The 72089-nt window shown below is 36.4% G+C and overlaps 1 protein-coding gene across 2 annotated transcripts; it reads right to left on the bottom strand.

Annotated features, from left to right (window-relative positions):
- Positions 1–41796: 41796 nt before the first annotated feature.
- On the bottom strand, positions 41797–43699 carry LOC145117143 (uncharacterized). 2 transcript variants are annotated; one of them, XM_079053452.1, is made up of 5 exons: positions 43296–43699; positions 42543–42638; positions 42402–42450; positions 42167–42289; positions 41797–42002 (listed from the first exon to the last, which is right to left on the bottom strand). In XM_079053452.1, the coding sequence occupies exons 1-4, from the start codon at positions 43689–43691 to the stop codon at positions 42195–42197; spliced, it is 636 nt and encodes a 211-aa protein (XP_078909578.1). In that variant the 5' UTR covers positions 43692–43699; the 3' UTR covers positions 41797–42002; positions 42167–42194. The 2 variants fall into 2 exon arrangements, with proteins under 2 accessions (XP_078909578.1, XP_078909579.1); XM_079053453.1 differs by lacking the exon at positions 41797–42002 and having other exon boundaries at positions 42166–42289.
- Positions 43700–72089: the final 28390 nt, after the last annotated feature.

Raw genomic sequence — 72089 nt, 5'->3', positions numbered from 1 at the left:
TGAGACTCGTCCAGCTCCTCTAACTGCAGATGATATTGAGAAGTTGCATGCTGATCAAGTTGCTTTCTCAGAAATGGTGTTTGGTGTTCCTCCTTCACTCTTTGAGCACATTAATTTGTGCAAATCAGCAAAAGAGATTTGGTACACTCTTCAAGACCTGATTGAAGGTTCAGAAAACATGAAAGAAAGCGTCTCACCTTAGTTGTCAATGATTTTGACACCTTCACTACCACTCCTGGTGGATCAGTGGCCTCAGCCTCTAACCGTTATCGAATCGTGGTTAACAACATGACTGCTCATGGGATTGTCCGAACTCCTTTGGAGTACAATCTCAAATTCATAAACAGTCTCGGTAAAGGATGGGGAAATGTGAAATCTTGTTTCCAAAGTAATGGTTCTTTGAAAAGTTAAAGCTTTATCAACTTTTTGATAAACTTCAAGGACACGAATCTAATGTCGCTCAGACCATAAGGGAACTCTCCGGAGGTCCTCTTGCTCTTGTCAGTTCCTTTAAACCAACCATTTCGAACACATCCACTTCGGACCTTTTCAAACCCATTGTTGCATCTGTTCAATCCTCCTTACCTGTCTTACCCACACAACACTATCCTGTTGATGATTTCGAAGCCATGGACTCTGAACTCCATTTCCAACATGAGTTTGCTCTACTTTCCATGAAATACAAACGTCCTTTTAATCCCTCTTACAAACCATACCAAAATTGATTCCATGCTCCTCACCAAAACAATCCTCAACCATACTCAGCTCCGGAACCACATCCAACTTCGGAAAATCCTCCCGCATACAAACCAAACATCACTAAGCCAAACTCTACTAAGGAACCACCGCAGAATCCAAAATCCGACAAACCAAAAATTATGTGTCACAAGTGTGGACATGCAAACCACTTTTCTAAAGATTGTCTGGCTGAAGCTCCGCAAAAACCAAAGATCAAGGACTCGACTTACTATGCCCGAAGAGCCCAAGAGATGGCAGAAAGTGAAATAGCTCTCGTAACAACTATATCAAGGGATGTTGAAGGATATTGGTCCTCCGGAGATGATGATGACATGGTGACTGGAAGAAACATGTGCTTGATGGCAAGACAAACTATTGAATGTGATGAAAGGTATTGTTCATCTGGGTCAGAAGATGAAGATGATGTTGTTAAACCACACTACTGCTACATGGCCACCAACGATCCACCCGGTCGAAGCATCGTTCAGCAGGTAAAATCTATGATTACTGATGATAATTTTGATTTGTCTCTTTGTGAACCTTATCTAACCTAGATCCAAACAGATATGAGCACCATTTATAAAGCCTATGAGTCTGCCATAGAAGCCAGTGAGAAGAAGGAGTGTGAATTAAATCGTCTTAGGTTACGTTTTGAGGATAAAAAATTGAAAATCGAGTCTTTAGAGCATGAGCTTGTAATGTCAAAAGATGAATGTATCATTTTGAAAGACAAATGTGAAATCACCTATTCTGAAAGAAATGCCTTGATTTCTGATAACAAACGTCTCAATGCTAAGATAGATGCTTTGCATAATTCTATGGACATACTTGAAGCAAACGAACGGATGACTCATAATTTTCGTCATACATGGTCAAAAGCACCTGGTCTCGGAAGCGAGTTTCTGAAACCAATTGCTCGTCCCTTGAAGGAATTGCAAAATTTGACATTCATGGGAGAGGTTCCGAACATCAAACATTCGGACACCCTTGTTTCTCCCTTGTCACCTCTTCTTGAGACCACAGACCACTTTGCGTCCTTAATTCCTGAGTTTCAAACAATTGTTGTCAAGTGTCCCGATTCCATGCCTCTTCCTCCTCTGATAAACCTGGACCTGAATCCGACCACGGAATTTCATCATAGTGTTTCAAATTGCGTAGATTACGTTCCTAAGCACAATCCTCCTAACAACTGTGTTGTTGTAGAAATTATTCTGGTGACAACTAAGACTGTTACCTCTGAGTTTGTATGGGCATCCTTAAATGATAATGTTGAAACCTCAAGTTGTGTCTCTTCTGATTCTTGCGAATCAGATTCCTTAGTTATCTCAAAAAAAAATTCGGTTCCCATTAGCCCCGAGTTTAGTAATCCATCTGCAAGACAAACTTCAAAATCCTCGTCTCACCCTAAGAGAAAACCAATGTTGAATAGGAAGGATATTGTAGATCCTAAAGTGGAAGCTCGAAATGCTCATAAAAAGGAAGTTAAGACTAGAAAAAATTCCAAGTTCCTTGAGAACACCAAAAAGAGTGTATCTCGGAATTCGCAGTCATCAACCATAGTCAAAACTCCTTCACACCCACTAAGATCCTCAAGAGACCTTCTAATTCTCTTAATCTTATAGAAGCCAAGAAAGTAGTCAGTAAAACTCAGCCTAAATCTCGTGTGAATGACATGATTGTCTAAAACACCTCCCTTGGACTGTTTCATCTGTTTTCATTGCTAAATCTGATGGCACAATTTTTAAACCCAACTTTTCAAAAACGAATGTGTCATCAAGCAAAGCAAAAATTGCTAAGAAAACAAATTTTTCAAAATCTTCAAAGCAAAATCTTGTGTGGAAAGTCAAATCTCACATTGATGAAACAATAGTTCCGGAAGTTTCAACTGTTTCCACCACTCCGGAAGTCAATGGTCTGAAGAAAACTGCTCGTAACCCTCAAGTCATTGAATATGACTACTGGATAGATGAAAAGACATTAACCTTTTGTCTGTTTCCCAAGAACTCAAAAAGTACTCCTAGGAAACACAAAGTTGTTCCGAAGTCACAATCAAAGTCCAATGCCCGTGCCTATGTCCCTAAACCTAACTTGGAGCCTAAAAACTCCATCACTCACTAATTTTGCAGGCACTTTGTGCTTCAGAGCAAGAAACAATATGGTATATTGATAGTGCTTTCTCCATGCACATGACGGGACAGAAAGATTTTCTGTGGGACCTCAAGCCTTTTCCAAACGCTGGTTACGTGACGTATGGCAACAACTCCAACTCTCAAATTCATGGTTACGGGATTCTCACCAATGGAAACTTCTCTATGTGTATCATTTATTAATCCATTTTGTAGTTTATCTATGCACAAACGATAAAAATAATTATATGGATGAAAATTTTCTACACTAAAAACAAAATAAATAATAACAAAAACGACGAATGTTGTTTCATGGGCTTTTTTTTGGTGATGATGGTGACGAGGGCACATGGGTTTGTGGCTTATGTAGCTGATCTGAAACATAATTTGATAAGTGTAGCTTAGGTCACTGATTCAAATCAACGTGTTGAATTTTGCAACAAGTACAGCTATCTAATGACTGGAGACCGAAAAGAGTGCTTAATCAAGTCAAAACGCAACAAGAACATGTACCCACTCGACATCAACATGATTATTGACAAACCGCAACTCTGCCTTCTCTCCAAATACGTTCCTGACGTCAGTTGGTTATGGAACTGAAGGCTCGCTCATCTGAACTTTCGGTACATGAATGATCTCGTATCTGGTGAGATGGTGAGAGGTCTACCTCTTCTCAAATTTGAAAATGATCACTTGTGTGCTGCTTGTGAGTGTGGAAAGAAATCGAAGAAGGGTTATCATGTTATCATCGAAAAATCAATCTCAGAACCATTGGAGCTTCTACACATTGATCTTTGTGGACCATCCACTGTAGAGAGTCTTTATCATAAGAAATACATTCTTGTGATTGTTGATGACTTTACAAGGTTCACTTCGGTCTTCTTCCTAAGGCTGAAATCAGAAACAGCCTCTGAGCTCATCAATTTTATCAAAGGAATAAAAGTTCTCACCAAACTCCCAGTTAGGAGAATCCGAAGTGACAATGGCTCGGAATTCACTAACTCAACCATTGAGAAATTCCTCACTGAGAAAGGAATTGACCACAACTTCTTGGCACCATACACTCCACAACAGAACGGTGTAGTTTAAAGACGCAATAGAACTCTTGTTTTAGCTGCTCGATCCATGCTTAACTTCACAAATCTACCACTCTACCTCTAGGCTGAAGCCGTATAAACTGCATGCTTCACTCAAAATCGGAGTATCATAAATCGATGCCTCAAAATGACACCGTACGAAGCAATGAATGGTCGGAAGCCAACAATCTCGTTTCTTCATATTTTCGGATGCAGATGCTTCATCAAGAACAACCGTGATCAGCTTCCCAAATTCCAACCTAAAGCTGATGAAGCCATCTTCCTTGGGTACTCTTCTAAATCAAAGGCTTACAGAGTTCTTAATCGGGGAACTCGTGTTCTGGAATAAATCTTCGATGTTACATTCGATGACAACTTCGTTCGGAATTCTGGCCCAACCCATGTTACAACTCACATTATGGAGTCCGATGCTCCACCGCCAGGATGTCCGAACCAGCAAACAATTCTTGAAGTTGACTTTGAAACTCTCTTTGGTCCTTCCAAAACCGCCCTTGATTCGGAATCTCCAACAAGGCAAATCTCTCCTTCGGAAGCTCATGTTTCTAAAAATGTCTCCGGTCCAATCCCAAGTCTCTCTCCATTTGATTCTGAACCGTTTCAACCTTCTCAGGTTGAGGGGTAGAATGGCCATCCCTCTCTTGAATCAAATGTAGATGGTTTTCTAGATGCAGCTGCTGATTTCGACGACTCCAATCCTATCAACATTGATGACAATGAAAACGAAAATTTCTTTGAGTTCCCTTCTGATGATGACGTCGACCTCTCCGGTTCAGAAGTTCAGGGGGAGCATCACCCTCAAATTCAAACCATTCATGGGGAGCAACTCAACCCTACTGTTGATATTGGATTGACTGTTGCACAAGAACTCCCAAGGTTACACACCTGGACCAAGGATCATCCTCCGAACCAAGTAATCGGAAACCCAAATGTTGGTGTACAAACTCTATCTGCTGCAAATCTTCAAAATGAATGTCATTTTTCGGCATTTATCTCTATGGTTGAACCCAAATCCATTAAAGAAGCACTTGAACATTGGATTACAGCCATGCATGAAGAACTGGCTGAATTTGATAGAAATGAAGTTTGGTCTCTCGTCCCTCCTCCTCAGAATCACCCCATTGTCGGTACTAGATGGGTGTTTCGCAACAAGTTAGATGACGCAGGAGTTATTATACGAAATAAAGCAAGATTGGTGGCTAAAGGATTTACACAGATTGAAGGGCTCGACTACGATCAGACCTTTGCTCCTGTTGCACGTCTTGAAGCCATCAGAATCTTTCTTGCTTATGCTGCTCACAAAGGCTTCAAAGTTTACCAAATGGATGTTAAGATTGCTTTTCTTAATGGTGAACTTGAAACTGAAGTATATCTTCAACAGCCCCCCGGTTTTGTTAATCTCTCATTTTCGAACTACTGTTGCTGTTAGGGTGCAAAGTCACTCTTGGATGTAGTGTTTTAGGCTTACCCTCTTGTATGTGTAAATGGGTTGAGTCTTTCCTATAAATAGGAAGTGAGTGACTCCCATTATGTAATGACACATTTGGAGTGTTAGACTAGAGAGAGAAATTGTGTACAAACCCATTTGTATATCCTTTCTAGATCTAATATGAGCTTACACAGAATTATTTACTCCTTGTGTTCTTGATTTTACATGATGATTCACTAGATCTTTCTAATTCCGCACATGCCTTCACAATCAACACCTCTATAATTGGTATCAAAGCGGGTGTTCTTGATTTCATCAAGAATTGATCCTTGATGGCTATCTTGATTTGGTGATTCTTCATGTTCTTATTGATCTTCGTGTTTAGAGAGTGTTTTGTGTTCTAGAAATCGAATTTTTCCTTGATTTGATCCATAATTCGATTTTCTCTCTCTAGAATACTTGTTTGTACCACTTTCTCTTACTAGAATTTGGTTCATATTCACTTTCTCTCTCTAGAGATCTTCTTGATTTTCACTTTCTCTCTCTAGAAAACCCAAGTTCATATCGTTTGATTCGAAAGAAAAGAAACAATTATGGAGAAATGGATGATACATAGTAAAGAAGTTCAAGGTGAATGCACTTTTGAATATCTTCTTTATAGCTTGACTGTTGGATTGAAAAATGAATGTGATATCGTTGTAAATGGAGAAAAGAATGAAGTTGGAGAATTAATTAGTTGTCCAATTTATCAAACCAAAGATTTGTTTGATCGTTTGGTTACAACATATCAAAAGAGACGAAGAAATAGAAGAGATGGAGAAGTCATAAAAGGAATTTCTCGTGCTGAATGCAAATATGGAAGCAATAAACTTGAATATTATGCAGATTACCGTGAAGCTCGGGATGGTGTTCTTGATGATGATGATGTTCAAGAAAAAGGAGTTCAAGTTGATTTTCAAGATGAAAAAGTTTTTTGCTCGATTGGAGTTCAAACTGATGATATTTTGTGTTCTTGTGATTCGTTTGAAGGAATGATTCCTTATCGGAAGCCGGTGGTTCAAGAAATTCACAAGTATCAAACTCCAAAAGATTTGATTCAAACTCAAGAAGTTGTGGAAAGTGGGTTTGTTCATGGAGTCAAGTCTTCAAGATGCAAAAAGATGAGAAAGAAAAAGAAGAAGAAGATTAAAAGAAAGAACAAGCGGGTTTATTCACAAAAATCGTCAAATGTTGTTGTGAAATCGAAATCCGTGAAGCAAATTTGGGTTCCAAAGCAACAATCTCCAAATGTTACATTGAATTTGAAGTCAAAACCCAAATGTGTTGGTGGTTCTTTTGAAGATGTTCTTGGATCGATGAAGAACACAAAGAACACAAAGAACGAGTTGTACAACTCGCATAGAGGGTGGTACAATGTTCAAATTGGAGATTTCCTCATTCCAACAAAAGAACCAACATCTTCTAAATTTGATTCATTCGTTGAAAACGGAACTCGATTCGTCAAAAAGGTATCTCAAATTCTCAAATGGATTCCAAAACGTCCATGATTTCGATTCGTAGTTTACGTTTTTCATTTTTGATCGATTTGTCTCATTGGATCTAATCCGTTTCAAACCCCTTTGTTGATCCAATTAATTTTTGTTTAGATCAAACACCAACAATCAAATTCAAATTCAAAATTTTCTTTTCATTCACTGTTCATCCATTGATTCTTTTGAGCCCAAAGTTTTGACCTATTAAAAATCAAATCTTTGATCTGATTCGTAAACCCAAGAAACAATCATTTACTGTTCTTTGAAATTGAAATACTAATCAATTTTGAGCCCAAGACTACTATTTTTTACTGTTCATGAAACATTTTGGGCCCAATCGATTTTTTAAAGAAATCAGATATCGTCGATTGAGATCGGAAGTAAAGATCGAATTGTTCTTTGACGTATCCAGTTGTGCCATCATCGATTTTTGTCTCAGATTATAATCGATAGTGTTCTTGAATAAAGGTCATACGAATACATCTTTTTCTCATAATTCTTAACAATCGATTCCTTTTGGTTGTTAAACTGGTTATGTGAATCGGTTCTTCTATGGAAAGCCGATGATGATCAAATGAATCAGTTTTGTTGAAATTGTTAATCAATAATACTTGAAGGTTATGAAGAACAGTGAAGTAATCTCATTTTGATCTAAAAATCGAATTGAGATGATCGGTTTTAGTGTTTGTAGACAATCGCGATTGCAAGTCAAAGCTAAAAGTCAAAATCAAATTTTCGACTATGATTCAGTGAATTGACAGTCGAAACTAGTTTATGAGTGTTCAAATCGAACTTATTTGTTGAGTGACATCAATTTTTGGGATTGAAATAGACTTTTGAGTCGAATGGTCATAATGTCGATTTTCTCATAAGATGGTCGGAAGGGTTGATTTCAATGGTTCACAGTCGATGGTTTAGGGAAGAACAATTTCGATTGGAAGAATGTACGATCAAAGATTTGGGATCGAAATAAGTTTATTGTGTGAATTCGACTGTAAAATGTTAATGTTGATTTATGGAGTCGACTTTCGCATCAATGGATGATAGTTCGCATTTATGAGATTGATTATGAGGAAACGAAGTTCTTGATTTTGGATGTTGATAATCGGGTTTGAGATGATATTGGTTCGTGATTGGTATGTCGACTAGGAATGTTTATGAACAAAGGGTTCCTGAATCGGAGTCGACTGCACGAAACTGGATTTGTTTTGGGGATGAACGAACCTTAGGTTGTGATTGAATGATCGAAGACTATGATTTTGAAGTTTTTGGAGTTCATGTGTTTGTTCTTGATGATTGATGATTTTGGTTTGGGAAGAACTGTAAGGAACGAAGAACTGTGCTTGGATTTTGAAAATTCGATGGTCACGGATTGTTGATTTTGATACCGACGATTTTTTTTTTCAAAAAGCGAAGCCATGGTTTACAGTTGAAATCGAGAATCGATCGACTGTTGTTGGGAACTAAAGTCCCTTAATTGAAATCAGAGGAACATATGGGTTTAAGGAAATCGATTTTGGGGTCCCTATAATGTAAGGAACGAAGAACTGTAAGAATGAAAAGTCGATTCAGAGGTATTAAGAGGTTACTGTTCATTAAGAGGCTTCGAATTCGTGTGTTTGGGAAGATGATTTTCATACGAAGAGGAGAGAGAAGGAAAATCTTCGTATGTTTGGTTGCAAAATTTTCGTGTGTTTGGATGCAGTTTTGTACGAAGCGTACGAAGAGAATTGTCTGAGAAACAAAATTGGGGAAGAAAGAAGGAAAAGTTTCGCATATGGCCCTTATAGTTTTGACTGTTTGACAAATTTTATACACCCCTTCGTATGATTGGTAAAGGATTCGTATGATTGATCACAATTTCGTATGTTTTGATCAAAAAGCAGAATTTTCAAAACCAGTCCCTCAACCTTCGAATATTTGGCAACCTCCACAATTAATTGAAGTTTCGAATGTTTGACACTTTTCACCCAAATTCGAAAATTTTCTGAATTTTCGAATGTTTGGGACAACTCTTCGTATGTTTGGAGCACAAATGGCAGAATTTTTCGAAAATAGTCCCTGAGGCTTCGAATGTTTGGCGATTCATACCTAAATTCGAAAAATGACTGTTTTTGCTGAAAATTTAAGAAAATACATTTCAAGCCCCTGCAGTTTGTGCGAATTTACGCTTTGTGCCCAGTTTCGCAAATGGGCTAGAGTTTCGCATATTTGGATGTTTTTGGCGCAATGGGTCCCTCTAAGTTTCAGAAAGTTACGCTTTTTACCCGGTTTTTGAAAAATCTTGCAACTTTCACCCAAAAAGTCAAAAATTTTCATAAATTGGAAATTTTTTGTGGCTTTTTCGTGATTGTTTTTCCGTGCAAGATTTTTGGTGATTCATTTTTGGTACACATCAAGGGGGAGTATTGTATTGTTCATTCCTCGAGCGCTTCTCACCCTTAATGGGTTTTATAATCATTTTTTGATTATAAAAAGGGGGAGAATGATGGGTATTCGAAGCGGGTTTCTCGGATATTCGTTTGCGGATTTTGAAGAACGGTGTTACTTCGTGGGGGGGGGGGTTTGGTCTTGATCGCGCTAGCTCGTTGGAGATTGAAGCCGGACATCTAATCCTAACTTTAAGGGGGAGAATGTTAGGGTGCAAAGTCACTCTTGGATGTAGTGTTTTAGGCTTACCCTCTTGTATGTGTAAATGGGTTGAGTCTTTCCTATAAATAGGAAGTGAGTGACTCCCATTCTGTAATGACACATTTGGAGTGTTAGACTAGAGAGAGAAATTGTGTACAAACCCATTTGTATATCCTTTCTAGATCTAATATGAGCTTACACAGAATTATTTACTCCTTGTGTTCTTGATTTTACATGATGATTCACTAGATCTTTCTAATTCCGCACATGCCTTCATAATCAACACCTCTATAGTTACAAACTCCGGAAGGCAGTCTATGGCCTCAAGCAAGCTCCTCGCGCATGGTACGAGACTCTCACTGACTTCCTCAAGTGCTACGGTTTCCAAAGAGGTATTCTAGATCCCACCTTGTTCCAAAGATCGAATGGAAAGCATCTCATGCTGGTTCAAATCTATGTGGATGATATCATTTTTGGATCTACGGATTCATCTATGGTTGTTGACTTTGCTAAACTTATGATCACTCGATTCCAAATGAGCATGAATCGGGAGTTAAGCTTCTTGCTTGGTCTTCAAGTCAAACAGACTAACAGAGGAATTTTCATTCACCAAGAGAAGTACATTTTGGAACTCCTCAAAAAGTACTCAATGGACAACTGTGCCTCAGCCAAGGTACCAATGGGCTTCAGACACAAAATTTTTGCCGACCCTTCAAGTGTAGTTGTTGATGAAAAGAAGTACAGAGGAGTGATTGGATCTCTGCTCTATCACACTGCAAGTCGTCTGGATATCATGTTTTCCACATGTTTGTGTGCCAGATTTCAAGTCAACCCTAAGATGTCTCATCTCCTGGCTGTGAAACAAATTTTCCGATATCTCAAAGGTATAAAGAGTCTCGGAATCTGGTACCCAGCAAATGAGAGCTTCCTACTCAAGCATATTCAGATTCAAACTATGGTGGTCTTCAACTTGATAGAAAAAGCACATCAGGTGGCTGTCAATTCTTAGGTGGTCTTTTGGTTAGTTGGTTATCCAAGAAACAGAACTGCATTGCACTCTCTACAGTCGAATCAGAATACATTATTGTTGCCAGGTGTACCTCTCAAGTTCTATGGACGAAGTCTCAACTTTTGGATTTTGGTTACCGCTTTCAATGCATTCCTATCTATTGTGATTCTCAAAGTGCCATTGCGATTTCACACAATCCAATTCAGCACTCCATGACTAAGCACATTGATATAAGGTACCATTTTATAAAAAGATCATGTTTTAAATGGTAACATTGAACTCATTTTCGTTCCATCTGACGATGAGATTACTGATGTCTTTACTAAGGCATTAGACGAAACCAAATTTAATGGTTTTCTGAAAAAGATGGGCATGATGATGCCAGATCCTCAGTTCTTTCAAGAGACTTGTTCTCTTTGATGGAAGTATTCAGAAGAAGATTAGTTCCGATCTCAAAAGAATTTTTCATCTCGGAACCATTCTCTATCGGAATACATAGGATCATTTTACTTGTCTTTATCTCTAACCATCACTTGAGTTTAAGGTGTACAGCTCATCCTGATTATTTTTTGTTCAAAGTCCACATAGTCACCATAATCACATTTGGCATCTCGGAATTTACTTCATAAGGTCATCCCGGAATTCAAATCCGGAAAGGTATTGTACTCCATCTTTTGAAACTCTTTCAAAATTTTCACTCCGGATTTTTCAAATTTTTACTCCGGAATTACAAATAACTTTTGACTCCGGAATTTCAAAGTTTTACTCCGGACTGATCATATTCCGGACATTTCTTAAAATCTTCCAATCCGGAACTCAACGTTTTACCCTCCGGATCACAAACTGTCCGGAATCGATCATTCGGAAACCCAAGAGTCCATAAGATGAAACATTTTTGTAACAGTAACTTTTGAGGATCCTTATCTTCCTAGAAACTCGTGCCACGATTGCACGTCTCCAAAAGCAACCATCAAATCACCGTTTAGGGTTTCCTTTCAAAGCTATAAGCCATCCCTACCTTTCGTTTCCCAAGTCAAATCACCCCCAAAGCGGTTATTTATTTAATGCTACCCGGTTGTATTTCGGATCCTGATCATTACTTTTCTTAACCCGACCCGTTTCACTTACCTATATATACTCTCCAAAACCCTCTTTTACCTCTTTACGCGCTCAAATACTCTCAAAACTCCAAAATTCTCTGTGTTCTTTGTGTTCTTGAAGCTCTCATAACAGTTCTTCAACGGTGTCCCATTCTTCAACTCAACAACCACATATCACTAATTCATCACCAACGAAGACTGCCACCAAGAAGAAATCATCCAAAGGTTCATCTTCTTCTCAATCTACTAAGCCGTTTCTTAGGGATACGACTCAACTGTTTTCGATTGATCACATGGATTTTGACGAGCCAATTCGAGTGATGATCGAGTTCATCGTTCATCATCCCATTGCCATCCCACTCACCAAAGTTCCAGAACCACCACTTCCACTTCATCTGCTGCATACTGCCTTTCCGAGGATCAAGATTGATAACGGCATTCTAGAAACAAAGTTAACTGGTGATAGGATTGTGCCCATTCACAAATCGACTTTTCTTAGGGCCATTGGTGTGAAAGAAAACCCCAAGGGTTTTAAGGTACAAGAACCCACTGCAGAAGAATTTCAACTGTTCTTGAACTATATTAGGTACAATCAGGATTACAAGGCAAAAGACTTCAAGAAATCAGTTGTTTCCGACTGTGGACCGTGCTGATGCACTTCATCATTCGAGGGTTGTCCTGAAAGCATGGAGGAACAGACACCCTTAGCAAAGATTGGCTTTACGTGGTGTACAGCATCTACTCCGGACGAAGCAATGTTGTCGATCTTCCGGATGTGTTATGGCAAGACTTTCGGAAGTTTTCTATAAAGAGAAAAGTCAACGAGATTTGAAGCCCTAGGTTTTGGGCTTTGACAATTCAGGAACTCTACAAAGAACGATCTGAACCCATTCCTGTCTCAACGATTCCGAAAGAGGTATGTGTTCCTTTCAAAGCAATTAAGCATTATCGCATTCCGGACCAATCATCTTTTGGACTTGTTAGGAGACTTCCAGACCATATGTTGTCCCTCATTCCTTCCAGATCCATTCATTTAAAAAATCACTTAGAGACTGCGAATGTGTTTAACCCAACACAACCTGCCCCAGTCTCTGTTGAGCCCACTCCGGAAGAGGCCAATCCTTCCGTGTCCGGAGCAAAAGTTAAAAAGTCTGCCAAAAGGAAGACTTCTCCCTCAAAGCTAAAGCCTAAAAAGAAAACCAAAGTCAGTTCCTCCTCTCAAAAGGATGGAGCTGATGGCATTCAAGTTAATTATGGCCTTCCGAACACCCCTCCTACCCACTCATCCGAGGTACTCCTCGATGTTTTAAAAACACAAGCACACACTCACGGGGAGTCTGCACATAATCCACCCTCACCTTCTCAAAAAGGTGATGTCGGTGTTTAAAAAAAGTTCCTTCCCCTGGAACAAACCCACGTGTCAAATTTGATATCCCACTCATTTCATCATGCACACACTCAGGAACCCTTGTTCCGGACCCTAAGCATTTCTAGGCTAGAGTTGTCCCTCCAACCTCCGGTGCCGCAACTGGTCTGATACTCGGTAAGGGTACAGGACACCCAGGTATAAATGATCCTTTGTGGGAAGATTTTGTAAGCAGGGCACACTCTCGGCATCCGGAGCTCACCAGATCGCAAGTGGAGTCCACTCTCATTGCCATGAAGAAGAGAGCCATCCAAATCAATTTTCCCTATGTCTCTCCTTCAGACGAAATAGTAGATCTTGAGTTCACATCGGAGAAACTCCAAAGTCTCCTCCTCATGCTTCAAATCCTTCAGCTTCGGATGATGAAATTTCTGAAGAGGTACTGCTCACCACCGATGCTTCACATGTTGCTGACGCTAACATGTTTTCCTCAGTTCAACTTCACTCAAAGCCATATTCATCAAAGCCAACATTTGATTTCGGATCTTCCTCATCTACTCAGCATGAATCGGAATCAACTCAAAAACTCCATGATGATGCAGCTACAAACAAACCCGGTCCTTCCGTCATTCCAATCAATCCGGCATCTCCAAAACACAATCCTCAACCTTCTAGTTCAGACAACGGATCCTCAGCAGGAAATCATATTGATCTGTTTGCTCTTTTGGATATCCAATCTAATGTTTCGGACACAATGAAGAAGGTCACCACTCTCGAGACTTCCGTGGCTGAGCTAAACACCAAGATTGATACAAAGGTTTCCGAACTGGACTCCAAGCTAGACGCCATTCTCCAGTCCTTATCAAATCAGTCCGGACCTTTCGTGGCTAAAAGAGAAGCTCAACTAGATCAACTGATCTCCATCCGGTTCAAACACTCAATCGAAGAAGTTGAAGCAAAATATGATGCTTCAGTTGAGCACTATCTTGACACCATAACCACAATGCTCAAGGTTCATGATGACTTGGTTGTTGCTACCAATGATCTCATCAAGCAGACCCATGTTTGCCATGAGAAACAGATTCAGAGGCTGTAGAAGGAAATCAAGAAGGACGAAATGAACTTGATCATCCAACAAGTCCTCATCAAATTGCTCTGATCCATTTGGAATATTGTTGATGTTCCAAATCGCAAGTTTGATGAGATGCTTACTATCCTCGGACACTTGTTTGATCATCTCTCCTCCCAAGCGCCCACTTCCGAAGCTTATGATGCGCTCACTCGTCAACTTAACACTAGTCTTCAAAAGGCGTTTAACAAATTTGATGATCTGAAGGACTCTTTAATGCTTGCACCGGTTCCAAAAGCCACCGATGCGCTCACTCGTCAACTTAACTCAGCTGCCCACTCTTCCGGTACCATGTTGTCAGAAACAAACCAACTTACTAAACCATCATTGTTGCTGACTTTCCGGCGATGAATCCGAATGATATTCTCACCTTAGCTGCTCACTTCCGAGGACTCCAAAAAGATGATATCGGTATGGGTGCTTACCATGCTGCTCTGAGCTTCCTCAAAGATTATGTCGTGGAACTTTGTCGACGCGACTATGAGTTAGCTCATCTATTCGGAAAAGAAGATTTTGTTGCCAAAATTGAGTATGTGCTTCCAGAAGCTGAACCGCTAGCTGAAGGCCCTATTGATGATCCGGTTCTAGGGTTTGTGTACAAGACGAAGAAGACAAACAAAAAGGACTTCTTCCGAGTCCTTAACAAACACCTAGTCCCAACAAAAGCACTCAAGAAATTCATCAGTAGAACTTCCAAATATGAAGCTCCAGAACAAGTGAAAGAAAAGTTTGTGAGTCAGCTGGCCTGGTACATCGAAGTCCGAGAATGGTTGTTTCGAGCCTACACATTCATCAAGGAAGAAGCTATCTAAGCTGACTTGATTGCTAAGTTCACTTAGGGGGAGATTGTTGAAACCTGAAAGTGAACCTCTAGCAATCCGAAATCCTTTTGTCAATTCCGAAGTCAGCTGTAGTTCCGAAGTGAAGTCTGCTCCGGAATGTGTTTGTGTCAGGACCTGATGAGAAGTCGGTGATGTGAAGAAACAGAGTGAAGGCATTCCGGAATGAACTTTGTGTCTGGAATGTGTGCTATTCCGGAATCAGTGTTTTGTCTTTACTCATTAAATGTATTTGTCTTTTGTTTGATTTAACTAGTCATGGGACTTAGCTTTATTTGTCAACACGGATATTCAGAGTGTCAGATGTAACTCTTTTATCCAGTCCTATGTTTATAATCGGTTAGTACTATGTTTCATGTACTCCTATTTATAGGAGCATTCAATGTTAAATCAACAGACGGATTTGTTCAAACCTTTTAGCAATATCTCATTCACTTCTCTCACTTTACAACATTCTCTTTGTTCTGCATTTATCCTTACTTTGATCACTATTCTTATTCTTCATTTATGGCTTGAACATTTGTTGAATGCATTAACTCAGACTTGACTAGAATATTCATTAGTAAGCAGACATTGATCTTAAAGTATTAACTCAAGGTTTGAATTTTCAAACCTTGTCCGTGCGCATTAGATCTATTTATTCTCTCATTGGTAGATAAATTGAGTTAATCTGCTAAGGACTTAATGAATAAATGCATAACTGATTAAGTTAATCGGTTAATCAGTTAATGAACATTAAATACATATATGAATTGAGTTAATATGTTAAGGACAAGTGAATAAATGCATATATGAGTAAGTTGAGACACATTCACAGCATTAAATACAGTTATTATTACATTTTCTATATTTCAAATAAACTTCTTGCAACTTTCATTAACAATACAGGGTATTATATACAACATTAAACTCAGTGGCGGATCCAGGATCAGAGTAAGGGGTATGCCAACAAAAAAATCATGTAATACACAATAAGAAAGAAAAAAATCGAAAAAAAGTACACTACTGAAATTTTTTGATGGGTATCCCCGGCTACTCCGGGATATATACTAAATACGCCTATGATTAAACTAATTGTAACATCCCAAATTTTACACAAAATTTTAACTTTTATACTGATAAAAACCAACCACAATTGTTTCTAAAATAATCCCATTACATAACCACAGTGTTTCAAAAGATCAGAGTATCAAAAACTAGGTGCGGAAATATTAGGGAATGCATGCCACGCCATCAAGTCGGGCCCTTGCCCTTAGAACCAGAAGTACCTGAAACATCCAATAAAACTGTAAGCACACGCTTAGTGAGTTTCCCAAAACATGCAAACATAAAATTACTTAATACCATGCATATATATATATATATATATATATATATATATATATATATATATATATATATATAAGTTTGCCATGGACTCCCTCCATGGTCTTCATTGGAATCCCTTGGGCTACCCCCATGGTCTTATATCCCCAAGCCATGGACTCCTCCCATGGTCTTGCCAAATGCCATGGGCTCCTCCCATGGTCTACACATAAGTCCACATATAGATCAAGTGGCAAACAATTACATACTCCAATACAAATCATCTCATAACCATTAATGGGTCGGCTTTGGTGCCTTCGACCCATGAGTGTAGTGAGAAGACTCACCTTGAATACTGAACAATAGCTGACTAGGTCCCGACTCTGAATATCAACTCTACTCAACCCTTAAACAGAAACAATTCCTTAAATATAACTCAAAATGCCCCAAAACCACTTATAAGTTAAGCTTGGACAAAGACTAAAGTCAAAGATCAAATTCAACGGCCCGTGTTGACCCAACACGCCGAGTTGTCCTTCAAATCGTTGTATTTCTCCATTAACTGCATAGATCGGGAAATATCTTATCAACTCGCGGATTTCACTAATAAACTCGTCGAGTTAGCCAGAAATCCAACAACTTAATGCATTAAGTTATTTCCCTCGAATCTAGGAAGTCCTAATCTCAGATCTCCTCCAAAATGATGTCTAGAAGGGTAATGTTTCCAACTTTACCCTTAAGAACCATCATAATGAGTCAAACCCGAACCCTAGACTCATTAGAGTGAGGTTTGACCCATTAAGCCCTTAAACTCCTAAGACATATTCCCAAAATACAGATCTGGCATCCAAAGGTTGGAAAATCACGTAAAGTTTCCAACTTTACGTCCATGCATGCTAAAAAGAAACCCTATGGCTCAAGATGGGCTACCGAGGATCACAAAACAAGGTGTGAATAACCATGCAAATATACTTGGTACCCTTAATATTTACCCCTTAATCAGTGTGCCGGTTAACCACACACGCTCCACCGATACTATGATAAATATTAAGTTACCCTTTGCCTACCTTGTTAAGTCCAGGTTAGTGTGCCGGTTAACCACACACGCTCCACTAACGACTTAAGCAAAGTGCAAAGTGTAATTTCATGGGTTAGCACCAAATTCACATTTTCCTAAGTAACTAAGATTGGGTATTAATAAGAGTTTAGTTACTTAGTATTTATCATTAATACTTTTAATGAAAGGAGAATTATAGTCCTTGTCCTACCCGTTCGGCTAACGACCCTCCACCAGTCAAGGAAGCGGTGGGTGAGAGTGGACACCCATTAAACTGCCATTTTATAGGCAGTAACCTTATACCCCCCTTATAGACCGGCTTCGTGAATGAGGCCTACTAACGGTAAGACTGACTTTACTCTTATACATATATATAAATCATATTAACTTATAATATTATAAAGTATAAGGGTTGAATTTTAACTTTTAAAATTCTAAGGGCTAACTTGAATTAAAGTATTCATAAGTGAAAACTTTTCAAATTCCAAAACTTGAGGGCAAGTTTTGAAACTATTCAAAACTAATTAATTCCATAACTTATGAGTTTAAAGTAGTTTTAATTAAAAAAAAAAAAAACTCTTCAAGTTCCATAACTTGAGGACAAGTTATGGAAGACTTTAAACTAATTAATAAAAAAAATAACTTTTTTTATTGTAACTTATGGAACTAATTAAGGTTACACTTTTTTTTAATTTAATGAAGAGACTCTTGAACCTCCATAACTTGAGGACAAGTTATGGAGTCATAAAACCATTTAATTAGAACTAGACTCTTCATTTTGTAACCTTTGCCAACTTTTATGAGTTTTATGATTCTTAAATGTGACTTTTCATATAACTTGAGGACAAGTTACAAAAACACACTTTGGAATCAACTCTTAGATTAAAATGGATTGAAAACAACTATTCACACAACTTTTATATTAATCTAAGAACCTCATAAGAACAAGATAATTCAAATCATCAATCTTCAAGAAATTAGCATGAACATACAAACTAATACAAATCTTGAAATTATGACAATTATCTTAGAAATTGGATTAGCATGAACATTACCACATCAAAAACAAGTTTATAAGTCCAAAAACATCTTAGGGTAATGTTCCTAGTCCAATTCCAGCCAAAACAATCGAATATATGCATCCAACTCGATTTTTTCAGCTACTTTTGCAAGTATAACAAGAAAACAACCTGGCTCTGATACCACTGTTGGGTTATGAGCATTCTAACACTCCTAAGTGTACATGCAACCCTAAATACCTTGGATCTATGTTTTTTCTATTATACATACAATTATGAACATCCAAGGTATTATCCTAATCTAGCATACAAAATAATAAATATAACAAGATAAAATACATACCTCTTTGATGTAGAATGTCTTCATGAAGCTTGAGTGCCTAGTGCCCCAAGTGTGACACCTCAAATGGTTCACACAACACCAAATACACTTGGAATAACTTGAGAGAAACTTGAACACTCCTTGAAATCGTCTAGCCCTCACACTCACACATTAGTGCACGATTTCTTGAGCCATGGGATTCTTTTATATGGTGGCTATTAGGGTTACACCATGTAACTCATAACTTTACCCATTCCTTATGCTCCATGGATTTTAACCTCCATGGAGTATCCATGGGTCACCCCATGGACTTAGTCCAACATAAAGAATCTTGGATCACAAGCCCACATATATAAGAATGAATGATTTACACAATCAACCCATATATTTAATTAGTCTCCTTTTGATCACTTAATTAATTCCAAATTAATTCTTGATCAATACTAATTAAATAACCTTATTAATATATTAGAACTTATAATATATTAACCAACCTTAAGTGTTATTTCTCTCATTATAGTCTATCCAAATGTATGATGCCATGCAACCCAAATGGACCATGCCGGGTCGGGTCAAGTCTTACCAATTATAGTTATGGACTTAGACATTAATCCAACAGTCTCCCACTTGGATAAGTCTAAAACTATTATTGCGTATGACTTCAGGAACCGATCAGCAATCGTAGCTCTCAAAAGCTTCTGTCGAACTCTGACCTTGTCGATGAACTCTGACCTTTGTTAATGACTTGTCCATTAGATAAGGGATCATATATTCCTCCATTCTAGATATCATATGGACTGAGACATGGATTATCAATCATTCTCTCTGTCCATTTGTTGTTTCCTGATTTCCGATTCATGATGACTGACGGATTGAACAAATCAAATCTGTCCTGGCTTGGCCAAGCACTCACATGTATCATCTCTAAATCATCGAGGGGCCCACAGATATCGCTTTTATCCCGAAGGAAAAAGGAATGGATAAACTTCGACTCATATGGCTTGTTCTACTACTTGTTGAATCATACACAAAGGCACGTTTTATAACATCGAGTTACCAATGCGTTTTCGTGCAATCAATGTATAACCAACTCATAGTAACAACTCATATCTCTAGGTTTGAAGAATATAAGATATTATCGTCTCATGATCACTCGTGATAAAATCCATGAAGTGATTCAAATGAGCGCGGGTTGAATCCAATACTCAGAACTTATGAGCACTCATGAGTGTTGTAGCACCACTTTGTCCACCAACTTGGACCTCTACAAACCAACCCATGACAGTCTTGATTCATATCTACTTCCAACATATGACCGACTGTGGATGGTTTGAATAACTTAATCATTCAGGAAGAGCGACTTAGTTATTCTGGAAGTCAAAACATGCAAAGTGAAACACAAGAATAAATTAATCAAATATGGTATCAAACCCTATGAATATAAATAAACACTTTTATTTATCACCATACTGATTACTCATTATTCATTGTTTCGGTTTTATCAACTTTATACTTGAATTTAAAACAATAGTTGTCCCATGCTCCAAGCATGTACACTATGTTTTCTAAACACTAGTCATGCCATACACCAAGTATGCATACTATGTTTGTCTATGATCTCTACTTTGTAAAATAGATCAATTGAACATCACTCCAATGATCCTCTTTTCACAGTCCCAAATCCTTACTGCAAATGCAAGAATTCCAAATTCATGTCATTTACTGAAATCTGTTAGATTCTAAACTTATATGCATTGATCCTCTTAATGATTATGCACAAAGTCAGAAAGACTTGACAACAATCATTACAGAGCATTCCAAAGGAGATCAGCTCCTTGGAAACATCCTTCTTTCATTAAGTTTCCTAATCTTACATAGATTGAATAATTTCTAACTTTGAAACATTTCCATATTCCATTTTGACTATCACTTCTGAACAAGAGTTGCCTCCTTACAGATTATGTCAATATGGTCCTTCCAGAATTAACATTATACTTCCAACTGTCCTTGAGCAACCAATCTTTTGTAAACCTTAGATTGTCCTCGACAATTGCTTAATCATTTTAGTCATATCCAATTCTAGACCTTTTTCCTTCATAATGCCCCAGGCATTTGGAAAATTTTAGAAAGGATGAATATAGCACATGTAATCGATCCTATATCCGAAGCATATGCGACACGATTCATGATGTCTCAAATAAAGACTAAACCAGTCTTTTGCTATAATATTTCCATTTCAATTTGTCAAGTTCTCAAAATTCAGATTATGAAAAGGGATGCCGTAATCATAATTGAATTTTAGAACGCAAATAATGGACCCATATATAGAATTTCCTTATGTTGAGCCATTCCAACATGAAATTCATATATATATCCTTGATTAAATACGATTAAAATCTCAATCTAAGCTTTTAGAATTGAAATGAAGTATAATTTCCTCTCCCTTAATTATAGCAAAACAACTTTTTCAACCCCTACAACCTCACGAATTGAAACTTTTGTTTTCTATAATTAACATTGCTAACTTGCAACCTTTGTCATAATTATCATGCTCCCACTAACATGATGATTATTAGCATAACACTTATGCTCCCACTAGCTTTGACATGTACTCAGAAATCAGCTGACTTTCTTACCAAAGTTCAGATTTCTGATACTAGATTGTTTTGATAAAACTTTATCAAAATCATACACCTCTCTTAGATAGCTCACATGTGTGTCTAAACAATTTTAGAACTATGAAAAGGGATGTCGTAATCATAGTCTCAATTGTTTAGACCTTTGCCACTTCTCACAAGTCCATGTTAGTGTGTCGGTAAACCACACACGCTCCACTAACGACTTTGAGAATGCAAATATCACAATTGCTATCTAGCTAAAATCTACTTAGTGAAAGTGTTTCCTCACCATCTTTTTCATGAATCGGAGAGAAACCTTATGACACTTAGATTTAATAGTGTATGTGTTCTTATCCATGTGAATTTGTCAAAACCATAATCACAAGACAAGGTTAGTGACAAATCCAAACTCATATTGATTAAACTTGTGCAATCTTAAATTCTTGCCATTTGGTAGCTCAGGTGCCTGCCATTGCTTCCAAGTAGTTGTGCAACCAATTGAGAACTCTCAGAACTCCTATGCAAAGCCAACTTGAATAGGCACAAAAATTTCAACACGATAGGTTATAAACCTCAAGTCGTGTGCTAGTGAAGGACTTTAGGTTTTATTCTTGATTAAGTCTTGAAACTTTCAAGAGCTTTAAGACTCCCACTGTCCTCTTGACATATAAGACTCCCTTGTCAAATATTCAAGAGATAATGCGGATTCTTTATCAAGACTAACACTTTACACAATTGGCCTAAGTTGGTCTCTGTTTTATCCAAAACATCACAACTTACCAATTTCAAATGTACAAGAGTAGATAACCTTTTACTCTTACATTTGACTAGTGTTAACAAACCCTCTTTAAGATATGTCACTCAAGTTACAATCTTGGAGTATGACTCTAAGAATTGTTTTGGAACGAAGTATGACTCATCTTTTTGATTTAACCATTTCAACAATTCATGACTCCTCTTCTTAGTCATAAGAATGCACTAAGATGACTTTAGAGGACCAATTGTGATATGGTATCTTAATCATTAAGATGATCATAAACATGATACTAAAGTACTCTCCCATCTTTTCATATTTGAGAAACTTTTATCTTTCTGCCATACTTTGATTCTTCTTATTCGTTCTGTCTCACATTGAAACTTCTCCAATGTTACAGACTTATACTTAAACTTATAAGTATAATCATATTTACTGAACTTAAGTAAATCATGACGAATAGTCTTCTTGATCTTTTGTGGTGGACTTAACCAGTGCACAAGAATGTGTACTCGATCCTTAGTCCTTTCCTTATTCACATAAGGAATTAGTCTTAATTTTCCAAGCTGAAAGTTCTCATTCATCATACTATACAACTTGCATGATTCCAAGTTTCGGTCCAATTGAACCTTGGGTGATGAGAATCTTTCCTTATTTGGTAATATTAGACACTACCACAACCGAAAGAATCAAATCCATTTTTCCAATATTGCTATCAATGGAATCTTATAAACAACAACTTTTCACAAATGCCATTGTAAGGATACTTAAAATAAATAAAATCAAAACCTTTTTCTTTTATTTTAAAACTTTGCGGAAAAACTTATCCTTACAATCCATATGAAAACCTTGTTGTTATCTATTCCTAAGCAATATAAATATCATAACTCTTAAGTAATAGCCCAAAATTCTGATCACCGAACCATGCGATTGAAATCCATCTTCGCGATCAGAATCAGCATGTACTTAATAGAGTTAGACAATGGACTTTACCTGAAGTAGATCCAAACTTATTGACTTTAACATCCTTAGGTAAATTTGGCAGCTTCGTAACCAATGGCCCTTCCTTTGGCAATAGTTACCTATGGACCCTTGATAATGGGACTATCTCAGACTTCGCTTCTCTCTTTTCCATTGGGTCAACCGAGTTGACTATGGCCGATCCCTTTTCATTGGGAAGAGAGAGCTTTACTGGATATCCAATGTCATCATTGTCAATGTCCATAGCGTTTTAGGAAGTTGATCTTAGCAAATAGATAAGATCATTAAGGGTCTTGTCTTAGTCTGTTTCATAGGATTCCCAAAAGAACTCACTATGAGGCTTCATCTGCCTCAAGGCGTAAGCAATCACATGCCCTCTCTGCATCAGAACAACTCCTAATCCCGAAACAGAAGCGTCACAATACACTAAAAAATCACCCAATCCCTCGGGTAGAACTAGAATCGGTGCCTTGCATAATCTCTGCCTCAATGTCTCGAAAGCCAATTGTTGATCTAGACCCCACCGAAAAATCACACTTTTCTTGGTCAAGTGGGTCAAGGGTACGACGATCTTGGAGAAATTCTGAATAAATCTCCGATATTACCCTGCTAGACCCAAGAAACTCCGGATCTCGGATGCGTTATTCGGAGCTTCCCAATACATTACCGCCTCAATCTTGGCCGGGTCTACTAGAATACCCTTTTGGTTGATGATGTGCCCCAGAAACTGTACCTCACGCAACCAAAAATCACATTTGGAGAATTTGGCATAAAGCATCTCCCTCCTCAAGGTCTCCAACACCTCCCTCAAATATTGTTCATGCTGCTCCTTGGTCTTACAATAGACCAAGATATCATCAATGAAAACAATTACAGACCGATCCAACATCGATCTGCAAACCTAGTTCATGAGATCCATGAATGTTGCTGGAGCATTGATGAGTCCAAATGGCATCACCACAAACTCGTAATGACCATAATGAGTTTTGAATGCCGTCTTCGGTATGTCTTCATCCCTGATCCTCATATGATGATACCCTGACCGAAGATCAATCTTGGAAACCCAAGATGCACCCTGAAGCTGATCGAACAAATCATCAATCCTCGGAATTGGATAACAGTTCTTCACCATTAGTTTGTTCATCTCCTGATAATCAATGCACATCTTGTGTGACCCATCCTTCTTTTTCACGAATAGGATCGGTGCTCCCCAGGGGAACTACTCTGATGAATGAATCCCCGGTTTAGCAACTCTTGAAGCTGCGTAGACAACTCCTGCATCTCAGGCGGAGCTAGACGATACGACGCCTTGGCTATTGGAGTCGTACCGGGCACCAAATCGATACGGAACTCCACTTGCCTCTCGGGAGACAACCCAAAAAACTCCTCTAGAAATACATCGAGAAAATCTCTCACAATTGGTACCCTGCCCATATCTGGCGTGACCTCCACCCTCGTATCCGAAACGTAACCCAAATACCCAGAACAACCCTGTTGAAGGAGTCTCCTAACCCTCGCAGCCGAACAGAGAGTTGGTCCCTGCGAGGCTCTCTCTCTCCATGAATACCCAGTTCTCCCCTACTAGGGGTTCGAACTCTCACCAACTGATGCTCGCAATTTATCATGGCCCCATTGGTCCCCAACAAATCCATTCTGATTATCACCTTCAAACCACGCAAAGGAATCGAAACCAAATCGATAGGAAACCTCTCCCCGAACATATTCAGAACACTCCTCCGAAATACCCTCGCAGCACTCACGGTGCGGTCATCCGCAATCTCCACCTCGAGTGGGGAATCCAAAGTCCTCGGAGCATCTCGAAGCTTCTTGCTGAGCGCAAGAGATACAAATGATCGGGTAGCCCCCGAATCAAAAAGAATCTGAGCCGACAAACCAATGACCAGAAAGGTCCCTATATGAAATCATAACAACATAAGCATAACAATAAGATAAACAAGACAGAAATAGATCGCATACCAGTCATGACGTCTGGCGCTGCTCAGGCCTCCTCGGTAGTTAACTTGCGCGGCTCTTCACTGCAGGAGCTTCCGCCATGATTGGGCGGCCATCAATAATCCTCATCGTGGCGGGCGCAGGCGCCGCCACCGCTCCTCCTCCTCTATCCAAACTTGTACAATCGGCCTTTTTATGACCGATCTGGTTGCAGTAAAAACAAATCAATCCATTCTTGGGGCAATCCCGGCTCATGTGACCCGGCTGACCACATGCATAACATGTCGAGCCTATAGCTCGACATGCTCCATTGTGTGGCTTACCGCACTTGGCACATCGGCCACGTCCCTATTGGCCCCTGATAGGAGGATCAGAGGTCTTAGGCTTCTTAGCCTGAACCACAGCTGCCTGAACCTGCTCCGGCTTCCGCTTCATGCGAAGCTCTAACTCAATTTCCTATTCCCAGACCTTCTCCACCATGTCCTTCAAGGTCTTGCACCCCGAAAATCTCACAAACTCCCGAATATCATCCCTCTGCATGGAATGATACCTCGTCTTCTTCATCTCCTCATCTGCAACGTACTGCGGGACCAATAATGCCCTCTCCTGAAACTTGGCGGTGATCTTCATCACCGTTTCGGTAGTCTGCTGTAAATCCTGGAACTCTCTCACCAAACGTTGCACCTCAATGGATGGTGCAAACTCCTGATCAAACCCCCTCACAAACTCGTCCCAAGACATCTCAGCCACACCTACTGATCCCACCTTGCGGGTAACCTCCTCCCTCCAGTCCTTGCTCGATCCCTCAACATACAAGATGTGAACCCTACATTTGCCACATCGGGGCAAAAGCTCATGCACTGGGCATTCTCCATGTCTGCCACCCACCGTCGACTAGTGATAGGATCCATGACCCCGAAGAACTCAGGCGCTCCACACACCTTGAACTCCGTGAACGAGGGAGCTTGGGCCCCAATCTGGCCTACAGCAATCTCGGCTCGGAAGGATCTGAGTCACTCCTCCATGATATCCATGATGCCCTCCTTGGCAGTACCAAAGATCATCGAGGTAGCGTCAAGGATGCCACGAGTAACCTCGGTTGCGATAAGATAGTGTAGCCTCTCATCAATAGGCTCTACACTAGAGCCTGAACCTGATCCTGAACCTCGCGTGATCATCACCATCCTCAACTGAAAATATCATAAATAACAATGATGAAGAATTCAAAAGGGATTCCTCCTCACCGGACTCGTAAGAGCTATCAGATCTGTCATTGATTCGGGTACAGGTCCTGTGCTTTCAGTTGTACGGGCCCAATACTACCTTCCACACCTACCTGTACCTTCCCCAAGGCCATTCCTGATATTCCTAAATCATCCAACCACAAATCATGACCCAAAAATACAACACTAACTCAAATCCTAAACATATTCTAGGATTCTCAATCTGCATCAATCAAAACTCAAATCAATTATAGCAGGTTGCCCTATGCATGCAAGTTATACACAAAGAGAATCACATAGACTGTCAAATAAAGCTTCTACCCTAAACCACAACCAGACAAGGAACACGAATAAGGCAGATTCCCTCATTCTAGGGTTATGCAATCCTAAGCATGTAAAACTTTGAAAGCATACACTTAGCAAATAATCCATTCAACATCAATTTCATATATATATATATATATATATATATATATATATATATATATATATATATATATATATATAGCATGGCTAAAACATTGGGAACACTTACTTGAGCCCGGCCGATTGCGCGCATTGCACTCTCCCATTTTTCTTCATAAAATCTTTTATCATAAAAAATTTTAACTTTTGGTTTCTTTTTGAAAAACAATTTTTACCATTTCCTCAGTTTGAGTTCTGACACACTTAAGAGTGTGCCTGAATCTCTCAAACCAAGGCTATGATACCAACTTGTACCATCCCAAATTTTACACAAAATTTTAACTTTTATACTAATAAAAACCAACCACAATTGTTTCCAAAATAATCCCATTACATAACCACAATTTTTCAAAAGATCAGAGTATCAAAAACTAGGTGCGGAAATATTGGAGAATGCATGCCTCGCCATCAAGTCGGGCCCTTAGAACCAGAAGTACCTGAAACATCCAACAAAACTGTAAGCACACGCTTAGTGAGTTTTCCAAAACATGCAAACATAAAATTACATAATATCATGCACACGTACATATAAGTTTTCCATGGACTCCCTCCATGGTCTTCATTGGAATGTTATGGGCTACCCCCATGGTCTACACATAAGTCCACATATAGATCAAATAGCAGACAATTACATACTCCAATACAAATCATCTCATAACCATTAACGGGTCGGCCTTGGTGCCTTCGACCCATGAGTGTAGTGAGAAGACTCACCTTGAATATTGAACGATAGCTGACTAGGTCCCGGCTCCGAATATCAGCTCTACTCAACCCTAAATAGAAATAATTCCTTGAATACAACTCAAAATGCCCCAAAACCACTTATAAGTCAAACTTGGTCAAAGACTAAAGTCAAAGGTCAAAGTCAACGGCCCGTGTTGACCCAAAACGCCGAGTTGTCCTTCAACTCGTCATGTTTCTCCATTAACTGCACAAATCGGGAAATATCTTATCAACTCGCCAAGTTCACTAATGAACTCTCCGAGTTAGCCAGAAATTTAACAGCTTAATGCATTAAACTGCTTCCCTCGAATCTAGGAACTCCAAATCTCAGATCTCCTCCAAAATGATGTCTAGAAGGGTAACGTTTCCAACTTTACCCTTAGGAACCATCAAAATGAGTCAAACCCAAACCCTAGACTCATTAGAGTGAGACTTGACCCATTAAGCCCTTAAACTCCCAAGACACATTCCCAAAATACAAATCTGGCAACCAAAGGCTGGAAAATCAAGTAAAGTTTCTAACTTTACGTCCATGCATGCTCAAAAGAAACCCTATGGCTCAAGATGGGCTAATAAAGGACTTGTTGCATGAATGGGACCTAGAACTTAGTAAAGCTTGCAACTTTAAGCCAAAAGAGGCCATAAAATGGTCAGATCTAACATAACAACCCCTGGAACAGTCAACTTCTTGGACAACCCAACCATGAGCCCAACGTCAAGATAAAACCCCAAAACAAAGAGATCTAAACAATAACAAATCAAGGTATAAACTTGATACCTCCAAGAGGCTGCAACATGTGGGGAGATTCTGGAACTAAGTCTTCCTTCCAAGCTTTACACTTCCAACTTCAAAGCTTCTTCAAAAGAGCACAAAAGATCAACACTCAAGGCCCTCCTCAAGCTCACACACTCACAAAAGAAGATGATACACGCTATTAGGGTTTCTGGACAGAGGTGGTTGGTAAGGGGGCCAACTAAGGGACTTAGGGCCTTGTAACACAAAGAAGATGATCAACTATGCACTTTATCTCTTCTCTCTCCTATCGCTAGTTCCTTGGCGAGCTATTCCTGGCGAGTCTTGTAATACAAAGCAAGGAGTGGTGCAGGGACTTTGTAGCGAGGCTGGTAGCGAGTGGTTTAGCGAACCACTCCTCCAAGCCCTATGTAACAAAGAGAAAGATTTAGGTGTTTATATTTATATCTATGGCTACTTGACAACTATAGAGTATAGTCCCTCTATATCTTGTTTTCCTTATTTGACCACAAAATGGTGCCAATTTAATAGCTAGCCGTTTATATTTACATTATCTACGACATTAAATCATTTTAATAACAAAATAGTCCAATACAAGGTTAATTGTGTTAACACAAGGGTTTTATCTTTTTTTTTTATTAATTTAACCAAATCAACTCTAATTTTCTAAATGTTGACTTATGTTTAATACTGATTTTATCAAACTTATTATCTTCACTTTTTTTATTATTATTTCACTTTAAAACTTCTAAATTCATTATTTATCTTTTATTTTATTATTTTGCTTTATTTTTAATCAACATTCCTTCACAAATAATTTTATTTAAAACCTAAAATTCTAGTCCTAAAAAATGTGTGCCCTACATAATATATATAATGTGACGTTACATTTTTTTTAATATGGTAAATATAATTAATACAATACCAAATGTTTGGCATTGCAAGATTTTTTTATATATCCAAACATAAAATTTGGTGTTTATATGTTTATATTAAAAATGTTTTTTTTATGTTTTATCTAGACATTTACATATTTGAAACTATGTTATAAACTCGTATACTTGGCAAATAACTTATAACTCATATACCATACGGTTGGCAAATAACTTATAAAATAGCAAAAGTATAGTCATTAATTATTAATTTGTATACACTACTTTATGTATAACATTACCTAAATCAATGTTTTTAATCATTTTATAATTTTAACTCTCGTTAACGTGACATACAAGCTAGCATGAGCAAAATATAGAGGAAACATCTATCAAGTCCGTGGAAAATAAAAAAGATCATAAGTGGCAGTTACAAATGTTTTCAGAAAATGTAAGGCTGGTGGGTGTGGGCAACATGTTAAGACATGTTATTATACCCAAAATTTGCCAACTCATATGTCATGTCATCTTTAACATCATTTGATTTATGTAGGAAATGGTGTGCAAATGTTATAACATGTTATAACATGTTAAGAGATACAAAGAGAGTTAGAGAGAAAGTGAGATAATGGCTTTTGATTGGTTGATTCTCACGTAACTTCCCGTGGCCATGGTAACATTTCTTAACATAACACTAAATAACATGAGAGGGGGGCGGTGTTCCGGTGTTATGTCGCCGTTATGGGAGCTGCTAAATCAGCATAACGCCTTATGGCGTTGCCCATACCGAGTAGACTAAGCATAATTTATGCCAAAGTTAATCCTTTTGATTTAGAACTATGGAAGCAATATGAATTCATGACAGTAATAAACATAAACTCGCAGTTAAAAACATCGAAACATTTTTCTTGAGTTTTGAGCCGCTCGTGGATCCCATTACTTCTATTTGGTTGTTAATTCTATTAAAAAATATTATAATAAAAATAAATTAACTATTATAAAATAAAAGTTCTCAAGAATACTTGGCATCATTGTGTTTAAAAAAATGACATGTGACATATTTATTAGACCATCCGTTATACACACCACATATCACATATGTGGTGAGTGCCACATCAGCACCACATTCCTCTACCACTAACATAGGATACCTACCACTAAACATGTCACTCCACCTCATTTTTTTTATTTTAATTTAATTCAAAAATACATTAAAACACAATAACACATATTTTTTTTAATTAAATTTAATTCAAAAAGACAATAAAACATATATTTTTCTAAACTAGTTTTTTATTCATTGAAACAAGATTACATTAATTTAAAACAAACAACATAAAATAAAAAAAAAACATAAAAAACCTTAAAAATGCAACCACAAACAACTTAAACTAGTTTTTAAACCTTATTTTTAATCACTAAATTTTGGGCACTCTCTTAATTGTCGCCAAGCTTTGACATGTTTAAACGGTGTGTGTTTCGTGTCTTCATATTGGTGCATGACCACAATAAACGGGTCGCCTTCATATACGTTGTTTATAACAAAGTTATAAATATCATTGAATTCAAGACATTTAACCCTCATATCACGATACTTCAAACATATTTCATCAAGACTACGACTTTGGCAACCCATTAAATCATGGAAAACGTTTCCAACTTTTATCCAAAAATTAGGAGGCGTTACCGGGTCTTCTGAAGCCGCTACCCATGCTCGTGCTAAGTTCTCTTATTCATTTTCTGACCAATTCATCCTTTTAGGAGCCATTGGTTTTGGAAGAATGCAAAAGAAGTGTATGATTTTGTGAGAAAAGAAAGAAGAAATTGTGTAAGTATGTTTAATATAAGTGTGGTATTTATAGAAGAAGTTTAATATGTAAAAAAACAAAAACAAAAACAAAAAAAAAAAGGACGTTACAAAGAAACTAGCTGTTGCAAACCATCGACCAATAGCTATTTCCGTTTGATTTCGTGGAACACACAACAGAACATCACGACCACGACCGGCCGGGATGGTGTGCACGGTCGTGGTCGTGTTCCACGTATACCACGAGTCATCTCGTGGTAAGTATACCCAAGGTTCTAAATAACGTGAGACGTGACTTGGCGGCAAGGTAAGAGTTAAGCCATGACAAGCCTTGGCGAGCCATGACGTTTTTCAAGGCGTGACTATTTTATATATATTAAAAGAGATAAATCATATAATTATTGATTTTTATCAAGTATATCAAGTTTTTAGTTATATTAGTATTTAATATAAAAAGTTAACAAAAACCCAATTATTTTAGGCCTGATAAAAAAAATAAAAAAAAAACAAAAAAAACTCGGGCCTTGAAAAAAACTCGCGTCATATCGCGATAAGGCGTGCCTTGACACGTTATTTTGACGTCACGCTTAACAAACCCGCCTTTGACGTTTTCGTAACGGCTACACCACGCCTCACGTCATGGCACTCCTTGAGGCGCGTCATGACGCGTTTTTTAGAACCATGAGTATACCATACAGCCTTATTAAGATAAATAGATTTAGTAGTGACATGAACATATGTATGGGTGGAGGTACGATATAAAAAGTGTAAAAAATTTGTGAGATTGGGTTATTAATTAAATAAGAAAAAAAATATAAGTCTATCAATTGAAAATGATTTGCATATAACAATTTTTTCTTTCAACATAACAATTATGTTTTATAAAATATTTTATATGAAAAAAATTATTGTATAAGAATCAACTTCCTCTCAAAATTACTTTGTTAGAAAAACTTGTTAAAAAAAATCATTGGCTTTTTTTAAAGTGTGAATATCTAAAAATCACAAGAACCTTTGAGGGGGTACTTATAAGTTATAGGCAATGGGTACCTAAAATAACTGTATGCAATAAGCCTATTTTTCTATTATAGTACCTTGACCTATCGTCAAGATAGCTTTACCTGCTTACTTCGTATATTCCTTTTTTGCATCCTTAAAAGTTTAAATTTGGCTCTTTTTACTATTTATACGTCATTCTTGTTAGATTATAATGAATATTATTAAAGGATACCATCCAAAATGAACAAAATTTATCTAAGAGTTATTGTATATAACATACACTAGTTTATAACCTGTGAGAACCACGGTTATAAAATTAAGTAAATTTTCATATTAAAAAATAAAAATTATAAATCAATTATTTTAAATAAATTATTACTTAAGAAATATTTTTTAATTATATAAAATTATAATCGTTGATTTAAATAAATATGTGAAATTATATCACCTTATAATCTATATTTATTTTATTTTATTTTTTAATCTGATGTTATTAATTTAATATAATTATAGTGAAAAAATTTAAAATTTGAAATTTAAAATGGAGAATTAATTATTAATTTAATGTAATTATAATAAGAAATTTAAAATTTGAAATTGATAATTAATAGGTTTACAAGTGGCATGATAGTTGACATATAGTATTAATGGGAAGTTCTAATAGTATGACATTTGTCAATAGGAGAATAAACATATTCATTTATTAGAATAGGGAGAAGTTTATAACCCGTGAGAATCACGGTTATAAAATTAAGTAAACTTTCATATTAAAAAATAAAAATTATTAATCAAATATTTTAAATAAATTATTACTTAAGAAATATTTTTTAGTTATATAAAATTATAATCGTTGATTTAAATAAATACGTGAAATTATATCACCTTATAATCTATATTTATTTTATTTTATTTTTTAATCTAATGTTATTAATTTAATATAATTATAGTGAAAAAATTTAAAATTTGAAATTTAAAATGGAGAATCAATTATTAATTTAATGTAATTGGAGTGAGAAATTTGAAATTTGAAATTTGAAATTGATAATTAATAGGTTTACAAGTGACATGATAGTTGACATATAGTATTAATGAGAAGTTCTAATAGTATGACACTTGTCAATAGGAGAATAAACCTATTAATTTATTAGAATAGAGAGATTGTATTTACCTAAATGACCATTAATTTCGGAATGAGATATTCTGAACTTATTAGGTATAAAAGTCAGTTTTTTTTTAACTTAAAATGGAAAACATTTACTTATGTTTACTTATGTTTGTCTATGTATATTTAACTTTTCACTTGGTTAATGTTGAATAAAATTCATTCCACACCTGTTAATTGGATTCCAGATTCCACAGCTGGTTTTCAGATAAGAATAAATGTAATTTTTATAGCAAGTGATTCGTACACAACAATTTTTCTCTATATACAACAATTTATGTTTTATGGAGTTGTACGATACAATACTTTAATGCACAAATTGTTGTGTATCGAAAAATTTTGTTGTGTACGAATCAGTTTCTATTTTTTATTAGGGTTTAGGGTACATATTTATAGGAATAGCACATCATATCTATGTGATTATCTGATTATATGAACCGGAGTCCGAGCAAAAATAAATGTATTTGCTCTCAGTATCCTTCGCTACAAACCTAGACTCTAATAATCTGATTATATGCATGGAATCATTTACAAAAATAAAATTCTAGATTGGGATGCATCAACCTCTATATCTATATAAAGATCGTAATAAGCCATTGAATTCATTTGTTCATAATTTCAATTTGGAATTAAGGACATTCCTTTTATACGATATTCAGTTCAGAATGTACGAATAGTTAGTATGGACATGTAACATGTCTACTCCAGTAAACCTAGACTCTAATAATCTGATTATATGCATGGAATCATTTACAAAAATAAAATTCTAGATTGGGATGCATCAACCTCTATATCTATATAAAGATCGTAATAAGCCATTGAATTCATTTGTTCATAATTTCAATTTGGAATTAAGGACATTCCTTTTATACGATATTCTGTTCAGAATGTACGAATAGTTAGTATGGAATAGAACCTCAATAGACATGTAACATGTCTACTCCAGTAAACATTTATGTCATGTCTCACCGATATGTCTGATAATCCAAAACGCAGCTGAAAACTACATAAACTTTAGGTCACTCTCATTAATAAGCCTTTTATCAATGATTATTATATAAGTCTTCAATCTTTTATATATTGGGGAATAAATCATTAAAAATCAAAAGATGACTTGATTCATTTCGTGTTTGATAAGTTCTTCGGGATTAAATAATATAATTACATAAACGTTGCCAAAAAAATAAATTTTGTTTGTTCTAGTTTGGTTTTTATGAAGATTTAACCAAAACTCTATCTCATCCGCTTGGTTAACACAAATAGAACAAATCCTTTGTTCGGCGAATGATCAATCAAAAGCTATTCAAAAAAAAAAAAATTGATGTGTTGAACCTCAGAGAAATTTAAAGGTTTGAAAGGTAACACCGATGTTCCATTCTCGTCAGATGACTTTACATAAATGAAATACTTATATATATGTAAACTGCATATTGTATAAACTACAAAAAAATAAAAATAATAAAAAATAAAAAAATCATTATTATACTAATTATTATAAATTTACAAAACGGCCTACTAAGCTCTTTAGAAGGAAAAAATAAATAAATAAATAAATAAGCCAAATCACAAAATTTATGAAAAATAGAAAGATGCTTTATTTATATTTTAAACATTATTGAATGAACACTTATAAAGAATTTTAATGAGGACGAGGAAACTGTCTAAAAAAGTCTGAACAAAATCAAGTTGAGAAATGTCCGCCTCCATTCCAACTCGAACTCATCCTCGATATACCCATTTTGTATGTGCACTCAATTGTTTAGGCGGAAAAGAGTGATCATATTTGTCACACTATTTTTCCTACCACATCAACACTTTAGGATTGATTACGAACTTTTATTCATTTAAAAAGAACTAGTAAAAAATCCAGGCTTCGTCCCATGTTGTGTGTTTTTTTTTGTATTGTTTTATAACAGATTTGACAAAGATTACCGAAAATACGTTGTGTATAATTCAAAGAAAAGTTTATGTGTGTTTATCTGATTTAACAACAAAGCATCATATTTAACACTTGATAAAAAGTTAAAAACATAGTAGTTTTACAAAGGGTATATTGGGAATTTAAATGATTAATTTTCTTTTGTTTCTTTTAGTGTAGATGTTTAACATTTGAGTCTACAAGTAGCTATTAATGATGAAGTTCGTATTCAACAAAAACGAATGATATTCAAATCCTTCAAACATAAAACGCAAGTAAAACTACAAATAACTGTATGAATCCAATCCATGCATACATTTGTCGATAACTTTGAGCGGTCTTTATAACCCATCTTGGAATGACTTGTAATTCCGGGACTAAAATGCTAAGCAACGGTGAAATAGGGATGGAAAATGAAAAAATATTGTTTTTTGGACCTTATAGTGAAATTGATATACCATAGGACCAAAAGTGTGTTTTACTAAAAAAAACAAAAGGTATCTGGCCAAAAGTGTCAGCTTCCATACTTTAGGGATAAAAGTGTCACCTTTCAAAACTAATGTGGGCTAATCAAAAAACTTAAAAAGTATACTGTTCTACTGTTCCTAACTTTGGCCAGATTTAATATGTATATATTAATGAGTTATCATATTAAATTTTTTGTTTTATATACCATTTTAAACAACTAAATTTATTTTCTATAATACTTTAAACAAATAAATTTAATATATTTTTTTGGAAATTTCATTAATTCAAAATAGACTAAACTGCAAATTCGATTCCTATGGTTAAAAAAATGTAGATGGAGTCTAAAAAGTTTCCAACTTGCACCTATGAAGCAATCGATACCATGGTTCTTCATTTCGCTACAAATCGAACTTGTTATGTCAAGATTCGGGAGTTTGAGACCATTGGAAACTTTGTCAACGCTCCATGAAGTTCATGAGACGACGGTCGACGTCGCCAGAGATTTGTCAAAAGTAGAGAGATGGGAACATTGAATGACAGTTATGTCGTGCTCCATATGCTGCTACCGGTTCCGGTTTGGGTTCTACATCTTATCAACATTCGAATCTGAGATTTCTTGGTGTCTTGGGTGCACTGAAGGCGGCGGTGGCTCCGACAAACTATAGTGGATTTCATCTCTGGCTCCCAGGATTCCTATTCGAAGAGAAGGCGAAGGTTCAACGTTAAGTTGTCGGTAGAAGACGAGAGAATGAAGAACGACTGAACGAGAGATTGAGAAGAATTAAGGAGTAAAGGTGGGGTTGGGAGGGTTAGGTGGGTGCGTTTTGTTTAGTTTTTAATGTGACATCCCCAATTTCACGGCCAGAAAAGACCGATTTAATTTATGCTTTTAAATAATTTCAGAGTAATCATTTGATTAAAAGTGTTGCGGAATTTATTCCCAGAGTAACATGATAACTATGTTATCAAATCATTTCCGAAGAAATGAATTTTATTCACTTAAACCCTTGGGATGTCATTGTCAATACAAAAACATAAGCATAAACAAAACTTACATTCATTTACACTAGTGATCTACTTCTCTTTTAATCTCTCAGTGTAAAGCAACTTCGTATCGATACATGTGATACAAATAAACTGAGTGGGTCAGGCTTAGGAGCCTGGTGAGCATATAGGGTTTTCAACCCACAATAAATAATAAACTTATTAAGTTCTCAATCAACAATAAATTTATTAATTTCATCAACCAAGTAACCCTAATTACCCATTCCCATTATCCTCACTTTACGTCCCTAAAACAACTATCACAAGGGACCTAGCCTAAGGATTTTCACAAGGGGTGACAACATTGTTTTCCTCAGCAATTTATGTCAAACAAAACATCCTAACGTAAAACAACCAACAAGGTGACAACATTGCTTCCCTCTGCAATATATGTCAAATAAGATAAACACCGGGGTGACAACATTGCTTTCCTTCAGCAATTTATGTCAAAATAGGCACGAAGTCACATCGTCGCCATGTGCTAGTCCATAGCTCTTATTCATCGACGGTATTTCCCACGGGAGTTCCCCCCCGCAATACATGTCAATGGGTTTTCCATACAGTTGATGAACATACTAAGGGGTTTCCCCAGCCATACATGCAATAAAGGCACTCATGAGGGGAATAGAGTACAGCGAATGAACACTCAAGTCCATTAACACCTACAGGTTGCTAGCCTGCTAGTGTTCCACAGACCGTCTAGAACAGTCCATGGTAGTCATCCATACTCTGCTGAATGACGGGGGTCAACGTTTGGGTAAGGGCTTTTCTCATATTGCACCACTCACGCCAACGTTTGAGTAAGGGCTTTTCTCATATTTCACCACTCACTCTCTACTCATGATCTATATTACTAACTCATGAAGCTCGTCCGATCACTTCATAAAAGAACAAAGACTCCAAAGTTCTTCCAAATAAAAGTATAGGGAAAATACTGATAAAGTACTCCCGTACGCTCCCGTACCCCGACACGTAATAGTGTCAAAAAGAAGAACTAACGGATGAACACATAGTTCAAAAACACCTAATGAACATATAGTTCAAGAACACTTTATGAACATATAGTTCAAACATATGTACCGATTACAAGTCCATTAACGTTCCACTGGACTATCTAAAATAGTCTGTGGCCGTTGTCTATACTCTGCTAGATGACTAGATCATCTTAAACATCGATACCTCTCATCACTTTTATTTCATCACACATAATTTAATTCATCTACCCATGTTTTACCCAACATATTTGTAGATAAAAATACATATACAGTTTAAAAATTTGTATAAAACATCTATTCAACAGTCACCTTAATTAAACAATTAATATAATTACACGTAGCATGTATTTTCAAGAAAATACTTCATATATATGTGTAAGGTGAAAGTAACTACACACTCACATGTTTTAACGATAACCGGGCAACACTTCGTTGCCTAAAACGATCGTTTCTAATAAAACCGGGAGTTTTATTGAGAAACCGGGCTCTGCAAGGGTCGGGCTTTGAAACCGAAAAAATAAATTTCCCAAGCTTCTCGGGCACTCCGGGACGTGTTCCGGGCGTTGGAAATGATCTCGGGGCATCGGGGGAAGCGAAAATGGCTAAAATATTGAAAAAGGGGCCAAAATTGCCAATTTTCCAAAAGTATCCGGGAAGGCTCGCAAGCCTTCTATATATAGGGCCGAGGTTCGGACCCGAAGCAGCGAGAAGCAGACACGCGTCGCAGTCTGCGAGATTCGGAGGCTGAGGCGGTGCGAGTCTCGGACCAGCTGCGAGCTTCGGATTGGTCGGCTCCGGATGACTCACCTGCTTCGGATGACTCATCAGCAGATCGGAACAAGGGCGACACGCGGCTTGCTTCGGTTGGGCCTTCCTTCGGTCGAATCAGAAGCGAGCACGTGGCTACTGTTCATGCGAGGTGACTCATCAATTTCGGACACGTGGCTCGCATGACTCACTAATTTCGGACACGTGGCACTCATACAGCGAAGGTGACGTGGCCGAAGCCACCTATGCGAAATTTCTCGTTTTTCGCGCCAAAACTTCTAAAATCCATAACTTTCGCATACGAGCTCCGTTTTTGACGTTCTTTATATGCACACGTAGGTAAAATTACGCTCTACAACTTTCGTTTAGACTTCGTCGGCTAATTTTGAATTTAATTTTTTTATATTATTATTTTTAACAGACCGGGACAGGAAATCCGTTAAAAATTGATAACTTCTTCATCCGACGTCCGTTTTCGTCAGACTTTTTACCGTTGTGCTACTAATGACGAGACCTTCGATTCTCGTTTCGATCGTGTCAGCTAAAAATCACTCGATCTAAAATTCGAGTTTTTAGCTGTCTACTGCTAAGCTGAAACTTCGAAAAATCATAACTTCCTCATACGAAGTCAGATTTGGGCGTTCTTTTTATACTTACTCTCGGTTTAACGAACACTACGAGTTTCGTTTAGATCACTAAGGCTAAAAAGTAGTTTATCAAAAACTCACTTTTTACGACATTCGGCCCCGTGCCGGTTTATCGTGAAACTTCGACAGGTCATAACTTCTTCGTTATAACTCAAATTTCGGCATTCTTTATATATCCGTAATCCTTGTCACGCCCACTACAAGTTTCTTAATAGATATCGGCTTTATCTAAAATTTAATTTTTGACGCTCATTTTTATTCTTAATTAATTAAACCCTAATAATTAAGCATAAAACACATAATTCACATAATCCATTTTCATTTCTTCTAAATGAGTTACAAAGGTTAACCTAGACCATTATGTCAATATTAATGTCTAGCCTAGAAACACGGGCGTTACATTTAATTAAAAAAATAATAATAAAACGGATTTTAAAAAATGAAAAAAAAAGGAGGGGCATAGTCATTTCAAATTGTTCAGGGACCAACTCTGCAGAAAGTTTGTGATTTTGGACCAATGGTGCAAGTTGAAAAAATTTTGGACTCCAACTTCACTTTTTTGCTAACCACGAGGACCAAAATTTCAGTTTAGTCTTTAAATTTAAAGTATATAACATTAAGTTAAAAGCTAAGAAACATAACATAAAAGATAAAAATTAGTAATTAAATACAACCTGTTTTTGTTTTCAGACTCTTTAACAACATTTCAAAATTCTAAATATTCAAAATGTTTTTTTTTTCTGGAAAATTTAAAGAGTTTGGTTTAAATAATTGCATCATTTTCACCATTATTTCTATTATATTACCAATTGTGTTTCAAATTATCAAACAATGTGTTAAACTCTGTTATCACTATGTTCATGCTGCTCCACTTAGTGTAGGTATGATTTTTCTTTCGGTAGTCACCTTGATGCATTTCGTTGAGGAAACATATAGTAACTTTACTCCAAAAAGTTACCCCTTTGTTGCCGATTGAAGAATCATCCTATACATCGACTCAGGCACGTACCAAAGTTGCATTTCTATTGAGGTCCAAGTTATAATTGAGGACTTCTTATGTTAGTATAATAATGAGAGTTTGAAGAAGATATTTTACAAAGATAGAACTGGGAGGGGTAAGATGAGTGTTGAAGGTTTTGAGAGTGGTATGAATTGGTTTTAGTTGTTGGTAACTCTTATAGGAAAAAAAGTTGGTAAAATTTTTGAATTTTGTGGTTAGAAAATAGTCAAAAAAAAGTAATAAAGAGGAAAGATAAGTAGCAAACTTATGCCGAATTGGAGAACCGAACTCAACATGTCAAAGTTGTAGGACAGTATTTGTCGAGCCAACTCAGCTCTGGGGAACTCTATGTCAAGTCCATTCTCTCCTGTCTTGATAGTCTAGTTATATTAACTTTGATTTTGATCATTAAAGTTTTCTTATCATATTTGAACGAAAAGGATCATCATGCGTGTAGATTAAATTTAACCTTTAACATCTAAAATATGAGAGTTACATTCCATTTAGGAAATAGAACACATAGTCTTACAATTTACATTATCTACACCAAAACCTTAGTGACAAATAAGTTTTATAAATAACTTCAAAACTTTAGTTGATTATCTACGGATGTGAATATTTTAACTAAACTATTTATGTCAACAATTTGCCGCCATTAATGGGTAATCAAGAGTTATAGGACAAATGTATGAAGTTTGGAACTATGATTATATCTAACATCTTGCTAGGTTTTTAATCAAATTATGTTGTTACAAAAAAGAAAAGTCTACAATGCTATAAATAAAGGATCTATGTGATTTGATATAACATGTGATTCTTGTTTAATCGGGCATGTCATGAAGCATATCTATACAAAAAATTAAATGATGTTTGGAATGTGAGACACTAATAAATTGTAGTTTAGTGCATTTTACATCATCTAATTTTGAATTGATTGATTCGGTTTATATCAAATAAGTAAAATTATGAAATTAATTAAAAAAAAGAAAAGAGTGAAAAGTAGATGTGGCCATGTGGGCATCGAGTCAACCGAAAACCGCCTGAAGAAAGCCCAATGGGTCCAACCGGGTTATCGGGTTTTGAAATTTGAAATAGTATATGGTTAAATGGCCCAATGTTGTAGCCCAATTTTTGTCTTTTAGGACAATTTTTTAAACAAGAGAACAAAATAAATTGTTTGACATCATTTTACTAGTCTTATATTTGTATAAATAGAAAAATTCGGTTTTGTTTCTTTTTGTATTTTATAATCAAATAAATAAATATTTATTTGATTGGAGTAAACTAACTGTTATCAATCTTAGTAAATAAAAACAAAAAGAGCGTGTAACTGCAATAATATAGTTTTGCTATGATTATATTTGACGAAAAATATAAAACAACTAAGACTTATTCAGAAAATAAAAAACTTTTATTTGTTGTTTTAGATGTAATGAAGTGTACAAATCGGTGTTTCATAAACATTGAAATAGTTCCTTATACAAATTTAGTGTTTGACACGTTTTAATCTATATCTAATATCATTTTATTTTATTTTATTTTTATTATCAACATCATTCTTTTATCAACTATTTTATCCGTTATCATTTTAGCTTTATCAAGATAAAAATAAAAATATAAAAATTAGTTTACATAAATATCACTACAAAATTCATATCAGACCTTGATATTGAATCCGATATAGATTTTTATTTTTCACTTTTATAAATATTTAAAAAACATTAAGTATTATCAGAAATAAAATGATCCTTAATTAAAATATTACAAGTGTTATGTGATAATAAAATAGTCTAATAGTAAAAAAATTGTTTTATTATTAAAATATTAAACTTACTTGTAGTGTTAGGTTGGAGATTTTAAAACATAAATCTTCTCATTTATTTATTTAAACATTAGATAATTATTTTAGTAATAATATTTAATCAAAATAGAGAGATCCTTAATCCTTAATAGTTAATACACCTTTCCTCATTTCGCATTAATTTTCCATTTCCTTCTGTCAATTGTTTAATCATCTAATCATATATGGTTATAATAATAGGAACGAATTCTTCTTTTAATTTGAATAAAAAACTAGTATCAGTAAATAGCATATAGACCACAAATAGTTGAATTACCTTATTACCCCTAGTTTCTCTTCCCAGTAAGTTTTTTCCTGAAAAACATAAAGGAGCTTCGTATATTACAGGCATATAAGAACAAGTATGCAACAGCAACACATATCATTTGTAAATATGTAGAAAATAAAAAGGACTTTTAAGTCCTTTTGCCAATAAAATGAGGAAGTATGTGTACAATGTCTAGTAATAGTTTACTCACCTAAGTACTTGTTTAGGTAATGCTATCTCTATGAGGAAGTTGATGCAGCCCCATAATGGCTCCTTAATGCTTCAATGGCTTTCTCCACAGATTGTGAAAGTCCAGGGATGCTTGTTTTGCATACTGAAATTTTAAGAATTGAAAAGAGTTTAATGAAGTTAGAATAAGCTTTGAGTGTTTAGAAGAAAACATGCTTCTTAGTTAAAGTTATAACAAAAATGTAATAGAAACATACAACGAGTTGCTCGGGCTTGTGCTTCTGCTATGAGATCTGTATATGATGCCTAAAACAAACATCTTGTGAGATATGTAAACATGTAAAGATAATAAAGAGCTTTCAGAAGTTATTGGCTTGGAAAATGAGTAGAAAACTAACCTCCATTGCATCATGAGTTTGAGTCATGTGATCAATCATCTTCTTGAAATCCTTTTCAACTTCACTCATTGTTTGTTCACATGCTTGATTTTGGACCTTATGAAATAACAACAGGGGAGATAGGTTTCATGATGAATAGGTGGTAGATGATGGAAGCTACTTGAAAATTTTCCACAGATAGTGATGGAATTATGTATGTGTATAGTTGTATACAAAGTTTTGGATGTAATTCAGAGAAAAGACATGATCAAAGAAGCTATCAAACACGATCTGTGGTTGCATATGTATAAAATTACATAAAACATGACCCCAGGTTTCTTACGGATATAAAATTACATTGATGAGCTGAGGATTTTATAGATGAACACATTAAGAAATTTAAATTGAATTCAACGTATCTTATTTAAGGAAGAAGAGATTGTGATCTCTAATTGCATATAAACATAGAATCCAAGTAATGATTATGGAAATAGGAGATGCACATCACTAATCAGAAATGAAATTGCATACGTGAGAAAATCTACAAGCAAAATATACATGTTCTACATCTAGATTCATCAACGTAATTTGTTCAATGTGAAAATATAAATCGATAATCAGAGATGAACCTTCCTAAAGCTGATTTATAATTGGTTAGCAGATAATTAACTTTTACACAACTAAGATCGATATGAGAAAACGATCTACGATCAGCAACTTACATTCTCCCTGATAACTTCATACAAGCACTAAGAACGAGAGATATTCACTGACCTTATATCGTTTCTGTAGACGAGAGTGAGAAACTTCCATGTCCTTGAGTATATCGGAATAAGAGCAATCAATTTGACGCTTGATTGAATTAATGCGCGACGATGTCATTTTCTTCAGATCGGCGATACTGTTACCTGTTTTACTCAGTGAAGAGAGAGACTGCATCGGAGAAGTTGCGTTTCGCGGCTCTGCAGCATGTATTTTTCGGTTGTTGTCGTTGCTTCTGCGATCCTCTTTTAGAGATGAGGTTGAATTCGTAGGTGTAGTGAAGCAGCTTGAACTGGATTTGATAATCTCGGGAGATTCACTTGGTGATCGGTTTACAGTCGCCACCAACGGCGGCGGCGTCATGAGAAAATTCGCCGCCGACGACTTTCTCGTTGACCTCCTTTTCATCTCCTCCTTACAACGGATGTCTGGAGTGATTTGAATCAAGAAATTTGGGTATATACGTTGGCGGGAAAAAGATATTTTATTGTTTTCAAAAAAGACAAACTTTTAAAAATATATAAAAACAAATTTTGGAAAAAGATTTGTGGAAAAACAAACTGGGGAGTGTAGGTGTGAAAAATAATTTTATAAAATAACTATATAAACAAATTTGTAAAAAGAATTGTAAAAAATATGTTAAGAAAATTAAGTGTTAAAAGACTTATTATGTAAAATAAAAAAAAAACTGATAAAAATAGGGATAAGTGCTTATTTATACAAGGAATGCAATTATGTTAACTTTTATACAAAATATACAATGATGCTTTAAAATAGGTCTAATTTATACAGCTTGTTAACCTTGCGACCATTAAATTTTTAACTGACATTATTCGATTATATTGACAATCCACATGTATAATTTTCCATGTCATTCCTCTTTCAAATAATCAAAATCTATCGTTCAAGATCTTTGAGTCGTCATCTTGTTTTGTGATTGATACGTTATAATCATCTTTCTAGGGATAACTAAACTTCCCTGCAAATTCAATTCTCTTCAATGTAATGTCCTGTATGCCCTCGTTACTCCTTGTTCTGTTTTCTCTTTACTCTTGATTCAGCCACCATCTATCAGGGGAATGGTTTGGTTGAATGCAATTGTTTCATTTGAAATTTACCATCTTCTATTCATTTGGCCTTCTGATAATCGATTATGGCATGCATTGCTATCTTTTTTATCGGTTAGGGCAAGATTAAGAGTTTAAAATCTTTCTGTATTTTTTTTTCATGTTCCACTCTAACGATTCTGATTTCTATGTTCTTCATTTTCTATTTCTTCAATCTTCAATTGGTAACAACCAAAGTATAAGTAAATTACTAGAGAAAGAAGCTTCATATGTTGATATTAGTTATCAAAAATTGATCCGTTTGATTTCAAACTCCAAATTGATTCATTTGTTTCCGATAGAATTTTAGAACAAATATGACAGATCATAGAAGTATGAAACGTGCAACCAGGTTGTGGACTTATGAAATTTGCAACACGATTTGGGTTTAAATCAAACGATTGAAAAGTAATGGATTATTTACACTAAGTTGGGTATATAAAAATAAATTACTTGTCACAGTTAGTAAGGTAGTTATAAAATAAATAGTTACTTACCTTTGCAAGTCCTTAAGATGTTCATGCTTTTTTCTTATCACATGACATATGTCATATGTCATGATCCCATCTTTCAACTTTCTTCCTCGTCTCTTCCATTCTTTCCATGATTATAATTCTTATAGCCTCTGACATGGTTATAATAGGTTGACTCCTGGCATCAAGTATTAGTGAATTGAAACATTCATTGATATCGTTCTCTACTACATCACACCATGTACATGTCATAAAGAATGACCTACATCAAATATGGCATATTAATCAAAAACTAATTATCAATGAAAACATAGTTATCAATAAAAACTATATTAAACATACCATGTTTGAGACGAATGTTCATATGATATATTGGTATGATAGTGGGTTTTCTAACCTAATTTGTCTCATTACTTCTTCAAATTGTTGTGGATATGATGCTTTAGAAGCAATCCAAAGTTTTGAAATTGTACCCCGTTAAATTTTTTTTCTTACCTATTGCTTGCAAATATTTCAACTTCATATTCAGATTATACCGGATCTTATGCTCAAATTTGTTTGCTATAACTTTATATATAACTAATGAAGCAAGTTTCAACTTCATATTCGGTTTTCATCTAGGTAGCCCATAATCTCCATGAGCAAACTTGGACACCATCCTTACCTTTCTTCTTCGACCCACATTTAGCTAAAACCTTATAGCAATTCTATCATACCAAATTGGATAACCATTAGCAAGCGCGTAGGCTTGAAAATATTTCACCTAATTTAGGTTTCATAAGGCCTAGTTCCCGAAAGAAAAGAAATGAAAATAAGAGAAAGAAAATCATGAGAGAAAAGGAATAGAAAGGAAAGGAAAAGAAAATTTTCTTTTGTGTTCCCGAGTTGGAGAGAAGTGGAAGAAAAATTAATCATTTTGTTATTTCTTTCCAAATCCTTCCAAATTGGAAGGAAAGTTAGGAGGAAAAGTGATAATTCCATTTCCCTCCACTCCTTCCTTTAATGAAACTCGGGAAAACAAATTTCTTTTAATTTCTTCTCATTTTCACCCATTTCCTTTCTTTTCTCTCGTTAAGTTGATCTCGGGAATGGGGTGTAAGTCTCCAATGGGTGTGAGGATCATGTCTAGGTCCTTTAAAAAGCTCTTTGGTGTCCTCATCTTCACTATTCACCTCGTTCTCATCTTTAGTTGCTTTTTGTAATGTCGTAGAAATATCTTTCAAGTATGTCTCATGTTCACTTGGCTCCTTTATCTCATCTACATGTATATGTGATAGATATGTAACGTCCCATAAATACTGAGTAAAAAATTTCATTTTTAGTAAGCCAAACCATTCATTCATTAACCCAGAAGACAACCAGAGTAACAGTATTCTCAAAATATCATAGTAAAACCATACACAATCAATGAGAAATAAATCTCCAGGGATGCAGTGTGATCAAGCCGTACTCTTCCTTTTGAGACCAGATCTACCTGAAAACATTTTAAACATAAGCACAAATCTTAGTGAGTTCCCCAAAATACCACATACAACATATATGTATATAACAACACGTAGCTGTGTCGGGTCCATATCAAACCTGAGTCCATAATGACTTTATATAACAACACGTAGCTGTGTCGGGCCCGTATCAACCTACAAGCCCGTATCAACCCCGTGTCCATAATAAATCTATATAACATCACGTAGTTGTGTCAGGTCTGTATCAACCCCACATACATAAAACATACAGTCATATCATTAAGAGTCACAAAGACAACAAGCACATACAAACATATCAGCAAGTGTCACCAAGACAACTATCATCCTACAAACATAATATAGTGGGTCGGCATTGGTGCCTTCGACCCACAAGTACAGTGAAGAGACTCACCTGAACTATTCAACAGAATCCCAACAGCTACCTCGGCAACGTGATAGCTAACCCAAGCTTCCTAAAGCCAATCGGAAATCAATCCTTAGCCATATGCTTAATTTTACTCAAGTTTGACCAAAAGTCAAACTGGTCAAAAATTCAATGCTCAAAGTCAAATTAAAAATTTCCGATCAGCAGACCTCCACGTCGTGGCCTTCCTTGGCCACGTCATGGGCATAAAATGCCAAAACAGACGCGAATTCCCCAGTCGCCACGCCGTGGCAACCTAAGGCCACGTCGTGGGGACTGGTCTGAACAGCTTAAACGAGCTTAATCAAATTCCTTCCGATTCCAAGAGCTCCAAACCTCATATCTTATCCTTTCCAATGTCTTAATGGATAAAGTTTCTAACTTTATCCATTATGAAGGTCCAAACCACCAATATCTAGACTTTAAGTCTCAAAGGGCCCAAAAATGCATCTTTCTCAACTTAATCCATTAAGTCCAAGTCTCTCACTTCCAGATCTGAATCAATAAGATGTCTAGAGGGATAAAGTTTCTAAATTTATCCATAATAATGCCCCAATCAATCTAGATCTAAACTTTAATACACCAAAATGGCCTAAAGGACTAAGATAACTTGCATGAATTAAAGGAAAGGAAAAAGATCATGACTTTCCTAGTCCATGAGGTCCAAGAAGCATTCTAAACTAATCAAAAGATGTTGGAGTCCACTCAAATCCAAGATCACCCATAAAATGGACCAAAAGTGCCAAAAACCCCAAATAACAAGATCTAAGGAACTAGATAACAAGATTGGAACTTTATACTTACAATAGTCTAGAAATGTAGTGTCTTTGATGGATATAAATTTGAAGCATCATTCCTTGCAACCAAAAGAGCCTTATTGATCTTTAAATTCATCAAAATGTCATAAAAAGCACTCAAAAGAGGAGAGAGTGGAAATGAGAAGCTCATGTATTGGAGGTAGAGGCTAGGGTTTTTCCTAAGGGGTACTAGAGTTGATGTAGGATGATAAAATGACCAAAAATACAGAGCATTATGCTTATATATGTTGAAATCCCTAAAAATCATGAGCTTGGGCCTGATTGATCGCCACGTCGTGGGCTCTGATCCCCACGTTGTGGCCACGACTTTTCACCCAAAACCATTGTAGTTTCAAACAACCATAACTTATTCGTTTTAACTCCATTTTCGGTGATCTTTATATCAAATGAAAGGCATTGACGAGCCCTACAACCCTATCTAATTACTTTTTGACATAATATATGTCGAACTAAAACCATAATCCATGCAAGAAGCCTGGAATATTACTTTTCCCATTTTACCCTTTGACTCCAAAACACAAACCAATGGCTTAGGTCACATAACCAATATTATCAACATTCGATAGGGTCTAAACCCTATTCCCTTGAATCCCAAGGCCTTTACTTGATCCATTTAATGTCCATAATCCTAAAATAAAAAACTTCTCGAAATAGGATGTTACAAGATAATTCATTTTTTTCTTTCTAAACTCGATTAATTCATCATCTCCTTCTGAGAGATGATCTATAGCGGAATTCTCAAAATCTTCGTCATCATCAATCCAACTCGATGCACTACTACTGTCACTCTCAATAATACCCTCACCTAATGTTTGTTCCGCATTACCAATGTCATGTACTATATGTGCATCCTCTCCCATGAACTCACTTAAATCTTCCCTGAAATGATCTAAATAAATTTCAGTTTTTTGGATACTTGTAAGCCCATAATCGACCATGTTATTTATATCATCATCACATTTAACCAACCTTAATCCGTTTTGTAATTCTTTTCCTGGAATACAAAATTACATGTTTATGAATGTAGTATTCACCTCTTTCTCAAAAAAAATCTTCAATTTGATACAATTCTTGGTTGCTAAAATCAAGATTAATAAAAAACTTAACCTTACCAATGAGTAAGTGAGAGGAATCTTCACAAACATCCCATTATGGTGCAATTCAACTGAAATATATTTCGACCCAAAAGATGATGTGGCCATCTGCATAATAGGAAACTTTGAGGTGTTTGATAATAAAATTCTAAACTAAAACAATAAAAAAATAATAGGTTTGGAAAAATTACCTTCAACAAGTTTAAATTGTAATTCTTGCCCTAACTGATCACTTAGATCTCGTAATCAATATCCCGCTAATCGATTCTCAAAGCTTGAATGAAGCAGATAATGTTGAATTTTGAACTATAAGTGACAAGAAAAATTATTACTTTAAAGTTTACCCCAACTTGACTATTGAGAACACAATGCTTGTCTAATCAATCCAAAACAACATGAAACAAGTAGTTTAATGTAGAATATGTTGAATAATTAACGTACATGGTATCTTCTTACGATTCCGCTGAGCAATAGAGCCAAGCAAGAACTGAAAAGAAATCTTACATGAAGAACTCAAAGATGATGATCAATTAACCATAGCGAAGATGGGGGAGTAAATCGCTAAAGAAGATCAAGATAAATCATAGCAAAAATGAGGCTCGGTCATAGAGAAGATAATAGGAACAATCAAATCCTGAAAATCTGGGCGCGGGGATTTTATACTATATTAGTCGATTATTTAGAGGGAGAAAGTGACGTGGATTTTATACACTTGGCTTATTATTTTCCATGTAAGTTGTTTTTTATGGATTAAAAACTAAAAGATTAACGAAACCTTACATATTTAACAGATTTTGTTAGAGCACCTCCATCAGCTCTTGAAAATCAAATTTGCAATGCCACATAAACATAAATATTGTCACATCATACAAGGCCTTTCACAGTTTGAAACAATGTTTTAAAAATCGGTTTGAACCTGCCGGTCGAACCGGTTGGACAGTGGGTACTGGAGGAAGGAGCGGTTTAACTAACACTGATTTCATGTCTATTTCTGAACCGGAATGAACCGGTCGGTTTTTATAAAAATCCGATTGAACCGGTTATATTAAACCGGTTGAACCGGTTAAATTAAATAAAAACACATGCAAATGAATCATTTTTATACCGAACTTTAGTTTTTTCACATCTATTTAGATTTCTTTGAAAAAAACGCATGATAAATGTTATAAAGCTGCATGAGGTTCGGTATTCGACGCATGATCTGGAGTTGGGGGTAGTGGTGTTTTCCCTCAAGATATGGCGACATCATCATTATGGGGTCCGATGTACAATCTACACGGATCACAAGAGTTTGAGGTGTCTCATGGGTCAACCAAATCTGAATATGTGGCAGCATAGATGGCTTGACGTGGTCAAGGATTATGACTGCGAGATTCTTTACCACCCGGGAAAAGCGAATGTGGTTGTGATGCTTTGAGCCTCAAATCGACTAGTTCTTCCATGGGGAGATTATGTATGAATGTATATATAACTCGCTGCTTTTGGATCTAATCAGTGAGGCTCAGGCCGAGGGAGTCAAGAAGGAAAATTGGAAGCAAGACAGAATCAGGGGCGAGATTGACAGGTTTTCTACTGATAGTCGTGGATTGTTGACCCGGTGTGGTCGGGTTTGGGTACCATATTTTGGCGGGATCAGACAGACTGTGCTGGAGGAGGCACATAAGTCCAGATTTTCGATACACTTGGAGCCACCAAGATGTATCAAGATTTTAGATTCCGTTACTGGTGGCAATGCATGAATAGGGGATGGCCTGGTACATTGAGTGGTGCTTGACCTATCAGATGGTGATGTAACACCGTAAATTTTAAAACAAATTTTTCATTTTAAAATCACATAAATCTCATCAACACTTTTCACAAAATCTCCAATCATCAAATTATCGAAAACACATTTTCATAACTGTTGAATAAAATCCAGGATCCTCCAAAACATAACTCCATCTCGTGTGTACAATCAAGTCGGTGCCTTCCCGCAATCCTAAGAAGCACCTGAAACACATATCACATAACACGGTAAGCACGAAGCTTAGTGAGTTCCCCAAAACACCACACACATCTTATTAGCCTCTCATGGCTATAATCGAATAAGACCCTCCAGTTAATGTGTCTCAGTGGAACCCTCCGGTCCCACAACTCGGGTGGACCCTCCGGTCCTAACTCAGCAAACTCAGAATAATACACAACATAAATCACAAAGACATAATGCAGGATATCACAATACTCAATATAAGCACATAAGACCCTCTGGTCACACATAGATTACCACTCTAGGTAAGTATAGCGAGAAGACTCACCTCGAAAGCAAGCAAGGAAACTAAATACCCCTCGAACAGTGTAATCCCCGCCTACATGTAACAAGCATCTCTAATTAATAATTAAAGATCACATTTCATGATAGTTCTTCTTTAAGTCTTAGGATGGGTAAAAGACCATTTTACCCCTCCATGACCTCCATCCCTCAAGTTGACCAAACCCTAAAGTCAACAGAAGTCAACACTCGAGTCAACAGTCCATGTTGACCCAACTCGTCGAGTGCATCTATGCAACTCGTCGAGTCCATTTGGTTCCTCAGAATCCTCATGAAAGTCCAACTCAACTCGCCGAGTTACAGCATGCTCAGACTCATCGGGACAAACTCCAACCGACTCGTCGAGTCCCTTAAGTCGAATTCTCATTCAGACGTTTTAAGGCAGAACTGATGCCCCATACTCCAGATCTATCTTCCTAAGGCTCGAATATCACGTAAAGATGCAAGCTTTGCATTCATACATGGCATATTAGGCTCATAATGCCAATACAAGCTCCAACAAGGGTTAGATGCACAAGAGCTTGCCTCCAGCTCAATAAAGCTCGGGTCTTTGGACTCACAAGGCCTCCTACAGTCCAGATCTGAGGTTCCAACCTCAAGCCATGCTCAAATGACTCAATGGCACAAGATGGATGGGAGGAAACCCTAAAAAACTCCCTAAACCAATATCTCATAAAGAAATGATCAAGTTAGCATCTTTTTACCTCCAACTGAAGCAATTCTCTGAAGAATCTCTGGATCCAAAAACCTCCTCTCGATCCAAGCTTTGATGCTCTCCACTTCTCCTCCAAAAGATCACAAAATGCCTAAGATTAACTCTCTTTTCTCTCTTAGCTCACTCTAGGCGATCAGGGTTTCACTCTGGGGAGTAAGGTTGCTGGTGAGGCGGAAATGAGGGCTTAAGTGATGGGTTTTGAGCATTCTAACACTCCTATGGTGTGCATGCAACCCTATGTGCCTTGGATCTATGTTTTCACTATTATACATGTAAATATACTAAATTCCAAAGCATCATCCTAACTAGCATATTATGGAGCAACTATACTACAAAAGTCTAGTTATATGACATATCTTTTGAGCTTGAAGTCTTGAACCTTTAAGAGCTTAGCCCCAATAGTGTGGAAGCCTCAAATGGAATCACAAATCACCAAAACAACTTCTAATGCTTGAGAGAATAGTATACACTTGTTCAAAATAGGCTATGCCCTCTTTCTTCACACTCTAGTGCAAATTTCAAGTGCCAAGGACCTCTTTATATAGTATGGTGGATTAGGGTTACCCATGACCTTTCATTTACATAGGATCCATGGGTTAAAAACTCCATGGACTATCCATGCAAGCTTAGCCCACCCTAAATGAACATTGGCCCATTATATATATATATATATATATATATATATATATATATATATATATATATATAAGAGTCCATATTTAATTAGTATCCTTTTGATCACCAAATTAATTCCAAATTAATTCTTGATCAATACTAATTAAATAATATGATTTCATATTAATATATTATAACTTATAATATATTAATAAACCATAGACATACTATTCTCAAAAGACTATCCATACAAATTGTTCCGGTGAAGTGCAACCCAAATGGACCATGCTACTCTCGGGTCGAGTACATACCAATAATAGTTATGGGCTTAGACATCTAATCCAACAGTCTCCCACTTGGATAAGTCTAAAACTATTATTCAAGTATGACTCCAAGATCTCGAATAGCAATCGTAGCTCTTAAAGCCGCTGCCGAACTCTGACATAGTCAATAACGTGTCCATTAGATAAGGGATCACATATTCCTCCATTCTAGATATCATATGGACTGAGACATGGATTATAATCATTCTCTCTGTCCATTTGTTGTTTCCCGATTTCCAATTTATGACGACTGACTAATTGAACAAATCAAATCAGTCCAGGCTTGGCCAGGCACTTAGGGGTGTCATCACTAAATCATCGAGGGGCCCACATATATCGCTTTTATCCACATGGGGTAAAAGGAACGGATAAACTTCGACTCATATGCTTGTACTAACTATTTGTTGAATCATACACAAAGGCACGTTTTATAACACCAAGTTACTAATGCATTTTCGTACAATCAATGTATAACCAACTCATAGTCAACAACTCATATCTCTAGGTTTGAAGAATATAAGATATTATCGTCTCATGATCACTCGTGATAAAATCCATGAAGTGATTCAAATGAGCGTGGGTTTAATCCAATACTCGAATCTCATTCCAAGAGCACTCATGAATGTTGCAGCAACTTTTGCTATGTCTAAACACTTTAGACATCTACAAGCCCAATTCATGACAGTCTTGATTCATACCTACTTCCAAAGTATGATTGACTGTGGAGAGTTTGAATAACCTAGTTATTCGGGAAGTCAAAACATGCAAAGTGAAACACAAGAACAATTGAATCCAATATGGTCTCAGAACTTATAAATATAAATAAAACACCTTTTTTTATCACCATATTTATTACACATTATTCATTGCATAATGTTTCGATTTATCAACTTAATACTTGAATTAAAACAATAGTTGTCTCATGCTCCAAGCATGCACACTATGTTTCCTAAACAATAGTTATGCCATACTCCAAGTATGCACACTATGTTTGTCTATGATCCTTACTTTGTGAAATAGATCAATTGAACATGATTCCAATGATACTCATTTCACAATCCCAAATCCTTACCGCAAATGTAAGAATACAAGATTCTTTTCCATTTACTGAAATTTGTTAGATTCTAAACTTATATGCATTGATTCTCTTGTAATGACTATGTACAAAAGTCACAAAGACTTGGAAACATACCGTCACACCCCCAAACGGGGATGGCGGAAACGTTTGGGGGTGGATGACGTCATATGTAGTATCACAACATCTGCATCATAGTAAGCAAGGTAAACACAACCATTACATTGAGTATATAAAAAGATATTTACATTTGTTTGATTCATATTCATATACATCAAAAGTATAACAAAATATAAAGACGTGACTCTATATGCTCCGTCTTCTCAAAAGTGTGTTGAGATACCTGTCTATTGATTCCATGAGAATACAAGTGGTTTTGAAAAGAGTATCAGCATAAAGTTGGTGAGTTCATCAGCATGTTTTTGTAAGGAAATCATGTTAATGATTCAATGAAAAAGTTTGAATGCTTTCCAAGAAAATCCAATATTTTCTAACATATGTGTTCGTTACAGTGTTCCATAAAGTATTAGTTTGAATGCCTAATTACCACCAAATGAATTGTATATTACTGTTTTGAATGTAAAACCCCCTTTTTGTATGAAAATCCCTGGATAACACCAGTATATATATATATATATATATATATATATATATATATATATATATATATATATATATATATATATTAGTCTTATTAATTAAAATAAAACCACAAGATGAAATCCCTAGAATCCTCCAGTTGTGTTATGAAATAGTTCTATTAATGAAAATAAAACTAAAGAAGAATGAAATCTCGTAAACAAAAGGTTATTTTATGCTATTGTGAGTCGTATAACCATGCTTGATATGATCTAGAGACCTTTACGACGTTCTTCAAGTGTCGGATATATGACATTTGTCACCCCAGGCATGCCTGCCTAACTGTAGCTAGCAGTTCAGGTGTGGGATTGTCAGTCCCGAATAGATCTATTCACAAATCTCACGATCTCCCTTCAGGAGACTCTAGTTATACTATGATAGGATTTAATTCAGTACACCAAAGGGTACAATTTTGGAGTAGAGTCTCACAATTATGTATAATCTAGTTTACGTGCAGTTCTGTGTTGATCTATTGTATTTAAACCTGGGTGTATACTTTATAGAATATTAATTATACTTAAATAATTATGTAATAAAGTATCCTTGTTACCCGAGAATATCATAAACTAAGTCTGTCATAGTTTATATGTTTAACAATGTATAAACTCTGAATTAGTGATGCTGTATTTTGAAACCCCAAACTATACCTATTATAGTTTGTATGAATATTATGTATTTGGTTCATGAATTTATCTGAAAACTATGCAATTTGGCCGTAAGTCGAAAACATCCCTTATGCTCAACATAATACAAAAGGGATTAAAATATCTAAATATTTTATGAGATGTGGAAACCTATGACTATATCCATTGCATCAGTTTTAAGTGTTTTGAAATCCTTTTGTATAAATTCACAAATTATTTGTGTTTGGCTTGTATTCTCCCCCTGAAAACATTAAAAACATAAAAGCATAGGGGTATGAACTCGCAGTTGGTTGTGTGAAATGTCGGACAACGAAACTGGAAGTGAGGACCCTCGGGTTGATGTACGCGGCACTTAACGGGATCCTAATAACAATTAAATACATATATGTATTTCATTAGCGAAACCATTATTTATAGTGTTGGAAAAACACTTGTTTTCGGTTTAGGAATGTTACCGGGACTCGATTGAATCGGGGAAAGCGGGTTTTCAGCCAAGTTCACCACTTAAGAAGGGTTTGCGGCGGTGAAAGGGATTACAGCCATGAACTGTTCTCGGCCGTGAACAACCCCTTGAAGGGTTTACGGCCGTGAACAGTGTTCTTGAGGGAAATATGAATGTTTGAACGGTTTGCGGCCTTTGGAGGTTTGAAGTTTTGAAGGGTGTACGGCCGTGAACTGAAGAACAGCACAACTGGATTCGATGAAAAACGTGTTTTAGATGTTCCACAACAACGCCCAAAGGTGATTCTTGATGATTTTTGGAAGAAAGAGGGTATTTTAGTGTTTGCGGTTGAGGGGTTAGAGAGAGAGTGGGAGAGTTTTCGGCCAGAAAAAGTGTAAATGAGGGTAGGGGTCAGGTATTTTGGGGATGGGTACCACTCCTTGATCCGCTAGAGCCACCTGGATTTATTTGCGCCATTGCGGCAGCCACAGCGGCTGTAACTGCTGCCTGGAACATGGCAGGATCGAACTGAGGAGGCGGTGGCGGCGGAGGATCGTTGTTCTTTCTGTTGGGCCTCTTCTTTGGAGGCACGTTTCTCTAGAAGATACAAGGGAAGAATAACGATAAGTCTTCTATACTGATCATGAATCGGATATTTTCGAGCAAGATATATCTAATTCCTACAGCGATAATAGAGATCTACAATAAAGGTTTACTAACATAAACAAGGAATTGCAGGTCTTTCATTTATGAGGGTTTGTACTACTAGTGATAACTCTGTGTAGTGTTATAGAACCATAAAATACTCCTATAGTATTTTAACTATGTGCTTCGTTTGTATATGATTTTGGTGAGTTTTAGACTTGTCCCAACACCACAGTCACTCCCAAACACATGTTGGCAATATCTCGGAAAAATATAATTGATCAGGTTATATTGGCCCCACATATGATTGCATAACTATTCATGTTTAACCGCAGTGTCCAACTCGCCCTAAATACTTTTATGTAGTTCTTACTATGTTAGCTTCTTCTACATATGTATACTTGTATACTTTTGTAAAATACTTAAATTTTTATAGTGTACTTTTAGTTTCAGAGCGCTTCGGCCCCTTTAGTGTTTATAGTTGTATACCATGTAAGGTTCGGTATCCTCAGTTCACTATAAACATTAGCTCTGATACCGATCTGTCATACCCCCAAACCGGGACGGCGGAAACGTTTGGGGGTGGATGACGTCATATGTAGTATCACAACAATTGCATCATAGTAAGCAAGGTAAACACAACCATTACATTGAATATATAAAAATATATTTACATTTGTTTGATTCATATTCATATACATCAAAAGTATAACAAAATATAAAGACGTGACTCTATGTGCTTCGTCTTCTCAAAAGTCTGCTGAGGTACCTGTCTATTGATTCCCTGAGAATACAAGTGGTTTTGAAAAGAGTATCAACATAAATCTGGTGAGTTCATAAGCATGTTTTTGTAAGGAAATCATGTTAATGATTCAGTGAAAAAGTTTGAATGCTTTCCAAGAAAATCCAATATTTTCTAACATATGTGTTCGTTACAGTGTTCCATAAAGTATTAGTTTGAATGCCTGATTACCACCAAATGAATTGTATATTACGGTTTTGAATGTAAAACCCCTTTTTGTATGAAAATCCCTGGATAACACCAGTATATATATATATATATATATATATATATATATATACATATATATATATATATATATATATATATATATATATATATATTAGTCTTATTAATTAAAATAAAACCACGAGATGAAATCCCTGGAATCCTCCAGTTGTGTTATGAAATAGTTCTATTAATGAAAATAAAACTAAAGAAGAATGAAATTCCGTAAACAAAAGGTTATTTTATACTATTATGAGTCGTATAACCATGCTTGATATGACCTAGAGACCTTTACGACGTTCTTCAAGTGTTGGATATATGACATTTGTCACCCCAGACATGCCTTCCTAACTGTAGCTAGCAGTTCAGGTGTGAGATTGTCAGTCCCGAATATATCTATTCACAAATCTCACACTCTCCCTCCAGGAGACTCTAGTTATACTATGATAGGATTTAATTCAGTACACCAAAGGGTACAATTTTGAAGTAGAGTCTCACAATTATGTATAATCTAGTTTACGTGCAGTTCTGTGTTGATCTATTGTATTTAAACCTGGGTGTATACTTTATAGAATAATAATTATACTTAAATAATTATGTAATAAAGTATCCTTGTTACCCGAGAATATCATAAACTAAGTCTGTCATAGTTTATATGTTTAACAATGTATAAACTCTGAATTAGTGATGCTGTATTTTGAAACCCCAAACTATACCTACTATAGTTTGTATGAATATTATGTATTTGGTTCATGAATTTATCTGAAAACTATGCAATTTGGCCGTAAGTCGAAAACATCCCTTATGCTCAACATAATACAAAAGGGATTAAAATATCTAAATATTTTATGAGATGTGGAAACCGTATGACTATGTCCATTGCATCAGTTTTAAGTGTTTTGAAATCCTTTTGTATAAATTCACAAATCATTTGTGTTTGGCTTGTATTCTCCCCCTGAAAACATTAAAAACATAAAAGCATAGGGGTATGAACTCGCAGTTGGTTGTGTGAAATGTCGGACAACGAAACTGGAAGTGAGGACCCTCGGGTTGATGTACGCGGCACTTAATGGGATCCTAATAACAATTAAATACATATATGTATTTCATTAGCGAAACCATTATTTATAGTGTTGGAAAAACACTTGTTTTCGGTTTAGGAATGTTACCGGGACTCGATTGAATCGGGGAAAGCGGGTTTTCAGCCAAGTTCACCACTTAAGAAGGGTTTGCGGCCGTGAAAGGGATTACGGCCATGAACTGTTCTCGACCGTGAACAGCCCCTTGAAGGTTTTACGATCATGAACAATGTTCTTGAGGGAAATATGAATATTTGAAGGGTTCACGGCCGTGAACGGTTTGCAGCCTTTGAAGGTTTGAAGTTTTGAAGGGTGTATGGCCGTGAACTCAAGAACAGCACTGCTGGATTCGATGAAAAACGCATTTTAGATGTTCGACAACAACGCCCAAAGGTGAGTCTTGATGATTTTCGGAAGAAAGAGGGTATTTTAGTGTTTGTGGTTGAGGGGTTAGAGAGAGAGTGGGAGAGTTTTCGGCCATAAAAAGTGTAAATGAGGGTAGGGGTCAGGTATTTATAGGGGGTTTTCATGGTCGGTGGTGGGGTCCACCCACCGAGAATGGGTTTACGGCCGTGATCAGTTTTACGGCCATGATTGGGTTCACGGCCGTGAACACCAGTCAGGCCGATATCTGCTGATTTTCGAAGGAGACTCGGGTTTTCTTACGATTTTGGTTCTGACTCCTATATATAAAATTAAATTATATAACTCTAAGGATTTTTCCCAAACCATACGAATTTGACGGAACTAAATAAAAGACAAAATCTATTTGTAACACCAACAAAAATTAGGTCAAAAATAATTGTTCAATAACCTTAATTGGGATAAATAAAATAGTGGAGATCGTAACTAGGTTTCCAAAAATATAAAGAACACTGAAATCCGAGTTATAACGAAGAAGTTATGACCAATCGAAGATCCGCAACAAAACCGGTAAAATACTGTTAAGGGTAAAATACGAAATTTCAATAAAATACTTTTCAACCTTAGGTATCTAAATGAAAGTTGTAGATATCCCAAAACCGTAAGCATACATAAAAAGAACGCCCAAATCTGACTTCATATGAGGAAGTTATGATTTTTCGAAGTTTCGGACATAGCAGTAGACAGCTAAAAACTCGAAATCGAGATCGAGCGACTTTTTGCCAACATGACCTAAATGAGAATCGAAGATCTCATCAATGGTATTTCAACGGTAAAAAGTCTGACGAAAACGGACATCGGATGAAGAAGTTATGGATTTTTAACGGACTTTTCCTGTCCTGGCCTGTTAAAAATGTAACATTAAAAATAAACTCAAAATTAGCCAACAAAGTCTAAACGAGAGTTGTAGAGCATAATCTCACCTACGCGTGGATATAAAGAAAGTCGAAACGGAGCTCGTATGCGAAAGATATGAATTTCTGAAGTTCAAGGCACGAGTTTCGACGTTGTGTCAGATTTTTCAGAGTTCACGACGTGAACAGTCTGACTGACCATTTTAGAGCCACTTGACGGATGACGCATGCCATGACAAATCGGGACAAACTCACGACGTGAATTGGCAAAACTCACGACGTGAACTTCGATTTTTAGCCTATATATAGAAATCGAAGCCTTTCGAGTTTGGCTGCTCATTCCTATCCTCTCTCCCACTTCTACTCTGTGTTAAGCATCCCGAGACCACCCCGAATCCCCAATAACAACCCTAGCACACGACGCAAGGCTCGAAGTCCCGAAGTTCCCGAGGAACTTGCTTCTTTCCAGTCGAAGTACTGCCCAAGTTTGGTCTCGCCTTCTTCAACTCACCACTTCTATCAAGTGAGTTCATACCCCTATCACTAAGTTTTCAAATGCTTTTTAAATGCTTTTAAACGCTTTTAAGGGGGGGGGGGAATACAAGTAAACACACGGTTAAACTCGTGTGAAACACAAATCTTTTGCTATACTTTTCATACTGTTGTTTTAACTATCTTATTAAATTATTATCATGCAAAACATCATATATCGCAACTTTACCCTCATAGGGTACAATATGTTTTATAAATAGAAATATGCTTTATTTATATATCTTAATACTACATCATACCAAGAGTAACCATTTCAACTATAACATCATGTTTATATAAGAAAATGCAACTCATTATTATGCCTTTGTTAACACTGTAGAAAGGGTAATCATTTCAGAAATCATTCATATATCTTTCCAAATACGTGACTTAATTGAGAATATGTGAGTCAATCGTCTTCACCATACCTGTCAAGGTACCACGAGAAAGCCCTGTTTTATAACCAGAGTCTCTGTTGTGAGAATGTGATACGTGTGTATAGATCTATACGGGACTGACAATCCCGCACCTTGACTGTTAGCTACAGTCGACCCGGGGTGACAAATGTCATTTACAGTAAGGATATTCGTCATATTAGCATGGTTATAGGAACTCGCAACGCGGAAACAATGACTCTTAGTAATACGCAACTCAATCAAGCTCAAAGGGATAATAACTATATGATTACTTCGTATTTACATTAGGGTTATATATGGCTTTTACTTGATAGACAGTGGAATGTATGATTTCCGCCTCATTTCCTGTTCCTTGTTTGGTTGTGGACTTAGGGCAGATTCACCCAATCGACTGCCGGTTCAAATCTCAGTTATATATAATTCGTAGGAACCAGGTAATCATGATAGGGTATTATCAACACATTCAAAACTCAAGGTAAACACATCTTCAATTAGTTTTACTTATTAATAAAACTACAAGATACCGAACTAAGTATGACATATTTACTTACAAATCATAGTCTTGGACATTTGAGACTCCTCCTCATTGTTAGGAAAATATAGGTTTTTCCTGCGTCAAATTACAAACTTCTTATAGTTTTGTTTACTAATAAAACTATGCCTCATTATTTTAAGTATGACATATTTACTTACAAAATCATAGTCTTGGACATTTGAGACTACTCTCCACTGTTAGGAAAATATAGGTTTTTCCTGGTTCGAGACCTTCATTGTATACAAACAAAGATTCATAACTCCTTTTATGAGAAAATATCGGATTTTCTGGAAACATATACATATAGTTACATATTGATATGACTACTTAGTGGATATGTTTGGGTTATATACAATGAAGATTCGATAGGCAGTGGAATGTGTGATTTCCGCCTCATTTCCTATTCCTTGTTTGGTTGTGGGCTTAGGGCAGATCCACTCATTCGACTGTCAGTTCGATCTTTGATTTTATATAACTTGTGTGCACCAAGTAATCACAGTAGGAACTAATATTGGTCACTTTTCATATACAAATTCAAAGTATCATATATCACTCTTTAAACGTAAGAATCAAATATATTTTGTCATCAATGCTAAGGGCTACACTTCAAGCTAATAAGAAAATATAGGATTTTCTGTAATATCATACGAACATTTTCAAGAAACAATAAACTTACCTTCTAAATCAAATACTTATGAACTCACCAACTTAAATGTTGATACACTTTCCAAATCACTTGTATTCTCAGGAAACTAATAAGCAGGTACTCGTACAAGTGTCAAGAAGATGGAGCATAGTAGCTTCAAGTCTTTGTTTTGGTCATTTACTTTTGAAATCACACTATCTACTTTATGTATTCAATGTAAACACTTTATTATCAATACAATGGTTGTTGTTGCGTTGATTACTATTTTACATTTGTTATGATACTGTACATGACGTCCTCCGCCCCCGAATGTTTCCACCGTTCAGGTTTGGGGGTGTGACACTATTTAACGGGATTGGCTAACGTTAACAAAAAAAGGTTCGGGTTGTCACACATACATTTACAAATTATTCCAATGGAGAGCAATTCCATGGAAACGAAGTCTCAAATTCAAAGTACATTCCTTTGAACATCCTTCTTGCATTAAGTTTTCTAATCTTAAATAGATTTAATGAATACCTTCCACCTATGGAAACATTTCCACATTCCCATTTTGACTATCACTTCTGAACAAGAGTTGCCTCCTTTCAGAATATGTCAATATGGTCCTTCCAAACATAATACTTCCAATTGTCCATGAGCAACCAATCTTTGGTAAAACTCATATTGTCCTTGACAATTGCTTAATCATATTGGTCATATCCAGTTCTAGTACTTTTTCCCTCTTAATGCCATAGGCATTTGGAAAAATTTAGAACAGATGAATATTACAGCACATGTAATCGATCCTATATCCGAAGCATATGGGACACGATTCATGATTTCTCACATAAAGACATGATACTATACCAGTCTTTTGCTATAATATTTCTATTTCTATTTGCCATGTTCTCATAATTCAGATTATGAAAAGGGAAGTAATAATCATAATCGAATTTTAGAACGCAAATAATGTAATTATGACTAAATTTGATTAAAAACTCACAATCTAAGCTTTTAGAATTGGAATGAAGTATAATCTCCTCTCCCTTAATTATAGCAAACAATTTTTCAACCCCCACAACTTCACGGATTGAAACCCTTTTGTTTTCTATAATTAACATTGCTAACTTGCAATACTAAACATAATAATCATGCTCCACTAACATGATAATTATTAGCATAACACTTATGCTCCCACTAGCTTTGACATGTATCCAGAAATCAGTTGGACTTCTAGAAATCAATACTTTATTGACTTTCTTACCAAAGTTCAGATTTCTGATACGAGATGCTTTGATAAGACTTTATCAAAATCATACACCTTTTCTTAGATACATTGAAACATTTACAATGTTTCAGAATTATACTTAAACTTGTAAGTATAACCATATTTACTAAACTTTAGTAAATCATGACGAACAGCCTTATCAATCTTTGTGGTGGACCTGACTAGTGCAGAAGAATGTGTACTCGATCCCTTAGTCCTTCACTTGACTCACATATACATGTGAACAAGGAATAAGTCTTAATTTTCCAAAGATGAAGATTCTCATTCATCATACAATACAGCTTGCATGATTCCAAGTTCCTGTCCAATTGAAACTTGGGTGATGAGAATCTTTCCTTATTTGGTTAATTATGACACTACCACGAAGGAATCAAATTCATTCTCCAATATTGCTCTTAATGGAATCATATAAACAACAATCTTCCATAAATGCCATTGTAAGGAAACTTAAAATAAATAAAAATTTTCTTTTATTTTACAATTGCGGAAAAACTTATCCTTACAATGCAAATACATATGAAAATTATGTTATTATGAATTTCTATGCAATCTGACATAACTCTTTAGCAGCAGCTTAAATTCTGATCTTCGAACCATGCGATCGAAATCCATCTTCGCGATCAGAATCAGCTTACTCTTCTTTTAAGCTTCCTCTCTTTTCCTTCGATTCTACAAAACATCAAAATGTGATCTAGTCACATCATGTATTAAGAATCTCTAAATAGGAACTTAATTGAGTTAGATAGTGGACTTTACCTGAAGTAGAGTCAAAACCTTTTTGCTTTACCATTCTTATGATCTTTCAGGTAAATAGGGCAGCTTCGCAACCAACGCCCCTTCTTTTGGCAAAAGAAATATATGGACTCTTTGGAAATGATACAAGAGACTATCTCAGACTTAGCCTTTCTCTTTACCGTTGGGTCAAATGACTCGACCATGGCCAAACCCTTTCCATTGGGAAGAGAAAGCTTTTCTGGACTTCTAATGTTACCATTTTCGATGTCCGTGGAAGTTTAGGAAGTTGATCTTCCAATCAAATTTGCTTTACCAGTGCTCCAAATCATTGCTGATTCAGCAGCAACAAGCAAATAAGTAAGATTATTAAGGGTCATGTTATGGTCTGTCATACATCATTCCTTAAGGAACTCACTATGTGAGTTAGTTGAAGAACCTAGTCAACAACCAACTTCCTTAAGACTTTGACACCCAACTCTCCCGGCTTGTCAATATGTGACTTCATCTCCAAGATGTGAGCACACATAGACTTTCCATCTTGCCAAAATGTTTTGAGTGACCTAGAACTTGTGGGTTAGGGAGAATTATAGGAGGAGGTGGAGGAAGTGAAGTATGATTTCCATGATCCACTCGCGTGACATCATCTTCATTAGGAAAGCTTGTTCCAAGAGATTTGGGAAGATCAAAGTTGTCTGAACCAGAGATGTATAATGGGAGAAATTCAAGTTAGTTGATTTAAGTCCTTAATATAACACCCAATATGAAATATTAAGGCTAGGACCCAACACAATATTTTATAACTTTGAAGAGGGATGCCGTAATCCAAGCTATAAAATATTTGAAGGTAGGCGAATGACGATTCACCAATTTCCACCATGAAAAATGAAATAGGTATTAGGTTTTAATTGGATTGAAACTCCTAGATCATTTGAGATTCATTGAACTTTTCAATGGCATGTTTAAATCTCGATTGTGCCCTCTCAAGTTTGTGACTGGGATGCCGATGATCACAAACAAGGTGTGAATAACCATGCAAATTAACTTGGTACCCTTAATTTTTATCACCTAATCGATGACGGTTAACCATACACGCTCAACCAATATATGATAAACATTAAGTTACCCTTTGCCACTCTTACTAGTCCATGTTAGTGTGCCGGTTAACCACACACGCTCCACCAACGACTTGGTAAGGTACAAAGTGTAATTTCATGGGTTAGCACCAAATTCACATTTTCCTAAAGTAACTAAGATTGGGAATTTATAAGTGTTTAGTTACTTTATACTTATAATTATACTTTTAATGAAGGGAGAATTAGAGTCCTATCCTACCCGTTCGGCTAACGACCCTCCACCAGTCAAGGAAGCGGTGGGTGAGAGTGGACACCCATTAAACTGCCATTTTATAGGCAGTAACCTTATACCCCCTTATAGACCGGCTTCGTGAATGAGGCCTACTAACGGTAAGATTGACTTTTACTCTTATAAATATATATAAATATTAAACCTATAATGTTATAATAGTATAAGGGTTGAACTTTAAACTATTTAAAAGTCTAGGGTTTGGAACTAAAGTATTCAAAAGTGTAACTTTACAAATTCCAAGACTTGAGGGCAAGTTTTGAACAATTCAAAAAACTTTTGGAATCTATAAAATATGAGTTTAATATGTCTTTTAATGGTAAGACTCTTGAAAATCCATAACTTGAGGACAAGTTACGGAAGTCATAAAACAATTTATGGGCAAAAAACTCTTCAAAAACATAACTCATGACTTTTAAAGACTCGTTAACAAGAAAGACTTTTGGTTTTCCATAACTTGAGGACAAGTTATGGAATCCATTAAAGGCCATTAAGATCATCTAATAAACAAACAAACATGTCAAGAAAAAACTATGATCTAGATTAAACTCATATGAACAAGACAATTCAAATCAAACAATCTTCATGTATTTAGCCTAACCATTAAACTAATACAAAACATGAAACTATTGACAATTATCTTTTGAATTGGATTAGAATGATCATTACCACATCAAAAATAGGTTTATAAGTTCAAAAACAGCTTAGGGTAATGATTCTAGTCCAATTCCAGCCTTAAAAGTCGAAAATCTGCACTCAGGGCCTCCTACTCGTCGAGTGTATGAACCTACTCGACGAGTAGGATGAATTTTGTGACAACCCGAAAATTATATCTTGTACAGTCAGTCTCATTTCTGCTATCTTTTAGCATCTGTTTAGGGACTGTTTGAGTGTTCTAAGCCTAGTACATTCAAGGTTTGGGTTTAGGGATGAGTTAACTTAGGTTCATCGGGTTGCATTCGGGCCAAACACTCCATCAAGAGGAGTGTACAGCTGTACACATGAGTGTACGGCCGTACACCCAAGGTGGTCATAAACCCAAACCCATATATAAGCTATTCCTTCATTCTTTCACACTTTCTCACACTTTCACCCCAAGAAATCTGATTCTCTCTCAACTACAATCAAGTTTTTCACCTTGATCTTCAAAGATGTAAGTATTCCTTCCATTGGTTAGTTGATACATGGCTTTATCCAGTGAAGATCCATGTTTTCATCCATGAAATCTTCTCTTTTGGTTAGATCTTCAAGTCTTCTTCACTTTCACCAAGAACACCAAGAACACCTACTTGTTTTTGGGCCGTGAACTCCTTAGAAGCCTTCAAAAGTGTGAGTATCTCTTCTATCTGCTAGTTAAGCTTGAGAAACACTTGATTCCTAGCCTTTATTCGTCATCTAATGCATGAACACCAAGGGTGTACGGCCGTACACACCTCATATGGCCGTAAACCCTTATTTAGTGCATGTATTGGCCTCAAACTCACCTCATGTTCCAACATAAGATCATGAACACTTAATGGATGCTAGATAGGGCCATAAACACCCCTTTTTGCATTCTTCTTCAATGACTGTACGGCCGTACACTCCATGACCGTACACATCTTGGCCGTACACACCTTGGCCGTACACACCCTTGTGTGGCCGTAAACCCCTTTGATGCAGTCACATGTGATTGTAACACTTCAATTCAAGTGTTTCCTAGTCCCTAAAGTGGTTTCCTATCATAATTAGTTGTTATATACACTAATTATATCCATATATGTGTCATTATATGCTTAATAGGATCCGTTTGTGCTCAAGACTTCACTTGACACTTAGCATCCTATATCGACCTTTCACTCGAATCACTCACTTCAGGTGAGTTCATACCCCCGTATTTTCATAGTTTTTACTGTTTTAAGGGTGAGGGGGGGGGGATACAAGTCCAACACAAAGATTTTGTGTTATAAACAAATGGTTTCAAATATCTTATCAAAATGGATTTCAGTTATCATCAAGTCAAATGGTTTTCAATGATTGTATCAAAATGACATCAAGTCACCAAAATGTATTTCAAATTATTAAACTTCTTTTAATGTTTTTATAAACTTATATTTCTCCCAGAAATCATACTTGTATATATATATATATATATATATATATATATATATATATATATATATATATATATAAGATTTAAAAGGCTTAGGACTGATAACCCACTTTGGTTCCTTTTCCTTGTTTGGATGTGGGATTTCAAGTATCAGTTATTTGTCCGAATGTCATTTAAATTTTACTTATATATATTTGTATATGTATTCAAGTATAAAAGTTAGTTCATTATGTTCAATTACCCTTTGTAACATGTTGAGTAAGGGGTTGCATTCATGAATACTTAGTATCAATTCAGAAAGTACATATAAATTATAATAGGTATAACTTATGATTCACAGAACATTAACTCACGATTCAAGTATACTAAAGTACATTGTTTTACAAGAACAAAGGTTTGATTCAAAACTAATCAAGGATAAACATCTTTTAGATGCATGTTAAGAATACCAATTCAAGAACGTACTGTCAGTCATTTATTTAGAATGATTGGATTTTTCATAACTATTATACATGTAACGTTTATATGCTTTTTATGAGTCAATTGATACAGGTTGTTTAATTCATTTAAACAATATAGTTAAAATCCTGATATTATAACCAGAATCTCCAGCCGGGGATCGAAACAATGTGTGTATAGATCTATATTGGGATTGACAACCCCGCACTCAGACTGCTAGCTACAGTCAGGCATACACGCCTACGAGTGACAGTTGTTATCAACAGCTTTCAACACATTCATAGCGTTGGGTCAGGCCATCTAGTCAGTATGGTTATAATAACTCATATAAAAGATACTAACAATACGTTAGTGTATAATTAACCAAACATAAGTACATTTCAAAGTACTAGTTTACAAGATACAATTTACAGTATTACATTACACTTTACAATAACAGTTGGTGAAATCAGGTACACTCTCAGATACAGGTTTACAAAAGGAATACAAATACAGAACATTGGTTTACAAATAGAACGGTTTTATATAAATAAAATTAATTTTCATATACAGGCGAAAATATAGGATTTTATGGAACAGTTTACATATTCAAGAAACAGAAAATATTCATTCAAACATAAATACTTATGCACTCACTCAACGTTATGTTGATACTCTCTTTTCAAATTACTTGTATTCTCAGGAAACCAGTAGACAGGTACTCCCCGAGCTTTTGAGAAGATGGAGCTATTTATGTCTTGTCTTCTTCTTTCGTATAACTATTTGGTTTCAGTATACTATGATGAAACACATGTAAATACTCATACTTTTTAAATACAGTGGTTGTTTGTACTTTGATTACTATAATGCATGTGTTGTGATACAACAAATGAAGTCCTCCACCCCCAGACGTTTCTGTCGTCTGGTTTGGGGGTGTGACAAATTTCCTCTTGGACTCGGCGAGTCCCCCAGTGGACTCGGCGAGTCCACTGTCCAGAAAGGTAGATTTTCGATTTTTTCAGCAACTGCATCAAGTATAGCTGAAAACCAAGCCTAGGCTCTGATATCACTGATGGGTTTTGAGCATTCTAACAATCCTATGGTGTGCATGCAACCCTATGTGCCTTGGATCTATGTTTTCACTATTATACATGCAAATATACAAAATTCCAAAGCATCATCCTAACTAGCATATTATGGAGCAACTATACTATAAAAGTCTAGTTAGATGACATACCTTTTGATCGAGCTTGAAGTCTTGAACCTTTAAGAGCTTAGCCCCAATAGTGTGGAAGCCTCAAATGGAATCACAAATCACCAAAACAACATGAAATTCTTGAGAGAATAGTATACACTTGTTCAAAATTGGCTATACCCTCTTTCTTCACACTCTAGTGCAAATTTCAAGTGCCAAGGACCTATGACCTTTCATTTACATAGGATCCATGGGTTAAAAACTCCATGGACTATCTATGCAAGCTTAGCCCACCCTAAATGAACAATGGCCCATTCTATATATATATATATATATATATATATATATATATATATATATATATATAAGAGTCCAAATTTAATTAGTCTCCTTTTGATCATAAAATTAATTCCAAATTAATTCTTGATCAATACTAATTAAATAATATGATTTCATATTAATATATTATAACTTATAATATATTAATAAACCATAGACATACTATTCTCAAAAGACTATCCATACAAATTGTTCCGGTGAAGTGCAACCCAAATGGACCATGCTACTCTCGGGTCGAGTACATAATAATAATAGTTATGGGCTTAGAAATCTAATCCAACATTAAGGTCCTTTAAATAGGACCCAACCCTGAAGATTTAGGGTTTCTTCACACAGTGCCAACTCGGTGAGTTGGCTCTCTGACTCGTCGAGTTGGTCATTAAACCCACGTGGCCAATCCGACTCTACTTGACGAGTTGGGCATACAACTCGTCGAGTCACTCAATCAAACCCAAAAATAAATATATGAATATTATACGTGGGAGTCGGGATGTTAAAATTCTCCCTCACTTGAATTAGATTTCGCCCTCGAAATCGCTCCTTGACAACACATAGATCAAACCCAATAACCTGAGAAGCACCACCAAAAATCTCATAGCATACAACAACCTTCCTTCCAAGACACTCGAACCTAATCAAGAACTCCCACTCCCAAAGCAGGATGGACCCCTCTGCCGCTGCGTACCCGTTTTGACTCTCTGACTCTCCAGAACCCGTTTTGACCGCCCATGCAAGATATCATCATGTTACTCGCTCATCGAATAACAAACCCCGATAACACACTGCCAACTCTGATTTTCTTGTTGCGACTGAAGAAAACAAGTCGTTGACCGATAATTGGCTACCGATCACTCATGATAGATATACCAATCGATCCAAATCGTAGCTTAAAAGGAACGGAAGGGTCACATCTCAACAGGGACCCACCACCTGTACTATTATCCGAACCCATCTGAAAATGCACCTCAATACTCTGTCCTCAGACACAATAGAATGATGATACCCGTTCGAAACTATCCTCTGACATCTATACTCATAATCCCCCGCTTTCTCTCAAATACCTCTCCCAACACCATGCACCGGATCAACTCTCGACCCAACAGTTGATCCTCCAAGGCTATCCTTACACACCCATTTAAACGAATTTACAGACTTCTTCTCACAATAGCTATCTTAACTCGTCATGACACACAAAGTCACAAAGTTCGATCTACCTCAAGCGAATCACTACAACCCCATCTGAAGTCGTCTCACCTCCAACTTCTGTCTTCTACCACCTACTGGTTCCATGCGTCTCGTGGTCCTTCCCCAAACCAATGAACTAACCTGCACAAGTCTAAAACGTCAGATGGAAACCGTTACCTTTCAAAAAGAAACTCATCCTGAAATTCGGAATCTCATCCTGCCTACTACTTACACAAATATTGCCAAACTCAAGCCCGGGAGTCTGATTCAACAGAAAAATTGGAACCACTCATCTCCAATCTGATACTCAACTCACGCCCCTATGATCCACAAATCTATGCGTACACCACTTCTCCAATCAGGATGTCACGATTCTCAACCATCATGGAGACCCCAGGCTCGCCCCTAGTCCAGCCTCCAGTTTCCCAAAGACTCAATTGGTAAGTCTACCCAAGCCTAAGAACTCCTCTGTGTCATGCTCTGACTAGAGAATACTACGGCGCCCCGTAGTTACAACATCCTTCCTTATTGACTAATGAGTGCTACAGCTCCCTGTAGTCTTAAGACACTTCCTCACTGAATCGTGAATGCTATGGCTCCCCGCAGGCTTACGACACCCTCTCTCACTGACTCATGAAAGCTACGACTCCCCGCAGGCTTACGACATACTCTCTCACTGACTCGTGAATGCTACGGCTCCCCGCAGGCTTACCACACTCTCTCACTGACTCATGAAAGCTACAGCTCCCCGCAGGCTTACGACACACTCTCTCACTGACTCGTGAATGCTACGGCTCCCCACAGGCTTACGACACTCTCTCACTAACTCATGAAAGATACGGCTCCCTGCAGGCTTACGACACACTCTCTCATTGACTCGTGAATGCTACGGCTCCCCGCAAGCTTACGACACACTCTCTCACTGACTCGTGAATGCTACGGCTCCCCGCAAGCATACGACACTCTCTCACTGAATCGAATCCACTCGCTCTCTTATCACCCCACAATCGCATCCTCGAGTCATCACCCCACTGAGCCCACTAGCTCATGCTCCGCGGTCCAATCATAAATGGGTACACACACCCACCCAGATTAAGCATCTCTACTCCTGACGACAATCGCCACAACAAGACACTTTCTCCTGCTATAATTCACATTCTTGGATAATCCTGTCCGATAACAATTAGCTGAAGGGATCCCACTGGAACAACGGTCACTCGGTACTCCACTTGCCATCTCATAAACTCAAGTCTAAAAATAATCCAAAAATTTAGGGCGTCATACTCGGATACCCCGGTACACCATCACAGAACCTCACGATCTCTTTCCTCAACCGTTGATCTTCCATTCATGACATTATACTCGGATACCGCAATACACCCTCTCAGAATCTCACAATGTCTTGCATCGACCACTGATCTTACACTCGCGACATTATACTTAGATACCGCAATACACCCTCTCAGAATCTCACAATGTCTTGCCTCGAGCACTGATCTTCCACTCGCGGCATTATACTCGGATACCGCAATACACCCTCTAAGAATCTCACAATGTCTTGCCTCGACCACTGATCTTCCAGTCGCACAACTCGTAACCTCAAAATACTCCAACTCACAACTTGAAACACGGAGGGATCGTCAATGACTAAGAACACGTTGACGACAATCCGAAACCCCATCCTCTACTGCTCAAAACCCATGTGAGAATACTCATACCGACTCTGAAGTTGGTTGCCAAAATAACTGCTGCCCTTCCTGGAGTGCATATAGCAACCCATACATCAAACTAGAAATTCTCAACAGTCGAAATTGGACCTCAACGAGCCAACCGCCTCAAACTAAACCACTACAAACTGAACACGAAGAGTTCCTAACCACAATAAGGTCTCTGGCCAACTGCTACTCGATGTG

Source organism: Lactuca virosa, chromosome 5 (assembly GCF_052849685.1).
Source record: "Lactuca virosa cultivar CGN04683 chromosome 5, Lactuca_virosa_CGN04683_v6, whole genome shotgun sequence".
Taxonomy (NCBI): Eukaryota; Viridiplantae; Streptophyta; class Magnoliopsida; order Asterales; family Asteraceae; genus Lactuca; species Lactuca virosa.
Note: the sequence above shows the minus strand (reverse complement) of the source record. Positions and strands in the feature narration are given on the sequence as shown.

What these genes read in the sequence shown, in the direction of transcription:
- LOC145117143 (XM_079053452.1), bottom strand. Translation starts at nt 43,691, where the DNA reads ATGAAAAGGAGGTCAACGAGAAAGTCGTCGGCGGCGAATTTTCTCATG. An exon ending in GTCTACAGAAACGATATAAG is followed by an intron (nt 42,639 to 43,295) that starts GTCAGTGAATAT and finishes TTATTTCATAAG; the next exon opens with GTCCAAAATCAAGCATGTGA. An exon ending in AAACTCATGATGCAATGGAG is followed by an intron (nt 42,451 to 42,542) that starts GTTAGTTTTCTA and finishes TGTTTGTTTTAG; the next exon opens with GCATCATATACAGATCTCAT.